Source organism: Ruditapes philippinarum, unplaced genomic scaffold, assembly GCF_026571515.1.
Source record: "Ruditapes philippinarum isolate M1 unplaced genomic scaffold, ASM2657151v2 ctg4209_1_1_1_1, whole genome shotgun sequence".
Taxonomy (NCBI): Eukaryota; Metazoa; Mollusca; class Bivalvia; order Venerida; family Veneridae; genus Ruditapes; species Ruditapes philippinarum.
In genome coordinates, this window is record NW_026864729.1 from 1 (window position 1) to 69,274 (window position 69,274).

Sequence of the window (69,274 nt, forward strand, 5' to 3'; positions counted from 1 at the left end):
TGGGGGCATTTAGAAAGGGGCGCGATGACCTTTTATCCTACCATTGTTCCCTTTCTCCCAGACTATATTGGGTTTACAGGGCGGACACATCCGACTCGGGGGAGTTCTAGTTAAAGATTAAAAAATTAATCGTTTTTATATTTTTACACAAAAATTTAAAACAATTTACACTGAAAAATGTATAAAAACCAAAATATTGTTAATTTTGAGACATACATATAATAACATCTCTTTGATTACCTTAAACTGCAAAGGTATCCCCCAGTATTTAACCAATTTTAACCCCCAAAAAAACACTGCGAAAAAAACTAAAAATACGGGAATTTTACGGTCCCCTAATTTTTTCAATACGGGGGGGGTACGGGGTTTTTATTTGTCGAATTATAAGGGGCCAAGGTTTTAAAAAATTTCCCTAAAAGGGAAAAACCGGGGATAACGGGAAGTCCGTATATCACAGCATGATACGGGGAATTCCGTATTTGCCCCATTACATGTACGTAATTTTTCGTTTCTTTTGAAAAAGTATCACAGGAGAAAAAATCCCGGTTATACGGAATTTAAATCAAAGTTGTTATCCCTAGTATATTACAAAAAATATACCAGGGATATACGGGACCCGTAATTTTCTACATATTAAAGGAAAAAATACGGACTCGTATTTTCTACGTATTACATAAGAGCATATACGGAACCGTAATATTCTACATAGTACAGAGGATATAAGGGCGGGAATCGTAATTTTCCACATATAAGATGATATACGGGAATCGTTAAATTCTGCATATTACAAAAAAGATTATACGGAATCGTATTTTCTACAATATACACGGAATATACGGAATCGTATTTTCCCACTATACAAAAGATTATACGGAATCGTATTTTCTACATATACAGGGATATACGGGAATCGTTTTTCAATATATACTTAGGATAATATGGAATTGCATTTTTTTAGCATTTTACAACAGGGTATACAAACTGTATTTTCGAGATAAAAGAAGGTACAAGATAAATATCCCAAAAAGCATGGCATTACATATAAGTTTAAAACACTTTAGGCCATGAACCGAATGCAGGCTTGTACAATAGAAAATGTTGATTACAACATTGTGAATTGGGGAACTGTAAAGTCATATGCTAAGAACTTTATCTTCACACAATTGGAGTAAATTTTCAAATAATAAAGTGAAAAAACCAAATCGAGTACTCTTTAAAATATTTATTATTTCTTTAAAAACAAATATATTCAATATGTAACAATATTAAACAAAATAAAAAATGTCTTCAACAGTCATATATTGTTGTAAGCCTTATCAATTCTAGAGGGGGACACATTAATGTAGCGTTTGCAAACGGGGAATAGCGATATATAATACCCGGTATGTTGCGTGGACAAGTCATGAAAACGTAACAAGTGCAGAACCTCCCCCACCCGCGAATATCCCTTTTTAAAAAAATCGGGAAATTTTAAAATGTTTCATGTTTCCATATTTTTAAGCCGTAACCTTTTTGAAAATTTCATTTGTTTAAATCTAGAACCCAAAATATACCCAAATTTTTGTTTTTTTTCTTTTATCTTAAAAAATGAAATTTTTATGGGGCCAAATTATATTACACCCCAAAAAAATTTTTAAAAATATTTTAAAATTAATTTTTTTCGTGTTAAATTTTACATATTTATTTTTGGGGAAAATTTTTTTCCCTAGCACAAATTGGGGTTAAAAACAAAAAAGTTCCCACAAAAATAAAAAAAGAATTTTTTTTCACAAAAAAATTTTTGTTCCCCCACAGAATTTTAAAAAAAAATTTTTTTTTCCCCAAAAAAATATTTTGTTCCCCAGAAAAAAAAAATTTTTCTCACAAAATATGTTTGTCCCACAGAATAAAAAAAGATTTTTTCTCACAAAACATGTTGTTCCCCACAGATTAATAAAAAATACTTCGACAAATAAAGTTGTTCCCCACAGATTATTAAAATAAATCGACTATGTCCTCTCCATGCTTCCGTAGTTATCACAACTTTCAAAAAGCTTATACACAAGGCATTTTATTTAAGCGTATACATATATATACAATTTTTTTTTCTTACCCGCAAATTTTCAAATTATTTCATATTATTAGATAAAGATGCTCAATTTATAAGCAACAATTTACACAGGATTTTAAATGAAAATGATTAATTCTATGACGGATGATAAGTCATATTTTTTGTTTAATAAAACCTTTTGGAATATATATTTCACACATGTAATTATAAGGGTATCTTTGTTCTATGTAAAGAGCTAGTTTTCTTTTGATTAAAAATATATTAGTACAAAAATAACATTGTATTGGGGAAAAGTGCCCTGACATAAAAAATTTTTTTTCTTTTTATTTAAAATTTTTATTAGCATCGTTAGAAAATCAATTTTTTCTTTTAAAAAAAAAAGGGCTAAAATTTTAAGATATGCGAAAATAAACTTTATTTGCCCACCAGAAAGTTTTAAACCCTGTTTGCAACAATTGTTATCAAGTTAAGTAAAAAAAGCGGAATACCCCGTTTTACCTTTTATTTTAAAATAAAAACGAAATCTTAACAAATTTGGGTTTTTGGTTTTTTCGTTTTTAAATTTTTTCAAAAACTACTCATCACAACTTACAGCAACGAATGGAAAAACCCCTTTTTACAATATTTTAGGGGTTTAAATGTTTTGGGTTTAAAACTTTTAAAATAAGGTTTGTTTTACAATTTTGGGAAACTCTTTTCAGTTGCCAATCCCCTTAAAAAAAAAGGATAAAATTCTCCAAAAAAATAATCAAAATAAATTCTCCCTTGCGCTGTTAGCGTTAATCTGATAGTATGAAATCATTATTCAGATTAATAAAAATTACGTATTAATATGTGACACATGACGCCAAAAAAAAACATAAGAAATATTTGATTAATAACATGCCCCAATGCCATATTACGTGCGCACGTGAAACATTTACGTAAAACGCAATATGTTTCACGTGCGCACAAATATTGTGCGTTTAAGTAATAATAATTAAGTTGAACGAGGGGTCAAGTCCATTCCAGGTGTAAAAAACTATCATATTGTGTTTATTATATTCCAAAAACAGAGGCTAGCTTAATATAAATTAAAAAATTATCAACAAATTTACCAAAACTCTCAGGTAATGGCAGGTTAAGGGTTGGTAAATATCAATACAAGACAAGCTTTAGGATTTCGGATTGCACATTTTTCCCAAAAATATTGCTTTAATATATTACCAAATCAAGTCAAGAAAAAATTTTGTATTATTTATTGTAAAGATTAATTTAAATACTGTGGCTATTTTTCTATTAACTTCTCATTTTGTTTTAAAATGTAGCTATATTTAGACCCTATTTTTAATAATTTGGTGCAAACTTATACGGAAAAGGCATTGATACTGTGCAACACAGACTGTTTTAAAACTATAGTTTAAGTTTGGCGCACGAAAAACTCTTGCACTGCAAAAGTAACTATGACTACCCTTCATACTTACACATTTGAAATTTCGCTGTTTCACTCCGTAGCGAGAATTAAATCTCAAATCTTTGTTTTTTTTCTATTCCCCATTTTACGTCACATCCGGTAAGTGAAGAAAACTCTTTCCCTGGCTGTTGTCCGCTTAAATGAAAGGGTCCCTTATACAGGGTTAAAAATCACTATCATCTTAACATTGTATATCGTAAATTATCAAATACCATAACAAAACTGCCTTTATATCCCAATTCATTTTTTCTAATGTAAAATAAAAATATATATGGGGGAAAGAAAATCGCAAAAAAAAGTGAGCTCCGAACTTGTGATAAAATTTAATGTGTATGACATTCTAATGACTTTACTAACTTTGCCATCAAGACATTTTCAAATTCTGTTTTTCTAATCTTAACAATTATATTTCGCTTCTTGAAAACCCTTTTTACATATTCAGACAAAGGTTGTTAACTTTAGTTGTAACATGTAACAAAAGAAAATTGTAACGTCACTCTCACATTATCAAACGGCGGCGTACTTATCGCTACGCAACATTAGTAAAATAAAAAAAGTACCATCATTAACATATATGAGCCGCGTCACGACAAACCAACATAAATGGGTTTGCGACCAACTGGATCCAGACCAGGCCTGCTCATCCGCGCAAATTTTTTAAAGGATCCATTTCTGTTTGGGTTTCAGACCCTATAAAAAAGTAAATTAAAATTTTAGGGGAACACATGGACCTGATTTAAAATGCGCGGGTGCGCAGGTGGTCCCGGATCCCATGCCCGGTTTGCGAACCCCTTAAAGTTGGGTTTTTTTTCATGGGCGCCCCGCTTTAAATAAAAGTGATTAAACTGGGAAAGAATACCCCCTAACTTTTTTTATACAAGGGGTATGTTTTTAAAAAAAAAAATAATTCAATAAAATTTAAAAGGCATGCACAGTACATCTATTTTAAAACCCCTTTTGTGGTTGGGAAATTTTTTTCTATATTTTTTATACTTTTGGGGTTTTTTTCATTTAAAAATATGGAGTTTTAAAACATTTTTAAATGGGGGCATCAAATGCTTAAATCCCTTTAAATTTACGCCAATTTAGAAGGTGGACATTCAATTTTTACCTAAAAAGGGGGTTCTAATAAGGGGAAAAAAGAAAAACCAATGTAAATTTTTTAAAATTTCCCCCTTTATTCAGTCAAAATAAAAAGCGGTAAATTAAAAGGGAAAATTTTACCTTTTTTCCTTTTGGGGCCCGGGAAAAAAAGGAATAAAACAAATTGTCCAAATTAACCGGGTGGGAAATATAAAAGGGGCTGTGGATAAAGGTTTAAATTTCCCTTTTCAGACCAGGTACCTCCATGTTTTTTGTTTTTTATTTTATTCACAAAATACAAAAATTTTAATAAAAACGTTTAACTTACATTATATAACCCCTTTCTAAACCAAAACTTTGCTCCCTCTATAAAAAAACTGAAAGAAGGGGGACAGTTTCATTTCTGGGGAAAATTTAAACACGCTTTTAAATGTCCCCGAAAAAAAAAATAAAAATTAAATTAAATATAATGAAATATAAAGAGCACATTGACAAAATATTTTCGTAAGTGATCAACATGTGCGAAAGTGTTAATTACTGTAGAAACGTGTTCACTTTTTTGTGCATGTGTAGTGTAGTTGTAATTTTTTGTGTTCGCCGCGTGCGTGCGTGTGTTAAATATCGCTTTATGTGAAATATAAGTCAAAATATGGAATGTCGAAAATTTGTGATGTAATCAAAGGCTCAATACAGATTTAAATTTATGTGTAACGAAATATTAAATAACCTGTCTCCTCAAACAGGCGCTTGTTTGTGACTGATGACTCATGCGATATCACCTTATGCGTAATGTCTTTTATCTTAAAAACTAAACAAAGAGTTTTAATTGTAATAAGAAAGAAATATTCAAATTTTAATATCTGGGCCCAATAAAAAATCAAAAATGTAAATGTTGAAAAACTCAGTTCATGTATATGCAAAATTTAAAATCTGGTTATCCTGAACCAACGTAGATAAATAAGCAAGAATAACTAATGAAAACCAAGATTGTCTTTCCTGAATTTGCGAAGTAAACTCGATCTTGCTAATGCAAAACAATACAAACAAAAACCCGTTTTAAAAAACTTCTAGTTCGTTGCGATATTTTATATTCACGAGTTTTAAAAATTCTTACACCGACAACAGGCTCGTGATCTAAGCTTAGTATCAATTTGTAAAAATAAACATATCTTCTGTACGGAAACGTATAGCGACCACCCCCTATATGTTTACTTAAACATAATTTTTGGACAATTTATTTAATAACATATTATATTAACCTGACCCAATTTTAACAAACTTTCTTTGATTCCTGGGAAATATTTATCAGTAATATCTGAAGCCGCCTGCATGTTGCTTTAAAAACGAATTTAAGACAATTTTTTTTTAAAAACACGATATATATATTTGACCAATTTTTTTGATTTTTATTTTATCTTTAAAAATATTATCTTTTAAACCAAAACTGCTGTTAATTTTTGGTGGGTTAAAATTTAAAGTGAAAATTTTTTTTTTTATATGTATTAAATTATTTATGTGAGGGGTTTTTTTTCGCAAAACCCCTATCTTTAAAATAAATATAACATATTTTACAAATTTTCCCTTTAAAAAATAAAGAGGAACAAAAAAATCTCCCCCCACAGGAGAAACCCCTTTTTAAAAATTATACCCTGAAAAAATTGATTGAGGGTTTTTTTTTATTCCCAAAATGAAAAAGTTTTAAAAAAATGTGCCTTTAATTGGACAGGCATAAAAAGTTTATATAAAAGGACAAAACTCCGTTAGTTGTTTGATAAGCATGAAGATATGCTAGTGGAAGTAGTTACCTGATGTAAATTAGTTATCATAGAAACCAATTATATTCTTGTAAGATATATAATATATATAAGCTTTTAAAACTACAACTTCTGAACAAAAATTTACCATTTTAAATGTAATGAACTTTGGGATGGTAAAGCATGATAAAATATTAAAGACCAACTTGTATGTTTATTATAGGAACATAGATCCCAAAAGCTTAAGCGATATTTGTCTTATACGATGTGTGACACGAGAAAAAGTCAAGACATTTGTATTTTAATAAAGGAAGCAATTGAATCGAGTAATATTTGTAAATCATATATATAAGTACGTATTTTTTGTAATTCTATCGTACGTTTTATTCTTATAATGCAAGATAAAACTACTTTTAACTTTTTGACAAAATGGAAACAATAAAAAACACTTAACATCTTTTTTTAAATTTATGTAATTCTTTCCTCAAATCATATTTGGCATATATATGAATAACAAACATACTATAAAAAAAAAGGCATTTGATATATTATATTAGGGGATGGTGCGGCTACTATACATCTGTCCGTAATACTTTTGACACCAAGGGTAAAGTGAAGTTTAACAGTTTAACTGATAAAACTAACCACCCTGTCGGCTATATTTACATGAAAATTAAAATCCATCAATTACAGAGTATATCTGTTCATTCTTTGTATTCAATGTAAATAACTACAATTCTGACAAAATAATTTCAAGATTTTTTATTCATCTTATTGTATAATGAAGTTAAAAATGAAAATAAATATTTTGTTTGCTTTTGTTCAGAATTTTATTCAATTTAATTGTAAGTAGGTTAATATAATAAAGAAATATATAACAACATGTTACAGAAAACTTTTAAAAAAAGTGAAAAAAAAAAAAATGAAAAAGAGCGGAGTCTTTAAATTGACTTTGTTTGCATCAAATAATGGGGATTTTATATTTGCGAAATAAAAACAAGTATTCTGCACGTTTTAAATTATCAAGACTGAGAAAGACAATTTTTATCTAAAATGTATAAACATATTTTTTAGAAGTACTAAGCAATTCTCTTTTAAAATATGTTAATCTGTCAAATCTGATAATTTTTTGTTATTATAATTGTTATTTATTATAAAATAAATTAAAAAAAAAACCTATTTTTTCGGTAATCAATTTCATACATAAAATAAATAAAATTTAAGTGTGTCTTGTCGACATGATCTTTCCGCAACCCCCTGATTTTAAGTGATAATTGAGATCGCTCAAGATTATAAAGTCCAATCAGTTGACCAATCAAGCATACATAGGTCGTGTCACACCACACTGATTAATCCTTTAGTACGACCATGTCCAGGGGCTGTATTATTTACCTTGACATCTTCGGATGTTTTTTTAAATGTCGTTATTTTAACGTGGTGTCTTTTTACCCTAAAGGGAAGTTATGATTAAACAAATTTAAGAATGCCCCCTTTCATTTTTTTTTTTGCAATTTTTTCAAACAAATTATTAATTAAACAAGATACAGTTTAGAAATCAAAATCAAACTCGTAACCTCCCAGTCTAAATCTAGGGATATATCCCTGCTTTAATTATCTAAATCCGGCGGCCATATTGGATAGCGAAACACAGATTAAAACAGGGTCCAAAATTTTCTAAAAACAAATCAGTTTTTAACCCTGAAAATAAGCTTTGTTCAACAAAAATTCAAACTATTCTTATTGATCCGCATTTTGATATTTTACAACGATAAAAAACCTTTTTTAACCTACCTTGTATTTGCAATATTCTGAAAAATTTTATCTCTTATCCATTTCCAATCGTGTTTTTTTTTCTTTTTTTCATTTCGCCCGCGCTATTCTGATTGTGTTGATATGATTCACGTGATACAAAAGCCGAACGCTTTAATCTCATTGGTTGTTTTGAAAACGCGTGATATGCCTAGATACTGTTTGTGTAATAAAGCATTTAGCATTAATAATGCCACGGATTTAAATTAAGGTCAGTGCTAATGCGGAAGAAACTAGCATACAAAGATAAATCTCACGAATAAAATATTACATCAGGTCTTTCAAATAGAAAGTATTTTACACAAGGAAAAGATACATTATAACAATTTTACACTTTAAAGATAATCACATGTCTCTCAGGGTAATAGTGAACATCAAAGACGGAGCTGAGGGTATTATTTAGTTAAAGGGTTGTTAATAAGCGTTTTTTCTTGTTATACCGAACCAACATTTAATATAGTACTTTTTTAATATAGTAAAACGTTAACATGAGAAAAATTGTCAGGGGAGAGAATTAGAACTAAAATACTACGTTCTCTTAAATCTATATAGATTACTTGCCCCTAGGGAATTTTGCAAAAACAAAATGGACTGTGTGATATGCATTTCCAGGATGATAGATTGAAATTACACCAACTGACGCCACATTTGCCTATACAGTAAAAGGTTAATGTGAGGAATAAAAATGAGGAATATTGCATTAACACATTTTACATATAACACATGTTTCAGATAACCACGGTAAAAGGCTGTCATAAAATTAAATTTACTATTTAAGAAAATTTGAAATGAAGTAAATTTGGATTCTTACGCTGGGAAAAAAAATACTGGAAAAGTTTGACATTTCTATTCACCAATAGATCAATAAATTTTTTTTAATTAAAAAAAATATAAATAAAATTTTTAAAAAAATAAACATTAAAACTTATAAATTTAAAAGGGGTTTTTATAGTAAAAAACTTAAAAAAATGGTTGAAAGTATTTTAAATTTTTTAAAAAAATCAGATTTTAAAAAAATTTCGCCCCCCAATTTTTTTTCATATTTGTTCATCACAGTTTAAAAGCTGTGTTACCTATAATATACAAACTGTACGCACAACATTTTTAAAATTGTATTAGATCACAAATATCTAATCTCCAGCAAAGGATGTTCCTCGAGAGCAATACAAAAAAAGACAAAAAATTGACATTTGAAAGCTCGGTATTATGCATATATCCCTGACATGTCTTATTCTAATAATCAGATCATTGGATACATAAAAATTTTACCACAACCTTTTTGTTAACAAGTTTCAATTTATTGGCAATCAGTAATACATTTGCCCTTGGCCATTTATAAACACACGCACAGAATGGTAAAGACTATTATACACATAAATAACATAGACAAATAATATTTTTGACGTAAATAATAATGCTTCTTTTGTAAACTTTGCTATACTTATATTTGACATCAATTCATCTAACTTTTGTATAGTTGGCCATAAACATCGGCCTATTTGAACTTTTACCAACTTAACGTGAACAACACAAATCAAAATAATATTCTGACTCAATAGTTCATTCTTCTAGCCTAACAATAAGTTGTAACAATATTACATAAATCATTATACAGATGATGAAAAGGTAATTTATTACTTTTAATAATGTGTGTGTGTTTGTGTGTGAGTGCATGCGCGTGTGCATAGTCTATGTTTAATGAGGGTCTATCCGCCCGTTAAGGCACAAACATGCAGCTTTCGCTGTCGAGTATTGACCCTGGAAATGTCACCAATCAATTTCAATCATCACCACAAAACAAGAAAGACAAAATGTTACGGGAAATTGATCAGAATATTGATTTTTTTCTGAAACACGCTTATTTGATATAATATCTTATCATTCTTATTTTGAAATTACATAATCTACCAGATAAGACACTGGTTTATTTCTATACAATGGAATATAAGTGCATTTACCATCATCTTTATGGCCATTTAATGTACAGAGAAAATTCTCCTTTCAAAGATTCAGTAAGTTTGAGACATAGTTATTCAGGTAATTCCACCCTAGGCATAGAGGACTCAGGTAATAGAATAGATAAATACAGAATCGCTAAAGAAAGCCCAACACGGCAAAATTGAAAATGTTGCAGGCTCGGTTTGATTGAGTCTGTTCATGGACGGTACTGGAAAGTGCAAGTTACCGTCCACGCCCTCTAGCACCGGCTTAAGCAGAATTCAACATTTAAACATGAAATAGTAAAATTTTGAATTTAGAAACATCCGCAGATGTGTTCATACGGCGGTTATCATGGAACCTTCAATGTGACACTTCCGTGCCATTTCATGAAAAGCGGCGTATGGTCCCCAAGTAATAAAAAGCGTGTGCCCTAAACGAGAAAACAAAGGGCAGAACTAAATAAAATGGAATTTTGAAAGGGGATCAGAGGTTATGAAGTCTGCGTATCACATATAAGACGTCAAAAGACAAATTTAAAAAGCAGGCAACATATCCTAAGGGTGATTCAACATTATTCAAGTAGGAATATCGGAACCACCCAACTAGAAAATGCCGAATAAGCACAACAATAATGTCGTGCTGAACGATCTACAAGGGTCGAAAATATAACATCATTGATTAAATGTACGGGGAGACTTTTTACAGCCGCCACACGGCACAAATAAGCCAACGTATCGCTCAAGATTCAGGTCAATAATATAATCCGGCAAACTTCCCGTGCGGCTATTTCGGTCACCAACTAAATATACACCCCTTTACCATAATATTTACTTAATTCGGTAAAAGTCATACTGACATAAAAAAAGAATTAACATTTCTTTAAACCGCCGAATTTTATGAGGTATGAAACAAACATAAAAAATAAGCATCTTTGTTAGACTGTAAACACTGTTTATCAATTTTAAATCAGATTAAACCTCTACGATCAATACTTAAAAAATATAAAATTTTTGTAACCAATTTCAAAAATATCAATTACCCCTCCACTAAAGCGCTCTGCTTCACTACTTTGAACAGGGACAATTAAAGCAATCATAACAGTTTATAGGGACATCTTTATGAAGTTTCATTAAATACCAACATATCAAATGAAAAAGTCAGAGTCTTGTAGTTTTGTACCTAAACATTGCATATTCCCTTAAAAGAAACGATATCTGTCACTGATCAGATAACTTGCTAGAACTTTCAACCGAGTTTACAGTGTACATTTTATTTTCAATATACAGTTTGTCATATGACATGAATGCTGTTTTACCATATTTTTTGGCATTGATCCGGAAGTAGAATTTTTCAGCAGTCTTGGATCGACTTCGTGAATTGGTCACTTTTGCTGATCATTGCTTTCACCTGTGCTGTCTGTTCGTCTCCATTCATTGGTTCCACAATTTCCGGCGGCGTAACGCCAGGAGTGTCCGATCCGCCGGCACTTGTACCCTGAGGCTTTGTAGCACCGGAAGATGATAGTCATACTTTGCTCTAAGCCTGTGCGCTCGATAAATTTTTAAAGTTTGATCGGCATTAATTGGTATTTCATATACATTGGTCACAAAATCAAGCACAAGCTTAGCATAAATTTCAGTCTTTCGCCATGCTGGTGATTTTTTTGTTCGCAAATCAAAAGTGTACACATCAATGTTTGTGGTTAAATCTCATTTTATTCAAATTAAAGGTCAGAGTAGAGATCTATTAGATAAAATATAATGTGTAACAATTCTAACGCCTCCTGGACTGGTAATTACACCTAAAGCAATATCTAAATTATCGATTTGTCAATTGAAATGTATTACAAATTAAATGAAATAACAAAAAGTAAAATTCCAAAATATATCAATGTTGATAATAACTTAATAAGCCAATTTTTTTTATTAAGAGGCGGTATATATGTTCTTTTTGCGTTACTGCTTTGATATTGTCGCAGTTGAAGAATGCAATCAAAATGGATGTATCTTTAAGTTGGTCAGGATATTTTGTAATAAGTTTACTAACGGCTTTATCTTCTGCAGGTATGTGTATTTTAATATCTCGTTACAACATTCTGCATATGATTTTTGATTAATCGATTGATTGATTATTTTCACTCATTGAGAATGCAAAAATGTAATTACTACAAGTTTTTCATTCATTACATATTCATTCATTCATTCACGATTGATTGATGAAAATAGTTCATTAATTCTCTTATTGATTACTAGTAAATGATTTATCAATTTTTAAAATTAATTGTTTTATTTCTTTTATCATTTTTGTTTGAACAGAGATACAAATGTATCATTTACGGAGTTTGATTGAGACCTTGCTTTGAAATCGAAAATTAACTATTTCAAAAAGTAAACAGTAAAAAATCCTTTAAGTACTTAAATTAGGTTAATGACTGATTTTGCACAATTTGACATGTTTTTGCTATTAATCATGCTTTATAGAAATACCGCACAATCATTAATCGCATATAAAATGTAAACTTGAATCTTTATACTTTTCTTAAAATACATTATAAAGTACATTTTTTTCAAGTTTGATTTTCTTAAAATATTTTGACTAATCTGAAGGCACGCAACTATAAAGTATTCCTAAATCATCACATTGACTCGTCTCAAAGCAACTCGAAGTAGTATTTTTATCCTTTAGTATTAAAATAGTTTTGTGTTCAACATTTATTCTCTATCTTATTGATGATCGATGCCGTCGGTTTAGATCTTCGCTGGAAAAACGTACACTTTTAAAGCATCTGATACCAATCACATTAGTTTTGTTTCAAAAAGTTCATATATTTGTTGCTTTAGAAAACTACTTTAAATGAAAATGTCTGATTAGTTATATGAAAAAAACATGAATACCGTATATAAATCACCTTAATTGTATGAGATATAAATAATTTCTTACAAAATTTACATACACATTGTTATTTCCTTTATAGATAACACTGATTGTAATGAAATTGAAATTCGTTGGATTTCCCATAATACCTACCATATATTGAATGTATGGTCCACAGACAATTGGTATAACATGTCCTTCTGGGGTGGACATACACAAATACCTTCAAAAGAAAATATAGGAAGTGACTGTCGACATGACTCGGGGACTTTGGTTGCTCTCAAAGGTTTTAATAGTCATTAAAATTTCATACATTTTGACCATTTTTATCTTTTTGTTATTAGAGCATACAAATGTTATAATCATTATTATCATCATTTATTATTATTCTGGCGTGTAAACAATTGATGTGTCAATGTTTTGTGAATGTGTTTGATCTTGAGAATTATTGAGTTTGCAATTTAACATACATACAATGTGAATCCTTTTTTGTGGTATAAAATCAAATAAATGTATTGTTCACTTATTTTCTTTACGTTTTGCAATTTGTAACTATTACACCTTTTTTAAAAAGTGAAAAACAAGTAATTTTTGGAAACACTTTAGGTTATTCTTTTAAGAAAATTGAACTTTTCCGATGTGTTTGCCTTATCTTTTAACAGATGATCATCCAGACATATCGACTGTAACTGACGATATAGTTACAGTACCGCTGTGTGGTCTCAATGAAAATGGAAACTGCAAAGAAAACATCGTTTTTGAGATGAGAAAATGTCATGGTGACCTTCTATATAGATTTCCTGAGCAAAACTTCAATGTTTTAGATAGACTTAACCTGTATATTTGTTTTGGTAAGTTTTGTATTGAATGTACAAGGAATTATACAAGATGAAGATGTTAATATGTTCTATGAAATAAAAATAGGATAACCAAGTGAGGCTTACAAAAAGAAAAATGAGATTAAGAAGTAAAACGATTTAAACTGACAGAAAAGTCCCACGAGACAGAATACGTTATAGCACACTAAGATTATCGGTTCAGAATAAGATCAGAAACAACATTCCACACCTTGACATTTTCAATTCTACTGATAAAATCAGTTTTGTACGTTTATACTAAAAAAAAGTTTATATTTTTATAAAGAACCTAAAAAGTTGGTCTTATAACTAAATTAAGTTAGTGTCATAAGATTGTCTTTTTATATATTTTTGTTTGTTTTTGTCTTTTTTGTAATCTTAACGAAAGTTTCAGATGGCTATCCGTTGTCACTAAAGCATGGGTCACTGCATTTTTTGTATTATCTTTGCATTGCATTTCAACAAATGGTTCAACACTAATGCTAAGTTTCAATTTGCATTCTGTGAATTTCATAGTTTGTAGTTTGAAAAACTTGACATTTAAGTTTTCTCTTGAAAAAGATAAAAGATATGTTTATCATGCATGACTGATTTCACAGTTTTGTCGTTCTTTGTTGCGTCCAGTATTTAATTAGTCGAGCGTAATGTCTTCTCTGGCAGTTCTTTTTATACAAAGATATCGAAGAAATAAAGATATCGACTAAAGTTTTTTTTCTTTCAGATCGCGTATACAGCAAAAGTAGTAAGTATAAATATATTTGTTTTTGCGCGATTTTCATCCGAACAATACTAGTTTGATATGAAAACCTTAAAGGATTTATATCAATAAAAATTTACAACAGTCCACCAGATTCATGTGAATAGTCGTGAAAATTTATTCAAAGTAAAATATTGTGAAGTGAACAAAGAAAGTAATTAACAGATTGCAAACGGCACATACAATCCACACATAAATAACTAAAATAGATGTGACTTTTTGCAAATAAAGCCCTTACTGCGTAAACTATAGTGATAAATACTGCAAAATCAGTCATTAATCGCAAAAAAACATGTAAATAATTACTTCAATCTCGAATATTTTTACTTTCTGAAAATCTTAGTACATTTTTCTCGAGTTTGATTTTCTTGAAACATTAAGCTCGTCTATTTAAGGACAGTTTTAGAAATATATCGTATCTATCTATCCGCATGTGCTTGTTATCATACTTTTAAGGCTTCCTTATTCATACAGATATTGAATAATATATTATATGAATTAAATAATATCAGTCAATTAAAAACTTCAAATTGAATGAAGTTAAAACAATTGATAGATTTTGAAATTGGGATGTTTCGAAAATTGACATCTGTATACACTATATATCAAGAAGAACTTGCTGTGTTCATATTTACTTACCGTAAATAAGCGAAAAAGTCTCTGTTATACCTTTATAAGCGTTATACACATGATAAATAATCACGGTAGCTGATATCATATGCCTTATTATATATATTTTTATGTAAAATTGAGAAACGTTAGGTTGAGGTAACTATTTGTCTAACTAAACCAGATTGCGACGATACAGAAAAAATCTATCAGCATGAAATTGGAACTAAGAGAATCATTAACGTCGAGTACTGGGATGCTGTATATGGGTGGCTAAATGGTTTTATAAATGGAAAACAATTTGTTCCTCAATCAAAAGAAGATAAAGATGAAGCCTTTAGCGAATGCCTGGGTTTTCAAGAGGGATTCTTTCTTCGAGGTATACATTCATTATAATGCTTTATGTAAACGTTCTTGCAGTGCGAATATTGTTAAAGCAAGATTAAGACAGACAAAAACTTTGACGAGACGTACACATCAAGAAAGAGAAGCAGACAGCCTTAAACATTCTTAAAAGAATAGCAAAATTATTTTGAAAGTAAAAATAATCAAAAAACATTTTTTTATTCACTTGAAGTAGTAACAAAAGATAGGATAAATCACACTTTTGTTCTAAATTGTTATGTAAATTGTATGCAACACCTTACTACCTTGTTGAAATAATGCATAGCATTTGTTAAATTTAATCCTAAAAGAATAATAATCATTAAATCCAATACTAACAGTCTGTGGTAAATACAAAATTCAAATACAATTTTAAAACGCCTTACCAAAACACTGGCACTGTTTACCATTGAATTTGATGCTATGTTCTCGCGTAAGACAAATAGGTGTTAGAAGTTTAAACAATTTTTGCTAGCATTCTGATTGTAATCAAATTAAAATATTTACATAACAGTTTAAGAGAGAGTGTTTGTGGACTAAAAATGATAAAAAATGAAAGTTATCAATTAAAGAAATCTGAATATTTTTGTTTATGTATGCTTTTCTGACGAAAGACTAAGTTCGTCTGAAGTTTAGCATATAAAAGCATTGAAATGAATTGTTTTTGAGCATTCAATACACGTTAAGTTGGTATTTGTATATTCCCGATAATAACTTGGTGAATGCTAGTCATAAAGAATCCAAACTCCAAATTTAGCGGTCTTGGATACATGTGTGGCATTTTCTTTTTTACAGTACTTTCACACATAAAGTCGGTAAGTCATCACAGTAATAGCCATTTGGTTTGATTAAAAGCGGGTTGTTTTGGTCCGAAAAATATAGTTTGATATTTACAGATGTAAGGACATACAATATTGATCATGCGTTTGTAAGTTGTTTTTTTATTCTGTAGCATATGATTTGAGTTAAATAATAAAGACAAACAAAAGTTTCCTAACACGAAAATGTATACTATTGTAGAGACTTTTCCAAATGTAGTCAGTGAAACACCAGTGAGACTGCCGATGTGTCGGGATTACAAAACTTATGACGGCACATGTACTGACATGTACTTTATGTATGCCAGAAGGTGCAATGGACATCTACAGTTTGATATATCATTCATAGCAGACTACGGTTGCGACAATTGTTTGTGCTTTGGTAGAGTATGATATTTTCATTAGATAAATAATTTAAGAAATGAGTCATTAGGAACTTTTGGTCATCATCATCATCTATCTGATTTATTTTAAAATTAAAGTCGTATTTTATTTAAAATCAAAAAGGAGTTTAAGGTGTTTCAGCTTTGTCAGCCATGTTTGTTTCCACTTAGTGGGCCCAAAGTGAAAGTAGGCCAACATTCCTATAAAAACAAAACTTACTATGTCAAATGATGAACTGTTTGCAATGACACTTCCAGGTGAATGTTTTAAGGACTAATATAAACAAAAATAAAAATGAGTTTTGCCTTGTATGTGCTGAATTTCTGAAGGCCAAGTACAATCTGTTTAAAAGTGTAATGCACATTTCACGAATGGCAAAATCCTTTGGAAGTGCAATTGCATCATTTCATCATTTTACATTGTAAGGAAGGTTGTAATATGAATTTGGCCTATTTTCACTTTAGATCCACTTAGCAAAAACAAACATGGCTGACAATGCGGAATCACTTTAAACTCTGTGTATTCTTTTTTCTTTCGAATTATTCAGAATAAATTTTCTGTTTGGTTGAACAGCCTTCTTGTAGGCTAATTGAAATAAATGTCTTTCAAATCCAATACAACACAGCTATTTTTAAATCATTTCGCATGTGCTAAACATAATTATGTATTTTAGTGAAACTACTTTCTTCAATATAAACATTGAAATATAGGCTGTAACACTTATTTGTATTAATCGTTTAAGTGCACCATGGCAATGTTAAAGTCAAACCTGAAAGTGGTCATGAAATTCTAAATACTGAAGTCAACGGTAAATTTCGTAAGGCGTACAGACCCTTTCTGCAATACAAGTGTGAATTTGAGATGATCGATGGAGAAACGTATATAACAAACTGGTAAATATAGTAACATTTTCAATTACTATTTGATATTATCACTTTAATCTCTGTGGTTACAGTAACACATTTTTCAGAACAAATAATATATACTCGTATCGGTATTATGATTCAAAAGAATATTGCTGTTACATAAATCATTTGATATCTATTACAAATCAAAGCACCGCAAGCACTGAGATATACATTCCTTGACAATACGGTCTCTATTTGTGTCATCAAGACCATTTTGTTTTAATATACATACCTTAAAATCAATAGAGGTAATCTTCTTGCTACTTTCAATGTATATAAGAAGTTACACAAACAAAGGCTTATTTCTTTGCAAGTTATTGATAGGACAAGAAGAAAATTCTTTCAGACTAGGGATGTGCTTTTCCAGGCAAGATGCTAATCTATATGGTGTGCAAAACTGAAGAGAGATACAGAAATCAGTTTTGCGAATCACCTATTTATTATCTACAGTATACAGTATTGAAACAGTAAAATGGAGTCTTCATTGTGATTTTTCTATTACTTTAAAATCATGACGAACATGAAGGCTTGTAGGCTCTAAACATGTAGAATTGAATCATCCAGCATGTCTAAAAGTAACGTGAACATTTCCGTTCACATGCCAAACACACACACTGGAAAAAATGCACGCCATGGTTTTTACTATATACATATAAGGAAAACCTATGACCTCCGCGGGGCCAATTTTGACCCAAAGACTTTAATTTGAACAATCTTTGGAGGTAATGATTTAAAATTGTTACTAATATACAAATAAGGAACAAAAATATGACACACCGGGACCAGTTTACAAAAGGCAACATTTGAACAATTTTGGTAGGGGACCTATTGAAAATATTATACATGTATACCAAGTATCTAAGCCTTAAACCTTCAGACAAGAAGATTTAAAAACATACTCTATACATATAACAAAAACCTATATATATAACCTCATGGGCGAGACCAATTTGACTCAAGGGCTATAAATTGAACAATCTTGGATCTTGGTTTCACTACACAATGTTTCATATTATATATCCAACCGCTAGCTTTTTTCAATTCGGAGTAGAAAATTTCAAGTTTATACTACATACATGTAGAAAACCCGTGACCCCAGGGTGGGGCCAATTTTTACCCCAGGGTTAAAATGTTAACACTCTCGGTGAAGGTTTACCAGATCATGCCTTATGCAAAATATCTATGTTCTAGGCTCTGTGGAATTCTTTAAAAACCTTTGGAAACCATTCACCCATGGAACAATCCTGCAAAGTTTGATATTGGACAAGATATTTATCACAAGAAGATGTTTTAAGTTCACTATATAATCTATAAAACATGCATACACTCGCGCCAAGCATCCACACACAGTTGAATCGCTATATACCACCGCAGCTTCTACATGCATCAGGCCGGCAGTCCAACATATATTTTCGAGACAATAGGATGACAATTACATTGTTTATGTGTCGACTCAAGACTAATGATATTAAATAAAAACTTTTTCACATTTGAAATAAACTTTTTATGAGGTGAGATACATTGTAAAGTCAATTTCATGGACCTCATTGGAGCTAGGTGGGGAGAAGTGTGGGAATCCAAAGATTAGTGAATCACGTTTTTAGCATGTGGATTTACCGAAAAAGTGCATTAGAAAGTATTAAGCGCATAATATGCTATAATTATATCAACATTTAAGCCCAATATCTTCATTTTTATGTTTATTATAAAAAAGATTTCTTTTATAAAATCTACGAATTCAGTTTATAGTATCTATTTGCATGGAATTTCATTACAGTCTGTGCTTTTCATGATATCATACACAGTGCCAGTAATCTTTTCGGCACCTAGAGCTACTCCAAATAAACAAATAAAGTAATTGAAGCCCAGAACCTTGAGTGCACTTCCTTACTGAGTTGAAAACCGAATCTGAAAATCACTGCCTTCTCGGTTCAACCTGTCTCGACTTCCGGACCGCCTCTGTCTTTGTACAGACCACCCTGTCTCATTGTCTGCAAGATCCTAAACGTATGGCCAGTTGGGACAGTTTAATGTCAACGACGAAGACTCCATTTAGTGTTTCTTTTTGTTGTATTTTTTTGGCAATCCTTAAATAATTTTACAATCCAATAGGGGCAAATGTCTGCCTTATTATCCAAGTGACATTTTAATAATCTTGATTATAATCCTTTCAAATTATTCTCATCATGTACAATAAAACTCACTGGTGTGGAGTTAATTAAGGGCTTCTCACCAACATACAAACAAAGGCAAATTAAAAAAGTGTACTGTTACAATGTTTTATCAAAAGCAAAGTCACATATATAGACAACAGTAAATATTTAACAATATTGACTTAAAACATTATAAATCATTAATATATTCAAGAAATATTTATAAATATCATAAGTAGGTTAAGAAAAAAAATGCAGCCTCACTAAGACTTAAACCAGACACCCTCAGAATACATGTACCATACCTCAGCACCACCAAAAAAGCCAAAATCTCTTGGAATGCCATACCGCAGGTCTACAGCTTAAATATTTTCTCTCATCTATGCCTATGACATAACCCCCACTATATTGAAAGTTGTCCTTTTTAATTTGCACACTTAAGTGACAATATAAATTGACTTGGAGTTATGTACCGCCATAGCCTCATAGTGGACCCTTAAAGTAACAGGATGAAAACGTGCAGCCTGACTGGAGCTCAAACCTGGCATGTATTGAATATGATTTTACAGCTCTACCAACCTACATATAAGGATTCGTAATCATATATCTTCTCCCCTTATTATTGAACAGTTTATACTGTGACATCCCTACCATATTAAATTTTTTCTACAGTTCATTGCATGAGCAACATAGAATAATTCATATCAGCTATATATCACATTTTGCGCCAAAAATCACAGGGTCAGAAAAATATGCCGTTTGACCGGAATCAAACCTGGACTCCTCAGAATATTTTACATGTTTGTGGGCTGTACTGACTGAGATATCTAGCTGGCATGTCATTAATTAATATATTATTATTGTTTACATGCATGGGCATAGATATCAAAGAAACATTCATTGATAATGACCCATTATTAAAAGTAAATCATATCAGAATAATCTCTTGAATATGAAACCATTTAAACATTTGATTAAATTTTTACCAATTATTAACAACACTACCTTCCTTCTAATTGGCCTTATCAAACTGATCCAGAAGCATTGCATTTTATAAAAAACAAACAAACCTTAAATTGAGATATTTCAGCATAACTGTATAAAAAGATTCAAGATTAAAGTAATGTAAACATGTCGTTTCTTGCTGCACATACATGTTCATACAATGATACAATATAACTTGCCAACATGTCACAATTTTATAGATAATTATATTTACAGAAGATATGATGAATATATTGATACAAATATTATTTGTGACTGGTTAATAACTTTAAACATGTTTTTGTTAGTTGTTGCGGCTAGGAATTTTATATTTATTCATTTAAACCTTGGTTGTCAGTTAAGATTTCATCATAAAGATCTTCAGGAGGACTCTAAATAAATTAATATTTGTGGTTTCAGGGGAAATTAAAATACTATTTATGCTAAATCAAAGCCATCATGTTTGAAAACTATCATGTTCAACACCAATCAAAATATTTAATTGAAAACAAATCAAAAATACATGTAGGTAAATTAAATGCGAGTCATATTTCATTCTTCATTGGGGGCTATCCCCCGGTCAATCTTCTTAAATATGACTGCCTATGCAATTATAAGATCATACCCAGTCTCAGCCGGCTTATAATTTGTTCTATTAATATTTATAGAGTTAAGGAAATATTGTTAAGGGTGGCTCAGTCTGAGTGAGTGATGTGATTATAAAGTGCTTCACTTTTGGACAACAATACTTATAAATAATATATTTTTATTTTTAAACTTGTGAGATATGTCAGGTCAGACCTATCTAGTACTGTGTTAAATTGGTGTACATTAACAGTTGTGACAGGGTTCATGGTGGAAATCTACTGGGCAGCAAAAAAGAAATCTTAACTACAACACTCCCTAAATATATCATCACTGGTCCTTCAATAAAGGGAAGAGAATGTCTAGCAAAATATCAAGTCTCAAAAATATCATATACTGAATTTATATTTTGATTAATTCTAATATGTGTCTATAGTTTGTAAATATATTGTAAAATGATGCGCACTAGTCTGATCCTCCAGGTCTCGGGAAGAGCCAACCCGCCGACAAAAATACTAAATTGTTTGGTGGTGCCAGGTGAAAACACGGAAGTATGAGAAAATGTGTAATTTGTTTTTTTGTGTGTTTTGCCTTGCAAAGCATAGAAATGCTATGGCACAAATCTGCCACCAAAATATATTCTCATCTGTCCAAAGATATACATAATAGTACATGTAAATGCGTAAATATAGTTTTCACTTTTAAAATGAACTGATATAAATAGTACTTTAAATGAATGTCTTGGCCCTTTTAAGTATATTACTAGTAATAATTACAATAAAATATTAAATTTTTGTACTTTGGTACTTTGAGGGTCAGAATCAAATCCTGGTTAAACTGCACATTTTTCTCATCCTGTGGCTGCATGTGAGTTTCATTCACATTGTTCTGTAATCCTGAGGACAAATTTCAATGTAGCGGAGAAGTATATGTTACAATTTAATAGAATTGTTCACTATTTAGGGATGATAATAATGTGTAACAGGCTGTTGAACGGTAATCTGAGGGTAACTCGAGGGTTAGCTAGGTGTTCAAGTACCTTACATGCCGAGACATTTCAATATTAATCTTTAAATAAGAAAATAATTTGAGTGACTGTCTTCATATATGCAGACTAGAATTATTCTCTGGAAAATTCAATATCATAAAATCAGGATTACTTTAATGGGTACTTTTATAATTAGAAATGATACAAAACTATTCATAATTTGAAAACACTATATGCAGGAATAAACTAGAAAATGTTTAACCCTGTGTAGACTAGTATTCTTCTGTTCAACAATCAAGCATAAATGTAGATCTCTTATTTTGACTTTTAAAATATTTTCAATACATAAATCGATATCGACAGATATAACAATTTCCTGTACATGAATTAAATGTATCAAACTATTTCTTGTAAGTTATACTGATTTACAGTAAGTAACAATCAAAGCCGTGATACGCGCCTTGATTTTCTGTTACAGAGCTCCATATATATATATATATATATATATATATATATATATATAATATATATATATATATATATATATATATATATATATATATAGTTGTATATTATATATGCTCGTATTGTAAAACAGTTTGGAAAAAATATGCAAGTATAAATAAGGATAACTTATATGATTTAATATCTATTTTGAAAGTTTGCATATATTTTTATACAGATTGTGACAACTTTTCTATATTTACGATGACTAGCGTATACAATTATTTTATCAATGAAGTTTAAATGTTCATATTTTTGCTTTAATGTGTAGGAATGTTTCGTTCAACTAAAAATGCATAGTTTCGAACTTTCAAACCGTTTTTACAACGATGCAAACAATGTTTTAATAAAAAGTAATCTAAATGTAACAATACTGCAAAATGAGAAACTTTATTTTATCGAGGTTTAATCCGGAAGGCATTTACCCTATCGAATGTGGAAATGCAGCTGTAACTCTGTATTCATTGCACAAATATTTCTTGAATAGAAATGTTCTTCTTTTCCAGAAAATCGCATGCAAATTTTGTAATTATTGTCATATAAATAAATACATATCATTGGCCACATTTGAACATGAACTTATGTTATTAATTTTGATAAATAGAGGATATTTGTTTGTTTTGCATGTAAGATAGAAATATATTTTCACTAAGTTATGCAATATTTTCACGAGTGGCGTAGCCACGATTGAAAATATAATAGCTGGTGTTCATGAATGAAATATAATATTATTTCAACCTTATATGTAAAACAAATTAATTTTCTTTTTATTTCATGCTTTCATGATTTTAAGTATTTTTTTCTGATTTTGCCGCGTAACGTCGCGCATTCCCCTTTTTGACGTCATCATATCATGACGTCACATCATCAATTTTGAAATATAGTTCTGTTAAATTTCTCTAATTTTGTTACATTTTTAACATGATGTATGGTGACATCGACTTTCTTTTCCTAAAGAAGCAAAATTAACGCATGACGGCATCTATTTCTGCCTGTTATTCTATTTAGTTATGGTTTTCATTTCATTCGCATTCTGATATTCCGGCTACAGTGAAAATTATATTTCACAAATTTCACTTTTGGTTTATCAGAATATTATGATCTGATATATTACAATAAAACACTGGAAAGCATGAAATAATAGAGAATAAACAGTCACTTAGTAAAACATAACTTTCTAAGGTATGTAAACGGTACCTTCAAAGTTCAGATGGGACCTTCTTCAAATCAAGACGAATTTCTATATAAAGAAGACTCTTTATCAGCTCTTGGACCTGGTTATGAGGTAACACGAACATTACTTAATATATCAAAAGATTACCCTTATAAGTTTAATACACTTTATTAATTCACTAATATTTTCATAATTTATGTAACGAGTAAATTATTCATACTTTCATATGCATTTTATACATTTTTGAGTTGCAACTTCATATTTAATTAAAACGTTTACCTGTTAATGGCTTCATAAATCAGTTGAGTTGAGCATTTATTTCAATGCTTTTTACATCATATGTTTCGGAATGTTATAGGGGTTTTAGTTTGAGTCAGACACTGATTTAAAGGTAATATGATAATTATCCAGTTGCGCGTTCTTTCTGTAACAATCGGGCACCTTAATGATTTGAGGTCAGTGACCTTCAAATGTTCATTTTTACTATTTGTTAAACAAGAACTGTTATTTAAAATGACTTTGAGTGGTTGTACTGACCATCCTACCATTCCTAGTTTTTATATTTCTTTTGGCCTACAGGTACAATGTGGTGTGATCACGGTGGATAGAAATGAGTCCCTTGAAGTATTTAGTGATATTTTCTACGCAGGATTAAAAGTAAGTCATATATCTTGGACTGAAAAGACTTAACACTATCTTATAGTGTTAGACATAATATTAAAGTTTCATCAAGAAGATCAACAACAACAATACGCATGTTAATAATTTCTGGCATACACATTAAAATATACATGCACATTGTATATTGTATAACGTGATAATTACTAAAATACCATATGTGTTTTTTTTTTCAAGATTAAGGGCGGGGCTATCACGCTGAGTAAGAGCGGTTCTGCTACCGTTGATATAGTGCAGACGATTCCTATAGGCTGCTATTACACTGACGACGACGAACCAAATTGTGAAGAAAGAATTACGTTTGAAGACGAATCATCTGTGTCTGATATATGTGCAGGAAAACTTCGAGTACAAAACAACGCTGATGTTGGAAATTCTTTCGTAAAAATAAAGGTGACATATAAAATGTATTTATTTCATATTATATATATTTGAAAGCCGCGATCTGTGGCAAAATGTGGATTCCTATTTCGTTGTGCTTAATATGATTAAAAATTTCTTAATTGTTGACAATTCAAATATACCTGACTTTGAAACTAGCATTTCGGTTACAAACGTCTTGTACACGTATTAAAGATGCATGCATTTAAAGATTAAGGAAACCCTCTAATGGGACCAGCCAAAGGGTTCCATTTTCATGTTTAAAATGTGTTTAAAATGCATGTTGCAAACTCGTGTTTCTTAAGCAACCTGCTAATGCGAAAAAAAGCTATCCAGCTAGCTTACGGATCGTCGGTGGTTCTACTCACGTTCAGCCTTTCTTGTGCAGTTTCACTTTTTTTTCACTCTTTTTATTTTATTTTAATCAAACTTGCACCGATTCTGTAATTCCAGTAATCCTTGAATGCTTTCTAAAGCTAGCGTGATCAAAGCATGAATTGTAAAGTGAAACAAAATGGAACTTTATCTTATCTGCATGATAGCAGTTTAACGTGGTTTAAAAATATCTTATACATAACTACTATAACTGTAAGATCTCGGATAAACCAACACATCAGAACTTTTAGTTAAACATTTACCTAACAAAATAGATCAAAACGAAATCCTTTAAGACTTAAAAAGCGCCAAAAATTTACCTTCATGTAAAATGGTTGAATTTTAATTAAATTAATAAAATGATCATAGCCTTGTTATCAAAATATCAACCGAAGCATTAATAAATTAAAGAATTGTTCTCATATTTGAACATGCTAGACAGCCCTGTCATATTGTCCGAAATAGATATTACATTGACCCATGTCATGTATGCATGTATAAAAATCTGGAAACAAAATGATCCCTAGGAAGCATTAATCACAACAAAATAACTAGAGAATTGCAGACTCGGTTTGATTGAGTCTGTACATGAGGGATAATGAATACGTTTAACATCCCTCACGCCCCCCTAGCACCGGCTTGAGCGGTACTCAATTCTCAACACTCAATAGTGCTGACATCAATAATCCCGAAGGACCAGAAAAATATAACGACACTGAAGTCTGTACATGTGTGTCATTGGAAGTGTTATAAATTGATGGTTTATGAAGTTCTTATGTGGAAAAAATATACATTAAGGAAAAGCATTCATGTTTAAAATTTGTATTTCTTGGCCTTAACATGGTTTCTTATTTATATTTATTTGCAATCATTGGAAACAACTTTTGTTTTTGGAGGCTTTTGTGGGTCTTGGATATTTACTTATGACGTATTTTCATGGACTTCTGTCATTCACCGGGATCAATGTTAAAAATGATACAAGATGCAATTAGATTTCGCTACTGTTTTCTCTTTTTGAACCTTGATTTATCAACAACATTTATAAGTGATCTGCATTCCGGTGACTTAAAAACACTTAAATAGGGGTTGAGTTCATTGAGGTTAAGATGTATGTAGAAATAAATTAGTCTTAATTACCTCATCTAAGATTACATTCAATTGTATTACAACCAAACATTTGATATGATTGCCTAAAAAGGTTATAAACTTAAACAGACATTGTTTGCAAATTACCATAATCTTTCTATTACACACTTGTAATTATCTAATTAAGGCTATAATTTTCAGGCGAAGGACTAACGGCCCTTGTGCATTATTGTTGTAGTGAATATTTGTGTTTTATCATCAATCTGTATTGTTAAATGGGTCAAAATAAATGGATAGCTAGATTTGCATTGAATATCATATTTACCTTGAATATTCAATGCAAACGGGGTATGTAAACGTTTAATTATATTTATAATAAACTAAAGCAAAATTTCAATAGATTATTTTGTAAAGATATTTATCAAAAAATTTAACAATTTTATAAATTCAAATTGCCGATGTCTATTAAAATAATTTGAGACATTATTGAAAACGTTACAGATCACCTTTAAACCATCTGAGCTATTTACAAACATTTGGTATATTCATTGAAATTACGTAGATTTTATATGACATACTGTATCAGACTTAATGTCGTTATTATAATGCACGAGGGCATATGCCTTTATCATAATTGAACAATCTGCCCAACAAATCAAACAATATGCCTGTTGATAAAAATACAACATTCACAAGAAGTTACGTTAAACACTGTTATCAGACACTTGTTGTTATAGGGAATTGGTCGATAGCTCTCAATGTAAGATTAATTTACAGTATTATACTATAATATATGGGCAACTGTCCATCAGGAGTAAATATTGAATGACTCACCAGGTCAGTCTTATATAGCCCAAATTGTATAGTATGGAAAGCCTTGACTGTCTTATGATTGTAAAAATGAACGTTGTTGTGTCACTCTTTCTTTATACAATGTGCATCCTTATATGAAGTCAACTGAACAATATATGATGTCAATGTGTCTTTATATGATGTCGACCATTCATTATACGATGTGCATTCATGAATATATTATGTGGTAGAATCATTATATACAGTCAACTTATCAATATATTAGGTCAATCTTTCATTATACGATGTGCATCTATTGTTATACGACCGCTGCTTTATATGAAGTGCAAACATCATTATATGGTGTGCTTCTGTCATTATACTGATATACTGATGGGGTTAAATTTACCGGGTTATATCTCACTATGCACCGTTCGTGGCGACAGCGGGAAAACTCAAAGTAAAATGTATCATATATTGTTAAGCTGACTCTATATAAAGACAATTCTACATTATAAAGTGTTGTTTTGACTCTATATAAGAATGGTTCCACATAATATATTCGTAATTGCACATCATATTATGAAAGACTGACATCATATAAGGACACATACACATCATATAATGTTTAGTTGACTCTATATAAATATGGTTCCATATAAAACATTCATTAATGCATATCGTATAATGAAAGACTAACATCATATAAGGACACATTTACATCATATAATGTTAAGTTGACTCTATATAAAGATGGTTCCACATAATATATTCGTAATTGCACATCGTATAATGAAAGACTGACATCATATAAGGACACATACACATCATATAATGTTAAGTTGACTGTATATAAAGATGGTTTCATATAATATATTCATTATTGCACATTGTATAATGAAAGATTGGCATCACATAAGGACGTGTTGACATCATATATTTTTAAGTTGACTCTATATAAAGACGGTTCTACATAATATAATGTTATTTTTGACTCTATATAAAGATGGTTCAACACAATATATTCATTAATGCACATCGTATAATGAAAGATTTGCATCATATAAGGACACATTTACATCATATATTGTTAAGCTGACTCTATATAAAGTCCATTCTACATAATATACTGAAAAATGCACAGTGTATATTGATAGATTGACATAATATAAGGAGACATTGACATCATATAATGTTGACTCTATATAATTATTATTCCACATAATATTTTCATAACTTCACATCATATAAGGACAGACTGACATAATATATTGTTATTCTAACCTTATATAAGGATGGTTCCACATAATATATTCAAAAATGCACATCGTATAATGATATATTGACAGCATATAAAGACACATTGACATCATATATTGTTCAGTTGACTACATATAAAGATGGATCCACGTAATATATTGACGAGTGCACGTTGTATTAGGAAAGGTTGACTCAATATATTGCAATTTGGACATAACAATGATCATGTTTATAATTATAAGACAGTCAAGGCTTTCCATAGTATAGAGCAAAATTGTTTCTATTCTTTGCCAATTTGATGTTTATCTTTGAGCTTTTGGATTGTCACCACCTTATTTTTAGATGATATTTTAGTTTAAACCAAAATTATTTAAGTGCGAAAGTATAGGAAGCTGAGCAATGAGTGTAAAGTTTCATGTTCAAGGAAACAACAGATTGCCTCTAACGTGGTTTGAACTCACACAGCTATAAATCCATAGATTAGTATTCCAACTCGTTGACCACTTGGCCATGTCGCCACACAGATGAGTATTTGCCCCTAGCCATTCAAGGTTCGTTTCCATTGTGTTTGCATGCGTTCAAGTGACTGTTGGCGATTCATGCAATTGAAGCGCTCTGAGATTGCACTGCGATTGTGTAATAAGATCCCAAGGCCTCTCCGTAACAACGTCATTTTCCGCTTTGGGAACATTGTAATATTCCCCATCATCATGAAAATATCAGATATTTATAAGGAATAACAGCACTCTGCATTGTGTGGCAAGAGCGTAATGGAAGGATGGTGGTTTAACGGATGCACCCGATTCTGCTTGCAAGAACGGAAAAATATTTTAGGTCTCCCACCACCATTTGAGCGGGGAAGTCGCAATGTGGTCATTTGAAGTTTTGTTGCGACTGATAATTTCTAAAGTTGCAATTTACATTTTCACGCAATAATATCTATGTTCTCGAAAACCATAAAACGTAGGACAATGTACTTGGTATTTATATATAAAGAAAGTTACCGTGCATATGAGAGGCTAGGTCTAGTTTGGATTCAGGAAACGTTTCTCACCAAAATTGATAACAATAATGTACTAACTGGGGCACAGAAAACATGATAAACAAGATCATCAAGGAAAGGCGGCGTCCAATGAACACAGAAGTCGCCATTACTCGTTTGTATTACTATACAAAGTCACTTGACACCCCGTGTTTATACGACAGTATACAATTGACAAGCTTTAAATCAAAACTTAAAAGAGTTTTGAAGTAAAAAAAAACTTAACCATACCATAAGACCGCTGACTCTATTTTTTAGAAATTTCTGTCGAAACACAGATTAGCCATGTAGACAAGCATGTACGATATTTTAATCAATTATTACATTATTTATTGCATATGAGGTCATTTTTATATTTGCCATACAATGTATATATATCTGGTTCTGGTACTGTATACTTATTTTTACTTATACGCAAATATGTACTTACGGTTAGACCTATAAAATGTAGCATTTAACATTATTATTATTAACATTTTTGTACAGAGTTTAAAGAAAAATGAACAATGGACAAGTACCACACACAGGATAATGTTGACAACTGCTGACAGCACATATGACGATGCAACAAAGTTCGACTTACAAGTATACGTAACAGACACCACCGGCCATGACAAACGAAGATCAGTCAGATCAGAGGTATGGTTAATTCCCATCCATGAGTTTCTTTCATGATTGCAAAGAGATAGTACTCTTTTAAATGAACCTTAACAATATTTGAAATGTTAAATTATGTATTTAAAAGTTTTTTTAAAGGTAGGCCTATATATTTCACTAGTTTGCTACAATATTTATTGATGACATTTTTGTCTAACAAATTGTACATGTGTCCAATAGGTGAATACTAATTTTCTTTTAATGTTTTTTTTTTGTTTCAGACTATAGGAACCATTCATGTGAGTGTATTTATTTTAATTTTACATGGCATTGGTTATTTAACATAAAGACGATATTCGCTAAGGAAGAAAGGAAAACTGTAGAAATTTCATATTAATATTTCATTATATCTTAAAAAGGAGGTCTTTATGGTTTTACTTATGGTCTAAATATACTAGTATTAAGCGATGAAATACACAAGAACATGTGTTATTATTTTACTATTATTAATTTACTGTTCTCTTTAGAATGATGCCATATTTGATGTAATTTCAGGTAAAAGTAACAGACAATAACAGACATCGGAACAAAAGATGTTACTCACACGTCGATCCACATATGAAAACTGTTGACGGATTGTAAGATAAAATTCATGTTTATTTATAATGTTATACTTAAGATTTGAAATGCTATTTAAATTAAATTTACAAGGAGAGGTTAAGCCTGTAGATTTTTTTGTTCAGTGTAAACATGTGTCAGTTGAATGATAATAGTCATTAAGTCAACACGTACATATTGATGTTCCTTATTGTTTGAAATCATTTGCTCATATGCAAAAACTCAGAGAGCCAATTGAATATTGAGTACAGAACAGTCATAAGTTTATCACTGATGTGTAAATAAACAACAAAGAAATCCATCGCCGCATGACTGATATGTATCGTCATTTTAGCCCGTGGCAAAGTGGTCGGAAGAAATTAAGCCTTGACACATTAGAATATGAAAGTCCTAAGGCAGTTGGCTTTTCTGATTTACTTTAATCCATGAACATATTGTTTGGCATGACAATAGCATCTGTCAGGTGGGTACCCAGAGACCTGGACATGCAAAATCAGATACTAGAGTAAAGAAAAGAGCTTCTACAAGTGTGCAATGCCAAACCATAAGAATTCATGATAAATTCAAAATTTCACAATAAGTGAATTCTGCTTAAGCCGGTACCAAGGGGCGTGGACAGTAACTTGCACTTTCCAATTACGTCCATGAACAGGCTCGATCAAACCGAGCCTGCAACATTATAAATTTTGTCTTGTTGGGCTTTCTATAGACATTCTTTATTTTTCTCTATTTTATCGCCACATCAGCGTTGTTTGTGCCGTGTGGAGGCTGTAAAAAGTCGCCCCGTATATTCAATCAGGGATTTTATATTTTCCATCCTTAAAGATTGTTCAGCACGACATTTTTGGTGTGTTTATGGTACTTTTAATCTTTTCTTTTTAGCATTTTTCTGTTTGGTTGGTTTCAATATTCCTACATGAATAAGTTTGAAAATCTGGAAACAAAGTGATCACTCGGAAGCATCAATCATAACAAAATTACAAGAGAATTGCACACTCGGTTTGATCGAGTCTGTACATGAAGGATAATAAATACATGCAACATCCAAACCTTCTTCAAATCTAAAAATTTAACCAAAAGTTTCATGTTCTTATTGAATCCCCCTTGTTACATGTTTTCTGTGTTTATTTAAGCAATATGCCTTTTAAAAATTTTGTTAAAGAACATATAACGCAAAAAAGAAATTGAAAGGTTACAGTGAATGAAATGTCAGTTATACCAAAACCTATAACGTTGATAGTATTAAGTATCATATGGGACAATAAACGTCAACGTAATCAAATATAGATGACTTAGAGGTTGCTAGTATGTATGAGATTTATGATTCATTTAAAGCATATCAATATACAGCAGATGATAAATGCTATTATTCATCATATAAACTAAATCACTTAAAACACTATCAATTTATTGTGTATGTTTCTGTTGCTGTTTGTGTGTGTGTGTGTGTGTGTGTGCGTGCGTGCGTGCGTGCGTGTGTGCGTGCGTGTGTGCTGTTTTTTGTTGTTTTTTTTCAAATGAAATATTTTATAAAAATGTCCATATGATACACTTTCTTTGCTTTTTTCATCTTTATTTTATATGGATAACGTACCCATTGAAAACTAGTCCTCTTTTTTAAAGTAAGCATATATTTTAGAATGGCTCTAATGAATTTGAACAGTTCGTCATAGTCGTATTATGATATATGTGTTTTACTTTTGAACCAGAGCAAGATTACTTTGTGATTGGGATGTTGCTTTTAATGGTCAGACATAAGAATTGCAGCCACAGTGTATCCATGTACGAGGCGATCAATAGGTTCTATGGATCACTTGGCTTCAGCAGGCGAGGTTGTTTTAAACCTGGTGTTGATTTTAAATTTATAACACCCGAAATTAGCCAGAATCATCTTTCCTGTCTCGGCACCAAATGTCATATATCGTGATGATGTGCCGTAAACGATACATATTTACAGACAAGACCAAGATTTCACTTAATATCTATTTTCAGGAATTATGAAGCTCAGGAGGAAGGAAATTATACATTATACAGAAACATAAAATACCAAACAGAGGTTATAGAATTCCACATAGCTCAATGAATATAATTTTCATTCAGACAAATCCCTTAAATTGAAAACTTTTGCAGTGGAGTGTTAAACAATGTGTCATATTTTTTTCGGCAGAAAACACATCGTTTATTACGCCGATACCTGATAAAGATACGATGGTTATATTATACAAAGCATTTAAATATGTGATAACTTCTTTTTGTAATTTTTCTTTGAATCTCTGTGTATTGAAAAGACAGTATTTTAACAAATTATATAATACAAAAGGTTAAACTTTTTGAAAAAGGGGAACAAAAAGATATACTAAGCGAGAAGGGCGTATAAAACTATTAAACTTTGAGTAATAATAGCCAGAAATTGTTTTCAGGTTCAACAGTCAGCTCAGTATTGTATGCCTGGGTCAAATAGCGGACCAGTGTGTGCATGTGGAATAGCAATAGCTGTTGGAGCAGATACTTTCATCTTTAATAAATGCTTTAACACCATATTCAAATTTGACCTGAAGTGTAATGAGGGTGGCCTTATTGATATCGACCAAGTGCACCCCTATCGTTATAGGGTCTGTATTTTATACTATAATAGGCGATTAAGTAAAATATCATCCATTATAAACAGCAAAAGTACATTGGCGTAGGCTTTAATTAACGCTTTCATAAATATAGACTACTTATCCGCTATTATGTTGAAACAACTACCTTTTGTTAACAAGTATTACCTGAAGAATTACGTAATAAAGAAAACATGTGTTACGGTCATATATCAAATATATCTGTCAATTTTATCTGGATCAAAAGATTCACAAAAGCATATACAATAAATAATTGAACTGTCTGAGTTGGAAGACTAAGTTATGTATTCCATTCTTAATGTAATATTCATTTCGTATAAATGTTTAGGTCAGAACGCCAATTGGTACCATTATCGAAATAACTTTTATTGGATGGAGTAACACACTGGACATTGATATATACATGTCTGCTAAAGATTACGGCAATGTTGATGGATTATGTGGAACATTTGATGGCGACAGAAGCAATGATCTTCTTCACAGAGACAAAAAAACCATTTCAAATGACAATAATCGGAGCTATCGCTTCGCAGATAGTTGGAGGTAAAGGTTATAAATTCAAACTGCCATCGCTCCATTTTGCAACGTTTCAGATTAAAATAGTTTCAATTTAAAATGTACTCTTTTGTGTTTAAACAAATGACATAATTATTAACAGATTGTTTGAACAAAACATGATTTACACTTGATCCTTTTTTCATGGCAGTGGCTTGCATTTACCTATTCCGTAAAAATCCAAATTTGCAGCTCTGGTTAAAAATGCAAATAACTGTTTATATATATAACCTGTTATTCATCTTAAACGTAACGATTAAACTATGAGTGGCGACGTTTATAAACGTCCAATATACTATTGAAGATATGTATTTAAGCCGGCGAATATGATGTATTACATATACTTAAAATAATATTGACCCCTGCTAAAACTGATAAAATCACAAAGTTTGTTCGTGAAAAATGCAACATTTTAAATGCTACCGTTTTAGGCGTTCTATGGAGATTTCGTTTTTCTCTATCTTCAAGCCGTAAGTATGAAAAAAATATATATTTAATGCATCAGATTGTCGGATGACGAAAACTTGTTTAAAAATGATGCACGTTTGTCGACACCATGGAACACAAGAATGAACGGAATAGCAGACCAGCCTTGTAGCAGGCCTAACTCTATTACAAAAAGGAAATGTAAGATTAATCGTAGAAATAGGCGAGCAACTAAAATTCCTGTACTGCAAAAACACAGGAGACGGACGTCTGAATCCCGAGAAAGAGTAAGAACTAAAATAAATTGCTAAGCTGTGCATGATCATACAAATTTGATAAATTATTCATGCGTTAACCTTATATATTCTAAAAACATTATAGTCTTTCATCTGCTAAGTCTTATGCTAGAAATCGCTTAGAAAGTAGACTGTGTTTACTACTGTCGTCCATGAACAGGAACCTGAAGTATATATAAATGTACCATTCTATGCCATCTTTAGGCTATACTTTCTTGTTCTTTCCACCTTTCGTGGTATCTCTCGTAACATAAATTACATGTATACAGTTAATATTAAACTGCTTGCATCATATGTGCATATCAATTATTGAGCTTATCTTTGTCTTGTAAACATTTACCAGAGGAGCACAGACAGTTTCACAGAAGAAGAAGCATTTGCACTGTGTAACAGCTCCATTTATAATACTCCAGCAGTTATGGAGTTTCCGGACTACCTTGCCGAAGAAGACCCGGATATAATTGTTGAACAATGTGTTTATGATTTGATTGTGAGTTGCTAACAGCAGTATTTGCTTTATGTAATATATGGTTTTACAGAAGTAATATTATATTATTTTGCAATCATACCTAACCAGCATTATGCGAAAAACGAATTAAATGACATGTTTTACAACGTAATTAAATTGAACAATAAACTATGATACAATGTAAAACCGTACGGTAAGTACATTGCAATAAATGTAAAACAAGACAGGTATTAATACATTTCAGCATGGGAACGACACAGGCTGGGTAGATGCACATGTCACTAATGTAAACAATGTCGCAGATACTGTTCTAAATCTCAATCCTGTATTTGTTACAAATAATACAGACAAAGTTAACACCTTTCGTTTGCAAATCTGTTTGAACAATTGTAGTGGAAATGGTGGATGCCTTGAGACAGGTAAAATAATTTCTACACAAAAGATTTAAATTTAGTTATATGAAAATCTTGATATGAATTGCCTTACTTACTCTAACATTATTAAACATCTATTTAATTCAAACATTCATTAGGTTTTTCGTTTAATTGATTTGTCCCTGTTAAATATTCCATCTTTTTGTTTTGCTTTGTGTAAGACTTCATTGCTTTTTGTTTTTGTAACTTTTATCAAAAAAGATGTTAGATTATTAAATGATACATCATTAATATTTGTTTGTTAAGTATAAATCTTTTTTTAATTTAAACAATATATTCCTTAAGATAGAGTGTATATAAATCTTTGAAGTACAGTGTTTTTATATCAGTCGTTTCCTTTTTGATTTAGGAGTGTGTGAATGTCATGGAACATTCCGTGGACCCGACTGTAGTGATGACATAAGAATACCTCCTGTAGTTTATGGTATAGAAGGAAACGGGATCTGTGAAATCACAGATGAGGATGACTGTACTTGCTTCGAAATCAGATCTGATAACATATTTGATGGTTTTATGTGTGACATAAGTATACATAGGGTTTGTTTTCTCTTTTTTTCAACGCCTTTATTTCAGGGTGAATACATAGCCTGATACATTTTAGAATTTTATTGATCATTTTATATACATAACAGCAGAGTATCTTTGTGCAAATTGAGCTTTGAAAAAAATACTATTTTTCATGAAGTCATAAAAAATAATACACATGGGACATATGCTATTGGATCATAAGATAATTTAACATTTCCATAACATGTATATATGAAGGTATATCTCAATGGTACTCGAGTTAAGATGGATCAAACTATGCATACTGGTTACTATGAGGATATCTTCACTGGCGAGTGTTGCGCACCTGACAGTAGAAAAAGGCGATCTGAAGGAATCAACGATGATGGTCCCTTTGTTATCTCGTATGAGATTTCCGTCAGCAATGATGGTGTTGCCTATGGTGAAATCAACACCGTCTTTGTCTATGATACTACATGTTTGAAACAAAGTTCAAGTCAAGAGAATATCACCATTTATCTGAAGGTTAATAATAGAATATTTGTTTAAGTGAATAGGTTAATATTGAAAGGCTTGTAATGCAAATAGTTATTTTGATAGTATTTAGTATTAAGTATAACAACAATCCACGAAAGTGTGAGATACATATATATCATATATTGATTTGTTTATATTTACCATAAAACAAAATGATTTAGAACAAAATGTCATTATAATTCTCATACTATATCACTGTTAACTTCATTAACACTTTTTCAAGCAGTATTTCATGATATAATTCTATTCTTTTTGTGTCGCCTTTACATGGTAGTAGCGACCTATAAGGACAACTCCTTCGCCTGTCTGTCCGCCTGTCTGTATGTCTGTTCGTCCGTCACAAAAATTATCCGGACTATTCCTCATAAACTACCGGTGCAATTTAACCAAACTTTACAAAAATGATGGGTTCTAAGTCTAGTTGTGAATATCGTTGGCATGGCAATTCCGACGTAATGATGTTTGTCAGAGTAATAGCCTTTTAATGTTTTATTTTTAAAATTTGCCCGGACTACTTATCTTATATTATAAATGCAATTTCAATGAGACTTTACAGGATTGATCTGTTGCTCAGATTGTGTTACCAGCTACACAAAATATTGTCCGGAATACATCTCAGGAACTACTGGTGCAATTCCATCCAAACTGTTTAAGAATGATCAGTACCAAGTCTAGTTGTACATATTATCGCCTTTTCTGGTTCAACGATTTTGTCAGAATTACGATCCTTCAATTCTTTTACGACAATTTCAATGAAACCTTACAACATTCATTTGTCACTCAAGTTCTTGCGCATATTACATGTGTTTTACGCTTCAATGACTTTAGGCTGAGTAATAACCCTTTAATGAGTTTTTTTAAAGTTTGCCCAAATTCTCCTCATATTCCACTTATGCAATTTCAATGGAACTTTATAGGATTAATCGGTAGCTCAAGTTCTTGAGTAAAGTACACGCATTGTCCTGTTGAAGGATTTTTGACCAAGTTATGGCTCTTGAATACAAAATACGCCCTTTGCCCTGTTAATGATTTTTTGTCCCCTACTACAAAGAAGCAGCAACATGCAATTGACTATCATGAGGCGACACAATTGATCACTGATCGCCCTTGGATGCCTTTTTTATACTTATTTACTGTAAGTAAGGACACAAAATATTTAAAGATTTTAAAATATACGGATTTTCATTCCATAATAAATACACATTGAGGGTTATCCCTTTCAATAAATGGCATTCGTTTTTAAGGAATGGACAATTTCATAAAAATAGGTCACAATGAACTGTAAGACTTTTGACACGCTTGCCTACAAAATGTGTAATCATCTGTGACAAAGTTAAAAAAAAGAAAAAAAATATGCGGAAAAGATACAATATCTTTCAGAACCTCTATCATTTTTATAAGTCTGAAATATATATATGCTATAAGAGACATTCATCCGGAGAAATACATAAATATGCTCTAAAATGACATTATTTATTTGGAAGAAATACATCCATTCAACTTGGAATGATGAAATGATGAAACTATAGTGTAAAGGATAAACTCGCTAATTATTCAATGAGAAAAATAAAATAAAAAAGGAAACTTAGCATATTGCAGAATATATTTCACAATATTAGAATTCGAAACAGAAGTACTGTTATATTTTCTCAAAACGAGGGTTATTACAGAAATATTAATACAGATTAAGTGATACAGCAAACTATTTGCCTTTAAGATAATATAAAGATAAAGTTTATTTCTCCAATAGGATGGCTACTGCTTTATCAACGGGATGTGTGTAGGTCGTAACTTTTTGTCAGCGGTCGATTGTTTACTTTGTGACCCAGAGTCAAACCTTTACGGATGGACGAATGGTAAATATATCTAATTTCTTATTTTTAAAGAAATTATATTATTTCACAATTATTAATTGCATTTACTCATCAACGGAATGGTATAGCAAACTTAAACACATTTTTCTTTGGTGCTTGAAAAAAGAACAGATACCGGTGCATATAGATATTTTTCCTCAAATATGTTTTACTATTGACAGGTCTCAAAAAGAATTGGCCGAGTACTCCGAACAAAGTTCAATTTGTTTAATATAGTGCGGTGATTTAATTTGAATCGAGCAGATAAAAAAAACTAGAATTGCCCAAAGAGTGGTCCGACAGAATTACAGATCATGTTAGAAATCTACAAAGCACCAACTGAAACAAATACATGGAAGCTCATGAATTAATTTAGAAAATAAAATCACTAGATTGACTGAGGTCAACTCGACACAAAACCTGCACTCATAATCTTTACATTTTGTTATCATAATGTTTTTGTTGACCATTTTCATGGATGATGAAAGTACACATATTATAGGAAAGCTTTGACTGATTGATTGATTGATTGACTGATTGACAAACATTTCAGGTACCTGTGAAGAGGGAGATTCACAAATGATAACAGAAATGATAATTGGAATTGCTGTTGGGTGTACTGTTGTTGTTGTCGTTATTATTTCAGTCCTTTTTGGTTACCGTGTGTGCTGCAAGAGATCAAGAAAAAAACGGTCATTATTTGTTTTCATGACTTAATTTATTCATATTAAATGTTGAGTTCTGCTTAAGCCGGTGCTACGGGGCTTGGACGGTACCTTGCAATTACCACCACCGCCCATGAACAGGCTTAATGAAACCGAGCCTGCAACATTTTTTAGTTTTTGCCGTGTTGGGATTTCTTTAGCGATTCTGTTTGTATTTAATCATCGTTTGTAATTCACGAATAGTGTTAATATAAAAGAATGTCAAAGAGAAATGTGTAAGTAATAATTAAATTTTATATCAGCTTGTAATTGCCTTTTGGGTTTTCATTTTTTTATTTAAGTGCAAAGGTGATCTTAAAATTGAAACATAATTCGATATTATTTCCTATTTGATTTCAGACAAGTTCACGACTCCAGCGTAAGTCTTCAAACAAAAGTGTCAAGTATACAAGCTCTTCCCGGAGATCTTCCTGGAGCCCTTCCCGGAGCTGGGAAAACCTCATTCATGTATTACAAACACAAAATATAAGTAAACATTATTTAAGACGATGTGAAGTTCTGAACACTTACAGGTTTAAGAACAACTAAAATTTCGTTTTATTTAGCTGAAAATACACTGATATCATGCAAAGTTATCATCATGGTACGATGTATACAATTCATGCGAACGTTCTCAATGGCTTTATCATTACAGATTTCAACACATGCAATTCATTTGTTTGATGATGATTAGCAAAGGCATGTCATGTCAAAACTAAAATTCATTTGAAAAAGCTTTTAAAGTATTAAAATAAAATTAAATATGTTTTCTAAACATTTAGTGTGCCATTGCAAACCGCATTTTACATTTGGAAACACAACATGATGTTTTACAAAAGAAAAATGTACAACGACAAACTATATTGTGTTTGAAATCTTTTTCAAAAAAGTGACTTTTCAAATGTACATAAGTATAATTTGTAAACCGGGTTGGCAAAAAGCAACGGGTTGAAGCAATGTTAAACTATTGATATAATTTTTCCAATAAAATAAATAAGAATTAACAGAATGATTTAACTTAATTTTTTATCAGGATTATGTATCATGCTCTTGTCATTTAAATTGTCTGAAATAATCTTTTGTGAAATATCAATGTTGATAGTAAGATATCAACCGTTGCCAAAATCATAATATAAGGCATGTCCCTTAGGTCAGGAATGGTCTCACTTTTAACATTTGAAGCAAAAGCTAACATAGCAAGAATACAAGTATTCTAAATGACTTAAAATGACTTAAGTATAAGGATGAGAACGATAAACCTTCAAATATTAAATTTCTATCCTGCTTCTAAATAGAGTATATGAGTTTTCTGTACATTTGACTAGTAATTAGTTATTTTTTCGAGAGGGTAAGAGACTTTGGTAATGTAAAATATTGTTAATGTAGTTATATGACTTTTTGTAAAATATCATCTATTAGTGATAAGAGAAGTGCAAATCGAATCCTACATCAATGACACGTTATTTTAAACCTTTACCATCGTTGTTTATTGATGCTTTGCTTTCAAAAGAATTTTATCTTAAAATAAGCATTCCATATTATAATAAAGTCGACAACGGATTTTTAAGGGTACTCTTCAAAGTATCTGTTACATTAAACGGTTGTATATGTAATATGTTGTAAATATGTTATTGTATCAGTTGTTGGTTTTTTATAGTGCTTTATTGTATTTTTCTTGTTTCATTGAATAAAAGTGTGTTTGATTTGATTCATTTTTCCCTTCAACTGATCAAGCTTTTAGTTTACGAATAAAAATCAGTATTTTAGCGTAACAATGATGCTTAAAGCATAAGTAAAGATTTGTTCTGTATAGAGAAGTTGGCCTATAATTGTTTATCTGCAACAACGAAATTACATAGGACAATAAAAACTGTTTCAAGGTGACCTTATTAAACAGCAATGAAAGCAATTAATGGAGATGAAACAAGCCAAACTATAAGAACTGTTGATATTATGGAAGTAAGGGAAATGTGGTTTGTGTAAAAAGTGAGATTTTTCTATTGCATTCATGTATGCTACATTACATGTATTTCCTAAAAGCAATTCCGTTATACTGTATCTCTTCTTTAGTATTTTATGTAAAAATAAAATGATAATGAATGTTCATAGTATGAGACTTCCGACCGCACATACTGTAATTTCAGCCTAAATAAACTTTCTATTCACCAATTTTTATTTGTGGTACAAATACACCGGTTGTAACTGGTTATATATTAGACAACAAAAAAATTCAGTGGGATTATCCTAGGATATGTGAAAAATTGCTACATGTCATTTTTCCTTTGACACTAAACAAACATATGTTGTAAAAAGCGTGTACAATCCATATGTGCATTTATGTAAATATTTTTATGGTGGTCAAATGCACATGGTCATTTGATTAATTGATTGTCAAACTATAATCATAAAATGATACAATTGTACGTCTTACAATTATCAGAATTTCTTTAAGGGAGGATTTACGCACGCGTAAAATGGTTGCAGAGGAATGGTCAGCTACACTTAGAGTGTAAAGCTTATGTATTTGAAAGTTTTTATATGCTTGTATTTTATTGACGGCTCGCAAAAAAAAATGTCATTCGGCAGTAAGTCTTATTCAAAATTATAAAACTGGGTTGGTGGCTCTGGTCACTCATATCCATCTATAATGTTGATGTGTAATATGTAATACATATCGATCTTCAAATTTCAACTAATATCTTAATTTAAAGAGGCATTTACGATTTGGGAGATAGAAGGTCTCTGAAAGACAACTATAGGAGAGGACGGAAACGAACATCGAACGCTAGGACAGTGAAGAGTCTGATTGGGGAGATCCGTAGGTTGACTTTACGCGACATTTCATCACAAGTAGATGTTAGTTTTGGCAGCATCCATTCCAGTTTGGAAAACCAGCTGAAAATGACAAAAAAAATCACGCGGCACAGAAAGTGCGGTGTTAATAGCGAGTACTTTGAAAAACGCCGACTTGCAACTAAAGAGTGATAGTTGAAATGTCATCTTTATGTCGTTAGCGTGCGCCGGTACCATTGCACTAACCATCTAAAGATTGTGTAATCAAATTTACTAGAAATATAGGATAATGCCAATATATAGTTACTATGTATATCTATTCTCAGTATTAGTACAAATTAGATAAATATAATGAATTGTAGTTTTATCCACTCCCGTATATAATTCATTTGTTAGCATTATTCTTGTACCTTAACATTAAATGCACTTGTCATAATAAACTTATTGGAATAAATAAAACGTTAGAACTGCTAACGACTATAAAATGTTTAAAAAACCAAGCATCGGCTAAATTACTGATACAGGAGGCAAGTTTTTTTCCATATGTATCCTGCTTTAATCTGATCGTTAATATGTTTAACATTGCGCTGATTAAATTCAAATAAGATGTACAACATTCAAATTGATACATCTTTGTAAATGACTTAAAACAATGATTGCTTATTTACTTCACGCAATGTTTTATAACATTAAAAAAAACTACAAATATTTGCATTAATTGTTGCCCATTAGTACGACGAAAACGTAACCTGATCTTAAATGCGATTATGTTAATAAATAAGTGGTATCATATAAGACGCATTGAGTTCGTTGATATTCTATTAAACGGTTTCAATTTTCGTTTTGTAGCACGCATATATGATAAGTAAATACCGTTGTATTGTAACTTTTTCTGTTGAATAATTCTTTGTTTTATGCTCCTTTAAATTTGATCAAATGATTATGTTATCCTTTTTAAAGACAATGCATTCAACAAGAATATCAAAATCCATTATTTCATTTTGAACGTAATTTTATGTAGATAATGTCAGACATTGTATTGATAATGTCAACTTGTTTACAGATTATTTGTCATTATTATTTGATGTATTGTTCCTTGTACATAATATAATTTATTTCCGCTCAACTTCATATTCTTTTTGCTAATATCATTTTTAATGCTCTTTATAATTGATATTCCATTAGTTTTTATCACCGTCTTGTCAAACTAAATTATTAAATTAAAAGATTTTACATTTTGTATATTTGTAAGCATTTTTTTAAATTTTGATAATAATACACATTTAAACGACTTTGTTTACATCCATCTGCACTTAAAATATTGACTTATATTCAATCAACACAATCCCTCGGACACATGTACCACTACAAAGTTGTCACACCGTCTTAATGATTGACCAGGTCCTTTTGACACATGATATTTAGATGGCATGCACTGCCCTGCTGTGATCATACGTTTTTCTTTATTTTCGATGCTTTTTTACTTTGCCTTTTATTTCATTTTATTTATGCAATTGCGCAAGAATTCAGCATATGTTATACACATGTTTGATTCAACATAATTTTTTCATACTGACGTTTCTATGCTTCTGCAAATCAATTGGTAAAACACCATTTAGGGAAACAAATATTAGACGAGAACCATGTGCATTTATTATTCTAATTTGTCCATGTGATCAAATTCAGAATCATAATTCATGGCTTTGACCTAATACAGAATAACAATTTATGTAGATTAAATTTATTATAACATTTTAAAAATAAGATTTTGCAAAAAAATAACTAGAATCATTTCAACATGTTAAGGTTTGCGATTTCAATTTGATATAACTGCAGAATTGTTGAATTGTTTTTTTTTTCAGTGCTTTACAATTGTAACAATTATCAAGACAAAATAATCTAACTTGTCTATAATGCAATTTAAGCCAAATCTTTCGTGTTTCAATAGAACCTTTGTACTCCTTGTATACTTTAATATTGCCGTAGCTGACTTTAAATATAGGTAGCAATCGAAATGGATGCACCTATCGTTTTGATAGGTCTTTTTGTAATAGGTTTACAAATGGACTTTTCTGTTGCAGGTTTGTGTTTTTAGACATTAAATATATCTCTTTTTAAAAGTAACATATTTTGAATATGGTAGTCGGTCAGCATAATTGTACTGGTTTACATAATCAATTTATTCTTTTTTACCTAATTATTGGAGATTATGGATAGGTTTTGCGATGTCTTAATAAACCATTGTCTTGAAATCGAATGACAACTATTTAAAAGAAAATCCGCAACATAAAGAAACATCAATAGAAAGTATTGAATACTCGTGTATGTTTAATCTTTTAAATAACTTAAATAGTATTTAATTATAAGCGATAACTTTTAAGCGTAATGCATGATTAATACTTTATGGGATTAAGAGGCCAATGTGACAGTGACTGAGTCACTTCAGTCTGTGTTTCCGTGCAGAATAAGTAAGTAATTTATTTATTATAGTGACATGTGTAAACATATTTAACAAATTCTAATACAATATATTACATACACCCGGCCCAATGGGCCTATAAGTCACCTTCAATAAACATGAGATATTTACATAAAGTCATAAGTAAATATATTAACAAATTCATTTGTAAAAAATCGTAGCTATAACTATAAGTTATAAGATTATCTGTAAATGCTTTCACGTCTGTACAAGTATGATTTGACAATGTATTTAGCAAGAGTTCTAGATTTGTTATTTATCAAATAAACTAATTTTTCTGAATCAGTCTTTGAGTTAAAATCATTTGAATTAAATAGTTCACCAAAGTATTCAGAACGTATATGTCTATAAAATGAGCACTTTACTATAAAATGTTCTTCGTTTTCGATACACTGATCGGTACAAAATCTACAGAGTCTATCTTCAACACGTTCACCAATGTAGCGTCCTGTCTCAACGCGTAATGGCAAAATGCCGCATCTTAACTGGGCAAGAAGTGATCGTTCGTTTCTTTTCATACTTAAAGAGACATACTTTTCAGTTGCAAACTCTGTTTTGAATGAAGTATAAGTCCTTAGTTTTGACATGTTTTCAATTCCGATTTTCCATATGCTACTATAGTATTCAAAGATCTTAGAGCGCGCAAAGTCAAGATTTATAACCATCTTGTTGTTGTAGTACTCTGATAAACCGATTAAGGATAATATTTCTTTCAAATCACTACACCAATTATTTGAACATAAACTATAATCCATTTCAAATATATTCCTTGTTATACGATTTTCATTGAATGAAAGAAGTCTATTCCAGTAACGGATAATATTAATCCACCGTCTATAATTTCCCGGCAGCCACGCGACGTCTCCCGTTATGGCAAGTACAGGTGCAAAACGGTGAACACCCAGATAATACCTGATTGCTCGATGCTGCACATTTTCTAAACTCTGGAATTTCCGGTATCCCCAAACGCCAGAGCAATAATCTAATATTGGTACTACACACGAATTATACAGTTTTTCAAAGGTTTTAATACCGATAGATTTTAATGGATGAATTTTTGAGATTATCTTGCCGAGTGCTCTTCCTGCGCCTTTTCCGAGAGTTTCTGCATTACACGAGAAATTTCCATTACTGCTGAATACAACGCCAAGATACTTGTAATTCTGAACATTTTCAAGCAAGTTATTTCCTATTCTAAAGTCCTGCGTCGTTTGCTTCGCTCTCCCTTTCCGGAAGTGAACGCATTTAGATTTTTCACTGTTTATCAGGACGCGCCACCGCTTACACCAATCATGAAGTGTATCTAATAGTATTTGAAGGTTGCTTTCTGTTTCTGCTAGTAAGACAATGTCGTCTGCGTACAGTAATGATGAGATCTTTTTTCCTCCTATTTCGAAACCAATATTTAGATTCTCAATTTCTTTCACGAAATCATTTATGAAAACGGAGAAGATTGTCGGTGACAGATTGTCTCCCTGCTTTGCTCCGGAGTTACAGTCAAACCACTCAGTAAGCTTGTTATTTATCCGAACACAAGAACTAGAATGTTGATATATGTTTCGAATTGATTTATACAGCTTCCCGTCGATACCGTTAAGAAGTAGTTTATACAGCATCATTTCACGATTGATGAAATCAAAACATTTTCGAAGGTCTATAAAGGCGGTAAAAACAGCCGAATTATTCCGAATGATGCTGTTCAATGCAAACACGTGATCCTCACATGAGCGGTTTCTTCGGAAGCCATTCTGTTCGTCTACTAGTATGTTCGAGGATATTTAGACTTTTACTTGTTGCTGTTTAACCTTTCACCATTTCCATTTAATTCTACTCGCATTCATAATGGAAAGAAACAATTGGTATTGAAAGAGTTACGTGTTTCAAAGTATAGAAATAAAAACAATAATGTTTATAAATTCGTTAAGAAAAGTTTGATAAAATTACATCTTACACAAATTTTCTTTTTATTTTATGCTTAAAAACAAGTTATATCGAAATTTCCAAACAAACAAATTTTCTTTTTATTTTATGCTTAAAAACAGGTTAATTCGAAATTTCCTGAATATTAACGTTAATATTAAAATCTGTTTTTCCCATTGAGAGTCTCATTTAGTCGAATTTCTCATTAAATACAAGAAGTCTTGGGCTAAAAAAAAAGTTCGATAATCAACGCTAAATGGCGGCGATATTATTGATTTTATTCAAAAAATATGAATGATCGCTTGTTAAATAATAAAAACGTTTTACATTACTCGTCAAAATCTTTAACATAACACTGATATTTTCTGAAACTAAATCTTATTTGAAGATAAATCAATTGGTTGGATAATACAAAGTCTCTGACATAATATCAAACATTTCAGTGCGTTTAAAACAAATGTATTATGCTATATTATGTAAACGATTTCTTAAATATTTTTTCAAGAATATGTTTAACATTGGCATTAACATTTCTCAAACCGTAATATTGAGTGTAATAATATTGAGTAACCAGAGATAACTTGCGGAGAGAAGGATGTATTGATGACAATTGTCTTTGTCAGTAAACCATTTCAACTGTCTTTCTTTTTATAACGAAAATATGTAGAGTAAATACCTTGGCACATTTTGCTGTTTTATGTTCATGCATATTTACATTTTACCAATGTAGTTTTAAAGATAAAACTTAAATCGTTTTTTATATTTTGACACATACATAATACAATTTAACATCTGAAACATGTATAAAACCAATATATTGCTTAATTTGATGAGACATACATATATATACTATCTCATTTGTATTACCTTATACTGCACAGAAATATCGCATTATACCATATAACACAGAGATACATCTCACGAATAAAATATTACATCAGGTCTTTCAAATAGAAAGTATTTTACACAGGGAAAAAATACATTATAACAATATTACACTTTAAAGATAAGCACATGTCTCTCATACTAATAGTGAACATCAAAGACGGAGCCGAGGGTATTAATTAGTTAAAGGGTTGGTAATAATCGCTATTATCCTGAGAGAAATGTGTTGTTTTTTTGTTTTTTTTGTTATACCGAACCAACATTTGATATAGTAAATTATTTTAATATATTAAAACGTTTACGTGAGCGGAGTGGTCAGCAGAGAGAACTAGAACTAAAACAGTACATTTTCTTCAATCTATAGAGATAACTTGCCCCTGGAGGGTTGCAAAAAATATTTACTGTGTGATATTCATTTCAAGGATGATAGATTGAAATTACACCATGTGACGTCACACGAGGCTATATAGTTAAAGGTTTACGTGAGGTATTATAAGGAGAAATATTGAATTTATTCAATTTTGCATATAACACATTTAAAGTCTTAGGTAACCACTGTTAACTGTTTTATGTAAAAGGCTGTCAAAAATCTGCAATAGACTGTCAAGAAATCGATGACTGTTAATCTGGATCCTACTGTGGAATAAATACTAAAATGACGACATTTTTTTCACAAATAGTGTCAGTATTTTTATAACTTAAAAATTATATAATTGTAAACTTATACATTACACTTATAACTTTACCGATTTTATATAGTATTCTTAAATAATGGTTTATGTATTCTTTCTTATAAAACAGATATACAGATATATCTATATTTGTTGCGCGACAATCTTAAATCTGTATTTTCTATTATATACGCACTGCATTTTTGTAACTTTATTAGATCACAAATATTTAATCTCCTGCAAAGGGAGATTCCCCGGGAGCAATGCAAAATTGCAAAAAAAACATGACATTTGCAAACTCGGTATTATGCATACACAATGTATTCCTGACATGTCTAATTCTAATTATCAGATCATAGGAAACATAAAAATTTCACCACAATCTTTCTGTTAACAAGTTTCAAGTTTCAATTTATTGGCAATCAGTAATACATTTGCCCTTGGCCATTTACAAACACACACACACACAAAACCTTATAGCAAAGACTATCATCAATTACATAGACAAAAATGAAGTACTATATCCGATCAGAAGAGAGGTTAACTTTCAAGGATATTTTGACGTTAACAAAATGCTTCTTTCATATACTTTTCTAAATTAAACATACATTTTAGATTTTTATTTGACATCAATTCATTAAACTTTTGTATAGTTGGTCATAAACATTGACCTAAATACTACTGTAACGTGAGCAACAAAATGATATTCATTCTATTAGCCTAACAAAAAGTAGTACATGTATGTATGTACGTACGTGCGTTCGTACGTACGTACGTATGTATGTATGATATGAATATTTAGCAAAAAAAGGTCACTGTACGGCGGTCAATGCGAACCTAAATGTACAATTATTTGATAAATAATGAAAGTAGGTAGCCTTTACGAGTAAATTGGTACGAATATCTAGACCAACATTATCAAAAATGCATAAAAGATTATTTTGCACCCTAAGGGCCTGCTCATGTAGTGCTTTTATCGCATTTACAAGAGTACCAGTATAAATAAACTAATTCCAAGATATACAAAATTGTCAACAATTATATATTTCTTTCGATATCTATATAGAGGTCAGGATATACAGTCTGTTTTCTTTTCAAATACACTTTATTTTTTGTTTTATAAACATCAATTTTTAAACCCCTTTTCTTTAAATAATGTTGCATAGCATCAATTTGTGACCAAAGGCTATTTGGATCTGTTGAAAATAATACAATTTCATCAGCAAATAAAATCATATACATGTAACTAGACAAAAGTTCAAAGTCCTTTTCGGTCAACGCATAAGAATCCAAATTTTCTGTAATGGCATTGAAGAAAAGAAGAAAAAGGACAGAAGACAGGGTCTCCCTGATTTAAACCTTTCATTACATTAAAGAAGTGTGACAAAATGGCATGTTCGTAACTTGACAACACAAGCATGAACATTTAGATATATACATTAGATCATATTAGATCATATTTTCATTTATCAGCTTATTCCTGATTGTAACAATTTAGTCCATAGTGTATCTCTACAAACATTATCAATTGGTAATCAATAAAACTAATACTCCAATGTTTTAATGTTTATAGAACCTTCTGTATAAAAGTATGAAGTAGAAAAAAGCATCTGATGTAGAGCGACGAAAACTGTGAAATGAATATGAAATATCATGAACTGTGTCAGAAATAAATGTCTAATACATCTGATATAATACAAGAAAGACGCAATGCTACCGGACATTGTTGAGAATATTTATTAATATCTGAAACACACTTATTTAATATGCTAGCATAACATTCTAATTTGTAATTACATAATCTACCAGATTAGACACTGGTTTATTTCTAAACAATGAATAATAAGTACATTAACCATCATCTTTACGACCATTAAATATACACAAATTACTCTTCTTGCAAAGATACATTTGGTTTGAGCCATAATTATTAAGGTAATTCCACCCGAGGCATAGAGGACTCATGTAAGTCAACGTATCGGTCAAGATTTACGTCGATAATATTATAATCCGGTGTGGCGTGAATTTTGCCAGACCCGTGAGAAACGCAAGACTTTACGTTCTGCGCATGCGCAGATAGTTGTCGGACGGGGCTGTGAGAGATGTGAGACTTTCTGGTAGAATGGTTTGTAAACTTCGTTTAGATGCTCATTAATTAATCCAAATGAAGTTCTTCCTTTTATTCATGAGCATAGAGCAAACTTCTCGTGCGGCTATTTAGGTCACCTACTAAATATACATCACCTTTACCATAATATTAACTTATTTCAGTAAAAGTCAAACTAATACAAAATAGAATTAACATGAATCTTTAGGAGGTATATAACAAACACAAAAATAAGCCTCTTTGTTAGACTGTTACACTGTTCAAACAATCAATTTTAAACCAGATTAAACCTCTACAATCAATACTTAAAAACAAAGTTTTTGTAACAAATTTTAAAGTAAACAACAACCCCTCCACTAAAGCGCTCTGCTTCACTACTTTGAACGGGGACAATTAAATCAACCATGACCGTCTATATGGACACGTTTATGAGAATCATTCCAAGTTTCATTAAATCATATCAAATGAAAAAGTCAGAGTCTTGCAATTTTTGTACCTTAACCATGCACATTCCATTAAAAAGAAACGATATCTGTCTCTGATCAGATTTAAAGCTAAAGCAATAAACCGAGTTTTGTACCTTTTCAACAGTGTACATTTATTTTCAATATACAGTTTGTCATATGACAAGAATTCTGTTGTACCATTCTTCTTGGTATTGATATGGAAGTAGAATCTTTCTGAAGTCCTGGATCGACTTCGTGAATTGGTCACTAACGCAGATAATTGGTTTCACCTGTGTGGTGTGGAATGTTCGTTTCCAGGCGGCTAAACGCCAGGAGTGTCCGATCAACCGGCACTTGTCACTTGAGGCTTCGTAGCAACGGAGGTTGATTTCCAAGAATCATTATATTACTTTCATGTTTCTTGTGCTTTCTGATTCACAAGAAGCTTATCGGGATAGTGGTTAAGATATAACGACGATTGGTCTCGTTCAGTTTTTAAAGTTTGATCGGCATTCGGTATTTCAAATAATCGCTCACGTAATCAAGCACAAGCTTGGCATAATTTTAGTCTTCCGCGCTGCTGTTGACTTTACCTCCGCAATTCAAAAGAGTAAATGTCAAAGTTTGTGGTTAAATCTCATTTTAATTCAAATAAAAGGTCTGAGTAGGGATCTTTCAGATAAAATATAATGAGTAACAATTCTAACGCCTCCTTCACTGGTAATTACAATCATTTTTGACTTGTCAATGGGCATGTATTACAAAATAATGAAATAACCAATAACCAAAAGTTACATTCTAAAATATATCAATGTTGATGATAACTTAATTAGCCAAATCTTTTGTGATTAGAAGGCGGTATATTTGTTCTTCCTGCGTTACTGCTTTGATATTGTCGCAGTTGAAGAAAATTATCAAAATGGATGCATCTTTAATTTGGTCAGGGGTTTTTGTTGTAAGTTTACTTATGGCTTTATCTTCTGCATGTATATGTATTTAAATATATCTTTATCTTCACAATATTCTACAAATGATAATTGATAAATCGATTGATTGATTTTGGCTTTTATTCAGTGAGATTGCAAAAACGTAATTATAACAAGTTTTTGGTTCATTTCATATTAATTAATTAAGAAATTCATTCATTCATTCATTCATTCAATTATTCATTCATTTATAATTGATGAATGAAAATAGTTCATTAATTAACTCATTGATTACTAGGAAATGATTTATCAATCGTTGAAATTAATTGTTTTATTTCTTTTATTTTTGTTTGAAAATATAAACTTATGTAACATTACAGGAGTTTGTTGAAACTGAAAATGACAATTTCAAAAATCCTTGCCGATGGATAAAGAAAACAGTAGAAAATGTTTAAATCATTAATTTAAGTTAATAAGGTTAATGACTGATTTTGCACAACTTGACCTCTTTTTTGGTATTTAACATGCCTTGTAGAAATATCGCATAATCAGTCATTAATCGCATATAAAATGAACTTTTTCACCTAAAACTTGAATCCGTTTACTTTTCTTTAAATAAAAATTTAAAAAAAATTAAGTTTGTTTTTCTTTGAAATATTTTGACTAATCTGAAGGCATGCAGCTGTAAAATATTCTTAATTCATCACATTGACCAGTCTCAGAGCAAGTCGAAGTAGATACGCAATTTTTTATCCTTGATATTGGAATAGTTTTGTGTTTAACATTTATTCTTTATCTTATTGATGATCGATGCGTCGGATTAGATCTTCGCTGGAAAAAAACGTTCACTTTTAAAAGCATCTGATACCAATCACATGAGTTTTTTCAAATAGTTCATATTATTGATGCTTTAGAAGACTAAATAAATTATTGTTAATATGATTGAACAAAAAATAAATGTTTTTCCGTAATGAATCAACTTAATTGTATAAGATTTAAATAATTTCTTTACAAAATGTAAATACATATTGTTATTTCCTTTTAAGATACCACTGATTGTAATGAAATTAAAGCATATGGGATTCCCGGTAATACCTACCATATATGGAACGTATGGTATACAGACGCTTGGTTTAACTTGTCCTTCTGGGGAGGACATATACAAATACCTTCAAAAGAAAATATAGGAACCGAGTGTCAACAAGACTCGGGCACTTTGGTTGCTCTCAAAGGTTTTAATAGGCTTTATGATTTGATACTTTTTTTCTTTTTGTTATTACAGCATACAAATTGTATAAGTATTATCATCATCATTTATTATTATTATTATTATTATTATTATTATTATTATTATTATTATTATTATTATTATTGGTTAAACGGATGATGTGTCATTGTTCTGGGACTGTGTTTAATTTAACTATGAGTTTTACCATTTAACATATATATATATATATATATAACCGAATAAATGAATTGTTCACTTCTCTTAAGTACATTTTTCAATTTGTTACTATTTTACCTGTTTTAAAAAATGAAAAACAAGTAATGCTTTCGAAACATTTAAGGTATTTTTATTTAAAAAATGAATTTTTCCGATGTGTATGCCTTATCTTTTAACAGATGATCATCCAGACATATCGACTGTAACTGACGATATAGTTACTGTACCGTTGTGTGGTCTCAATGAAAATGGAAACTGCAAAGAAGACATTGATTTTGAGATGAGAAAATGTCTTGGTGACCTTCTGTATAGATTTCCTGAACAAAATTTCGATGTTTTAGATAAACTTAACCTGTATATTTGTTTCGGTAAGAATAAGTTTAATATTGAATGCACAAGAAATTAGACAAGATGCAGATAATAATATGTCGTATGAAATAAAGATAGGATAACCTAGTGAGGCTTACAAAAAATTTGCAATTTAGAAGTAAGAAGATTTACACTGATAAAAAACAAAGTGTCACGAGACAGATTACGTTATAGCACACCAAAAAGATTGGTTCAGAATCAGATCTGAGACAACATTCCACCAGACCTGGGGTCATCATTAATCGTAATCATCGATTTTTTAATTGATTACAAGATTACACTGTAATCATCATGTAATTGATTACCTTGCTCAAAATTGATAACATTAATTGTAATTAATCAATTACAGCTTAAATTTAGTCTGTAATTATGATTACAATTTAATTGATATTGATTACTTTCAGATTTTTCATGAAACTATTGAAATCCAAATGATTTATTTCACATGTTACAGTTAAACTAATACTCCTTTATAATGATCGTTAATCACAAATTGTAGAGTGTTAATAGATTGATTTTGATACACAATAGCCACATTTTTATTGAAAAGAAAGAATGTTCTCAATTGATATCCCTATTTGAAGTAAATAATAGACATTGTCATAACAAAGAATGATTGTCCATAAAAGTAGTAAAATATCAAGTTAGATGTTTTTAGACACCACTCACAATGAAGAAATAAGTTTTAATCCATACAGTTAACCAAATTCTAACTGAAAGATAGACAACATCTTTTGGCTGGTCATCTAACCAAAGTGTCAAAACATTGGATTTTTGATGTCTTTGAATTTCCAAAAGAGATCTTTGGAAATGTCACAGCACAGTGCAAATTGTGCCCTGAAGTCATTTTAAATGGCAACTGACCAAGTACAGAGAGACAAAAGTGTGTCAGCTAGTTTATCAGTGCCAACTATATACATTGAATGTAATCAATTATCAATCAATTACTTTCTTAAAGTAATTGTAATTTAATTGATTACAGAGGCAAGTCTGAGTAATCAACTGTAATCAATTACAATAAAATCTGAAATTAATCTGTAATTGTAATTAAATCAATTACTCATCAATGTAATCATCCCCAGGTTTGCATTCCACACCTTGACATGTTCAAATTCTACTGAAAAGTCGGTTTTGTACGTTTATACTCATACAAAAAAACAAGTTAGTATTTTTATAAAGAACCAACAAAGTTGGGCTTATTACAAAATTATAAAGTTAGTCTTTTACTTAAAGAGCACAAGATTGTCATTTTTTATTTTTAAAAAAGTTTTTTGTAATCTTTACAAATGTTTCAGACGGCTAAAACATGGGTCACTGCTTTTTGGTGTTATCTTTACATTGGTTGCTACAAATGCTTCAACACTTATGCTAGGTTTCAATTTACCTTCTGTAAAATGCATAATTTGTGGTATGAAAAACTGGACATTTAAGTTTTCTCTTGAAAAGATAAAAATATATGTTTATCATGACTGATTGATTTCATAGTTTTGTCGTTCTTTGTTGCGTCTTGTTTTTAATAAGTCGGGTGTAATGTGTCCTCTGGCAGCCCTTTTTATGCAAAGATATCAAAGAAATTATTATCAACTAAAGTTTTTTTTTCTTTCAGATCGCGTATACAGCAAAAGTAGTAAGTAAAAATATATTTGTTATTGCGCGATTTTCATCCGAACAATACTAGTTGATATGAAAACCTTATAGGATTGATATCAGTAAGAATTAACAGCAATATGCCACCAGATTAATGCTAATAGTCATGAAAACTTATTTAAAATAAAATATTGTAAAGTGAACAAAGAAAGTAATTTCTAGATTGCAAATCCAAGTAAATTACCAAAATAGATGTGATTTTTTGCAAATAAAGCCCTTACTGCGTAAGGCAAGTAAGAGAAATATGGTGATAAATACTGCAAAATCAGTCATTAATCGCACAAAACATGTAAATTATTACTTAAATCTCGAATATTCTTACTTTCTTAAAATCTTAGAACATTTTATCTATAGTTTGATTGTCTTGAAACATTAAGCTCAGCCAGAGGTTCGCAGATTAACGGACAGTTTTAGAAATATGTATGTGCTTGTTATCATACATTTAAAGCTTCCTTATACATAAAGAATAATATGTGAATTAAATAATATCGTGCGCAGGCATTCAATTAAAAACTTCAAATGGAATGAAGTTACAACCATTGATAGATTTAAAAATTGGGATGTTTCGAAAATTGACATCTGTATACACTATTTATCAAGTAGAACTTGCTGTGTTCTTATTTTACGTACCGTAAATATGCGAAAAAGTCTCTGTTATTCCTTTATAAGCATTATACACATGATACATAATCACGGTAGGTGATATCATATGCCTTATTTTACATACTTTTATGTAAAATGTTAAACGTTAGGTTGGGGTAACTTTTTGTCTAACTAAACCAGATTGCGAAGATACAGAGAAAATCTATCAGAATGACATTGGAACTAGGAGATTTATTAACGTCGAGTACTCGGATGCGGTACATGGGTGGCTTAATGTTTTAATCAATGGAAAACAGTTTTTACCCCAATCAAAAGAACATAAAGATGAAGCCTTTAACGAATGCCTGGTATTTCAAGAGGGATTCTTTCTTCGAGGTATACATACATAATTATGTTTTTTTAAACGTTCTTACAGTGCAAAATATTGTAACAGCAGGATTAAGACAGGAAAAATCTCTGACGAGACGTATACATCAAGAAGGGGAAGCAGACAGCCTTAAACATTTTTTAAAGAATAACAAAGTCATTTTGAAAGTAAAAACAATCAAATTATATGATTTTTATTTACTTGAAGTACAAACATAAGTTATGATAAATCACAATTTTTGTTCTGAAATGTTAACTGTATGTAACATCTTAATACCATGTTGAGATAATTCACACTTTCACACTTAAAGTTGTTAAGTCATCCAGGTAACAGTCATTTGGTATGATTAAAAGCCGATTGTCTTGGTCTGAAAAATATAGTTTGATATTAATAACAGATGTAATGACATACAGAATGGATCATGTGTTTGTAAGTTTTTTTAACTCTGTAGCATATGATTTGGACAAACGAACGAACGTTTCCTAACACGAAAATGTATGATATTATAGAGACTTTTCCAAATGTACCCAGTGAATCACCAGTGAGACTGCCGATTACAAAACTAATGACGGCACATGTACTGAAATGTACTTTATGTATGCCAGAAGATGCAATGGACATCTTCAATTTGATATATCATTTTTAGCAGACTTCGGTTGCTCCTTTTGTTTGTGCTTTGGTAGAGTATGATATTTTCATTATAAATCCAATAATTAAAGAAATGAGTCTTTGAGAACTTTTGTTAATCAGCATCATCTGTCTGATTTTACCTTAAAGTGGTATTATTTTGAAACCCAAAAGGAATTTAAACTCTGTGTATTATTTGTTTTTGTATGTTGTTTTTTTTTTTCGAATTATTCAGAATTTATTTCTGTTTGGTTGAACAGCCTAATTGGAGGCTTATTGAAATAAATGTCTTTAAAATCCAATATAACACAGGTCTTTTAAAATCATTTTGCATGTACTTAACATAATACTATGTATTTTAGTGAAACTACATTGAACTTCCTTCAATATAAACATTGAAATTAAAGGCTGTAACTTTATTTATATTACTCGTTCAAGTGCACCATAGCAATGTTAAAGTCAAACCTGAAATTGGTCATGAAATTCTAAATACTGAAGTCAACGGTAAATTTCGTAAGGCGTACAGACCCGTTCTTCAATACAAGTGTGAATTTGAGATAATCGATGGAGAAACGTATATAACAAAATGGTAAATAAAGTTACACTTTTATTAACTATTGGATATTATGATATTGACTGTGTTTACTGTTACACCTGTTTCGGAATAAATAATATATCCTCGTATCGATATTACATGATTGAAAAGAATATTACCCTTACATTAATCATACAATATCTATTATACAAAATATCTCTGGAATTAAATTGTATGTCTTTCCAGAAAATCGCATACATATTTTGGAATTGTTATCATATATCTATAAATATATACAAACAGAGGCACTTATAACCCGACATTTATTTCGGTATAAATTGATTATTTATGAACGGTTTGTGTTCAACTTTGGACCATACACAATTTAACATATCTTACTTACTACTTAAAATTTTATTTACAATTCAATGACAAGAAAAGAAATTAACAGAACAAATATGCTACTGCAAAATGAAAAATCAAAGAATGGCTGTAAATATCGTAACTCTGAATCCCACTTAACCTATATGTTAACCTGGTTACCTCCCATGGCTATAATAACAAACGTGTGAAAACCTGTCTCATAAAAATGACGTATTTTCTCATGAAAGCTTGGGGAATATTTCTCCATTCTTGAATAAGGGCTTGCTTGAGTTCAAGCAAGTCCTGCTTACCAAGTCACTAGATCTTAACATTACACTTGTGGGCTGAATTGAACAGGCGTGTGAGAAAGCGATCAGAAGCCCCTCGCAATAAGGTGGAACTCGAGCAAACTCTTGTTCAGGAATGGAGATATATGAGACAGAGGTATAAACGTTGTTATAGCCAATTGGGAGGACATACAAAGTATTAGAACAGGGTAACATACAGATTATGTGGGATTCAGAGACTTTTAATTTTGTTACGATATTTACAGCGATTCTGTGATTTTTCATTTTGTATATTCATATTTGTTTTGCTATTTTCTTATTCATGAATTGTAAATATAATTTTTAGTAGCACGTATGATATGTTGTATTTTGTATAGTCCAAATGTGGTCAAAATCCGTCCAAACATAACTTATTTATACAAACAAATGTAAGTGTCGGGTTAAAAGTGCCTCTGAGTGTATTAAGTGGCCACAATTGGACATGAACTTATGTAAATAATTTTGATGAAAGAGAAATAAACAGTTTGTAAGTATAGCATAGTCTTACTTTCTAAGGTATATTAACGGTACCTTTCAAGTTCAGATGGGACCTTCTTCAAATCAAGGCGAACTTCTATTTAAAGAAGATTCTTTATCAGCCCTTGGACCTGGTTATGAGGTAACATGAACATTACTTAATTTATGAACAGATTAGCCTTATAAGTTTTATACACATTATTAAATCCCTTATATTTTCATAATTTATGTAAAGCTGTTAATCATATAATACTTTCAATTACATTTATACATTTTTGAGTTGCAAATTCATATACGTTTAAAACGTTACTTGTAAATGGCATCATCAATCAGTTGGATATTTATTTCAATGCTTTATACGTCCAATGTTTCGGCATTTTATAGCGGTTTTAGTTTAATCCAGACACTGATTTGAAGGTAAAATGATAATTATGCAGTTACGCGTCCTTTCTGAAATAATCGGCCACCTTAGTGATTCGAAATCAGTGACCTTCAAATGTTCAATTTTACTATTTGTTAAACAAGAACTGTTAGTTAAAATGACTCTGAGTGGTTGTACTGACCATCCTACCATTCATAGATTTTATATTTCTTTTGGCCCGCAGGTACAAAGTGGTGTGATCACGGTGGATGGAAATGAGTCCTCTGAAGTATTTAGTGATACCTTCTACGCAGGATTTAAAGTAAGTCAAATATCTTAGGCTTAAAAGACTTAAAACTGTCTCATTGTGTTAGATATAACATTAAAGTTTCAACAACAACAACATCAACAACAACAATACAAATGTACGCATGTTAATAATTCCTGACATACACATTAAAATATACATCACTGTACATTGTTTGTGGTATAACGTGATACTTATTAAAAATACTATTTGTTTTTGAAGATTAAGAGCGAGTCTATCACGCTGAGTAAGAGCGATTCTGCTACTGCTGACATAGAGCAGACAATTCCTAAAGGCTGCTATTACACTGACGACGAAGAACCAAATTGTGAAGAAAGAATTACTTTTGAAGACGGCTCATCTGTACCTTATATGTGTACTGGAAAACTTCGAGTACAAAACACTGCTGATGTTGGAAATTCTTTTGTAAAAATAAAGGTAACATATAAATGTATATATTACACATTATATATTTTGGAAAACCGCGATCTATGACAAAGTGCGGATTCCGATTTCGTTGTACTTAATATGACTTTGATGTTCTTAATCGTTTACCATTCAAATATTAGTTATTATAATAGTTTAAAACTAGCATTAAGGTTTAAAAATGTCGTTAACACATAATAAATATGCATGTTTTTAAAGATTAAGAAAAGCCTCTAATGGAACAACGGTTTCATGTTCTTGTTTAAAATGATTTTTTTTTAATTTTTGCAAATTCGTGTTTCTTAAACAAACTGCTAATGTGAGAAAGCTATCCAGCTAGCTTACGGACCGTCAGTGGTTTTGTTCAAGTTTAGTCTTTCTTTCTTATTTGTGTTTTATCATACATCTGTATTGTTTAATGGGCCGAAATAATGATATATTTGCATTGAATATCATGCTTATTATTATAGTTACATTAAATAAATATGTAAAAGTATTTTGCCTTCGGCCTAAAAACCAAGCATTCTACAGTTTCATTAACCTTTTTAAAAATATTGTTGTTAATCTCATCAAATATTGTTCATAAATAAGGATTATAAACGGAAAACCCCACGGTAACACGAAAACGAATTTTGACATGCAAATGAAGACTATAATCAGCTTGTCACAGTGTTATAGTTGCTATCCGGAACACAGAAAATATGAGATTTTCTTGTGCAAACACACTTTTACCGTTTAAGCTTTACGGTGCACTTGGTCTGGGCTTCTGAAAAAAAGTTAGCATCTCATAAAAAAGATTATTTGTATGAAATAATCCGTTACAATGCGGAAATATACTGTCAAATTAGGAAACTTATAGTCATGTTTGTTGATTAAAATATTAATGTACGGATGATCTGAAGGCGGAGTTTCTCATGTACTTCTGATTTCGCCACAATGAGGTTGCATATTTGCTTATAAAACTCATTTTGGTTGTTTTGAACATCAAAATATCATCTGGAGTCGATATGAAACCCAATTTGTTAATGAAATGTCGTTATTTCTTTTAACGAAATTTATTCAATGTAGCTTTAAATAATCAGTGCAAACGAGGTATGTAAACGTTTAATCATTTTTATGATAAACTAAAACAAGAATTTCAGTAGATTATTTTGTTAAAATATTTTTCAAAATACTTTACAATTTTGTAAATTAAAATTGTCATATATTGTCTATAAAACATTTGAGACATTATTGAATATTTTATAGATCAGATTTTAACCATCTTAGCTATTTACAAGCATTTGATTAAATAGTAGTTGCAAATACGTAGGTGTTATATGACATCGTTTCAGACTAAATGTCGTTATAATAATGCACGTGGTCACATGCCTTTATTATGGCCAAACAACCAGCCAAACAAAAGCCAAACAATATGCCTAAAAAGACAGACATTCATATCAAGTTTACGTTAAAAAATGTTATCAGACACTTGCTATTATAGGGTTTGGTCGATTACCCACAATGTAAGAATAATTTACAGTATTATACAATAATACAAGGACAACTATCCATCAGGAGTAAATATTGAATGAGTCGCCGGTCCAATCTTATTTTGTTTTCCAGCTAGGTACCAGTCCAATTTAACCAAAATTAACTGGATTGTCATTCTACTTATTTGTTAGATAATTATTTAGTTCAAACCAATATCATTTTAGTTCGATTGTGTAGGAAGCTGTGAGCTTATAGACGTACTCTCAAACCAACCAGTAATGAGCAATGAGTGTAAACTTTCTTGTTAAAAAAATCTAAGGCCTGCCCCTAAGAGGTTTGAACTCACATAGCTATAGATCCATAGATTTCAACGAGTTAACCATTTGCCCATGTCGCCACAAAGATGATTCTATTATAGGTTCGTTTTCTCTCAAGGTGTTTGCAACTGTTCAAGTGACTGCAGTGAAAGAGCTTTGAGAGTGCAGTAAATCGCCAACAAAACTCCGTAGAAACGTAATAAGATCCTATTGTCTCTCCGTAGCAACATCATTGTCGCTTTGGGAACATCGTGATAACCCGTCATTATAAAAATATCAGATATATTTTAAGACTCAAGGCGCTGTGCATTTTGTGGCAAGAACATGGTGGAAGGTTGATGGTGTAATTGAGGCACCCGATTGTGTTTGCAATAATGCACGAAGATATATCTGAGGTCTCCAACCACTCTTTGAGCTGGAAAGTCGCAATATGGTCATTTAAGGATTTAGTTGTGTCAAAGAACACAACAAACCAAACAATTTTATTTATAAATGTATACCTTTACATCGATCTGCCCACGCTAAATGTATCATTGGTTCTAAACGACATGATAATCTCGACATGATTTAAACTAAAACTAAAACTTGTTTGAAGTTACCGCCAATAACAATAAGGACACTGACGCCCAAATGCTTTTTGTAGACATTACATATGTAATTATAAAAATGACTTTACACTTACAGATGAGCCGTATATTCGAAACATATTTTAATCAATAATTAAATAATAACTGGCACATGAGGTCAGTTTTTTATATTTGTAAATTTTATATCCGTCCCCGGGTATTTGTATACCTATTTTTATATATGTTTGAGCGTTTAAACAATACTTTTTTACTTCTTTTTTGGAACCGTTTGAATTGTGTTTTGGTTCTTCTCTCAGGGACTGCTTTTTCCCGCGGATAAAAATTTGTATTATCGTGAAAACACGCCTGCGCAAACGTGTACTTACGCTAACATCTTATAAAATATGACACATAAATTTTCTGATAACATTGTTGTACAGAGTTTAAAGAAAGATGAACAATGGACAAGTACCATACATAGACATAGGATAATGTTGACAACTGCTGATAGCACATATGACGATGCAGCAGACTTCGACCTACAAGTATACGTAACAGACACTACCGGTCACGACAAACGAAGATCAGTCAGAGCAGAGGTGTGGTTTTTTTCCCGTCATTGAGTTTATTTCATGATTGAAAATAGATTGTACTGTCTTAAATTAAACCTTAACACCGTTTTAATGTTTGATAATGATAAGTCTTTATTTCACAAATGTGTTAAACTTTTTGTTGATGGCTTTTTTGCCTAACAACTAGTGAATATATCATAGACTGAGGTGATTACAATATTTTATTTTAATTACTTTGTTTCAGACAATAGGAACAATTCATGTGAGTGTTTTATTTTTATTTTAAAAGCATCAGTGATTAACATAAAGACGGCAATAGAATGCTAAAGCAGAACAAGAAAACTGTAGAAATTTCATATTAATCTTTCAACATTTCTTTAAAAGGAGGTCCTTATGGTCTTAATATATATTATGCGATGAAAGACACAAGACCATGGGTAAATATTTAACAGTTATCTTGAGAATGAAACAGTTTGATGTAAATTTCAGGTAAGTGTAACAGACAATTACAGACATTGGAACATGAGATGTTACTCACACGTCGATCCACATATGAAAACTGTTGACGGATTGTAAGATAACATTCTTGAATATTAATAATGTTCTACAAAATATTTGATATATAAACTTAATTTACCGGGGAGTTCAAGTCCGTGGAACTCGATATTTTTCTATTTAATTCAAGATATTGCTTTTACATTTTGTGCAGTTTAAATCTGTGCTAGTAATATGACAACGGCAATTTAGTCAACACGTAGATCTTGCTCTTCCGTTTTGTTTGAAATCTTCAACTATTTGCAAAAACGGAAAGCCAGAATACTTAGTGAAGAGCAAATTCATCACCAACGAGGCAATAAACGTCAAGGATATCATTTGCCGCGTGGCTGAGGTTTATGGTGAGTGTAGCCCAAAATATTTACAGTGGCAAAGAGCTCAGTAGAAAATAAACGTTAACGATATACCATAGAATATAAGCTTGGCCGTCCTCCTGATTTCATCAGCTAAGAGATCGTCCAATCACTGTCTCGACCTTGCATTAAAATTTGTTATTTGTAACAGATGTGTTTTTACATTAATCCATAAACATTTTGTTTGGCATATCAAATGTATCTGCCAGGTCGATACGCAGATACCTGAACATGCAAGAGCGCACTGGCTTACTCCCTCTAAGACATGTCTAAGACACTGTTAAACTCCAACGGGATTAAATTAATAGATTACACGTCTGCTGGTACTTCAATGACTAGTGAATACCATGCCAATATCGTTAAAAATTACGGCTTGCTTTTAATTCCATTTCATTTTTTAATGTTGATACTGTTTTTCATATGTTTGCTATGAATGAAAAGGAAAGGGTGTAACTAGCACATGATATCTGTCTGACAATGCATCAGTGCACTCTACAAGTGGCTGTTAGTGAGTGCAAGTTTGAGCAATTAAGTCACACGACATTCATTCCAGACCTTGCCCAAAGAGATTATTATCTCTTTTGAAATTAAACCACCTTTATCTCAAAGGCATAGAAAGAGAGGTTAACCAAATCTATTGAAGTAACTGGATTTTTATTGGAAAGTAATGTTTAAACTTTCTTCCAATTTGTAAGTTAAACCCAGGGTTCTACGTTCTTGCTGAACTCCCCTCCTATAGTCATTTAAGCAATGTGCCATTAGAAAAGTTTGTTTAAGAACATTAGTCTATTTAGAAAAATGGTGAATGGAATGTCTGTCATACCACAACTTATAATGTAGATTAGTATAAATATTTGTTGTAAATTATAATCATATGTGACAATTAACCGCAACAGAACTATATATGGATGTTGCTGGTAAGTGTGAAATTCTTGATCCGTTTTAACCATATCTATATATTTGTTATAGCAAACGATAAATGTTATTTTTCGTCATATAAATATTTATACTAAATCACTTTGCTCTATCAACATGTTTTTTTTCTATGAATATAACTGATAAAAATTCAAAATGATACACTTTCTTTTGTTTGTCTGTTTTCTTTATCAACATTTCAAAAAAATATTGATAACGTGCCAATTGTATTATTGAATACTTATCCTCTTTTGAAGGCTAGCATATTTTAGAATGCTTTTAATGAACTTGAAAATTTCGTCACAATCGTGTTATAATATATGTGTTTTAATTTTCACAAAAGAGCTCCTTGTGCCTGAAATGTTGCCTTTAATGGCTTGGGATTAAGATATGCAGTTACAGCTCTCCCTGCATGATCGTAAGAGTCGACTAAATGGGTTATATGCATCACTTAGCGTCAGCGGGCGAGGTGTTTTTGACAGAGTTGCTTTGAAGTTTGTTATACCCGAGGTTAGCCAAAATCATCTTCCTTGTTTCGGCACCAAATGACCTATACCGTGCTGATGCGCCGTAAAACAAAACAAACAAACAAAAAACAAGCAAGGATTTACTTCTCTATTTTTCAGGAATTATGAAGCCCACAAGGAAGGAAATTATACATTATACAGGAACATGAAATATCAAACAGAGGTTATAACATTCCAGATACTAACTTAATGTACATCAATGTTATTTGGCATATGTCTTGTGTTGAAAACTTTAACAGTGGAGTTTAGAACGTAATCTCTAAAACAATGAGTCCTATTTTTTCATTTCATTCCGTATACTGATGCAACACGTGTTTAACATGAAGACATGTAGCTGTATGTTTGCTTCTTTTGAAACTTTTTTCCATTAATTTTAAGAGAACACATTAACAAAGTGTATTGAAAAGACAGTACAAAAACAATTGCTATAGTGCACATCTTATTAAAAAGGGAAACAACGTCTGCAAGTATGGTATATGAAGTTAATAGACTTTGATCAACATTATACTTGATATGTTTCAGGTTCAACAATCAGCTCAGTATTGTTCCCCTGGATCAAACAGCGGACCTGTATGTGCATGTGGAATTGCAATCGCTGTTGGAGCTGACACTTTCATCTTTAATAAATGTTATAACACCATATTCAAATTCGACTTAAAGTGTAATGAAGGTGGCCTTATTGATATCGACCAAGTGCACCCCTATCGTTATAGGGTCTGTATTTTTATACTATAATATGCGATTAGTAAAATAGCATCCATTTTTAAACAGCGAAAGACCATTGGTGCTCACGCTCACAAAGACATAGACTACTTATCTGCAATTTAGTTGAAATAACTACCTTCTGTTAAGTATCACTTAAAGAATTACGTAATAAAAACAAGTTTTACGGTCAAATATCAAATATGTCAGGTTTATCCGGATCTAAAGATTCCCAAAAGCATATCCATATAATAAACTAATTGTCTGAGTTGGAAGACATAGTTATATATTACATTCTTAATGTGATATTCATTTAGGTTAGAACGCCAATTGGTACCATTATCGAAATAACTTTTATTGGATGGAGTAGCACAATGAACATCGACATATACATGTCTGCTAAAGATTTCGGCAATGTTGATGGCTTATGTGGAACATTTGATGGAAACAGAAGTAATGACCTTCTTCACAGAGACAACAAAACCATTTCAAATGACAATAATCGGAGTTATCGCTTCGCAGATAGTTGGAGGTAAAGGTTATTAATTCAAACTGCCCTAGCTCCATTTGCTCCATTGTTTCAGATTAAAATAGTTTCAAGTAGTTTAAAATAGTTAAAATAGTTTTCAGGGTTGGTTACACGTTATCTCATCATAAGATCGACCTAAGGCCATTTTTAGCCTCTCTTAAGTCCAAAATTGTGTTGGCGATGGGGGATTGAAGTACCTTTTCTATAGTTTTAACAACATTTCTCAAACAAAAACAAACAGTGGTGTGATCTAAATAGGGCATTTTTTACTATCTGAGGCCTCAAAAGGGTGTGAAAAGCCGTCAAAAAACGTCTATATGACGTAAAAGGTCAACCAAGAAAGGTGAAAACCCTTGGAATTTCCAAAATCGAGTTTTTCGATGTTAGCACGTGGTCTTACACATAATTTTGGGGAATATTTGTTGTTTTTTATGGCATTTTCTTACTATTTTATTAACAGATTATTCGAAATCATGATTTTCACTTGATCCCTTTTTTCTTACCTATTCCGTTAATGAACATGCCCTATCAAACATAGACTGCAGCGTTTTCAATTTTTGCGTTGAATGGTGTTTTAAAGAATTCTGCTTTTCTCTATTTTGAACAATAGGCTATAAAACTATTAAACCTTTCCATGGTGGTTGAATTCATCTGAATTTTGAAACATGACTGTTTTAACGCCATCAACAACGTGTTATATTATTTGTTTACTTCAACTTTCTACATTTTAGTTAGTACCTTAAATTTTAAAGTTGCCACGTACTTCACTGTAGTGTTGTTTTTATTTGTCTGTTTCTTCATAATCATTGATGCAAGCGCTATTAATTGTTGTGAATTGAATACCGTTCAACCTGGTGCTAGGGGGCGTGAGGGATGTTGCACTTATTCATTATCCCTCATGTACGGACTCAATCAAACCGAGTCTGCAATTTTCATGTAAAAGCTCCCTCACACATACAACTCAAAGTCATTGGCGGGATTTCAACCCACACCGGTGAGGGGCAAATAGTTCCAAGTCAACTATAGATGTTTTATATAATCTTTGAATAGCTTTAAAATGCATTTCTCCAATTGGTGAAAATGTATTATTTGTAAAACGAATAACAGGTTAATATCAGAGCATCTTCACATGTGTTCCATACATTTTCAGAATATACATTTTCTTTTAAATCTGCCAAATGACGCGAGGTTAAAATTTAAAGTCAAATCAGGTTTGATTTTATTACTCTGAAGATACCGCGTCAATAAAAGTGAAAGCAGTCTATTTACTTCGGTGCTTTAAGGTAAACTTAGGAATATGACGAATGTAGGACCCCTGTATGTTCTTTTTAAAGAAAGGAAACAAGCTAAAAATATAATTCTATTTCCACAATGGATAAGACTAATCAAAGTTTTTATGGCTAATTAGATGTTATATATAGATATGTCTGACAGGTTAAAAATATTAGTATCAACAGTTGATAGTTGCTATAACCCTAGCTGCTATGCGATTTTAATATTGCAAACAGGTATTTACACTCGGAAATATAACAACTTTTTAATAAATTTATAAAACAGCAGAATTACAACTATAACTATATTTGTAGAAAAAAAATACTGACAGCAGCTGTGTATAAAATCTTCAAAAAATCAAATAAAATAAAAATCCAAATTTGCAGCTCTGCTTATACATGAAATAACTGTATATATAGAATTACATAACCTGTTTCTAATAATATAAACGTAACGCATATGCTATTAATTGTGACGTTACAAAAGTGCAATATTATATTAAAAATATGTATTTAAGATGGCGAATATGATGTAATATATACTTAAAAATGTTATTGACTTCTACTAAACTGATATAATCGCGTAATCAAACCGAGCCTGTGCAACATGTTCAATATTCCCGTTTTAGGCGTTCTTAGGAATTCCGTTTTTCTCTTCTTTCTTATCTGCAAGCCGTAAGTATAAGAACATGATCTATTTAATGCATCAGATTGTCGGATGAAGAAAACTTGTTTAAAAATGATGCACGCTTAATGACACCATGGAACACTCAAATGAACGGGATAGCAGACCAGCCTTGTAGCAGACCTAACTCTATAACAAAGAGAAAATGTAAGATTAATCGTAGAAATAGGCGAGCATCTCAAATTCCTGTACAGCACAAACATAGGAGCCGGACATCTGTATCCCGAGAAAAAGTTAGTACTAAAGTAAATTACTAAGCTAAATAAGATTATAAAGTTGATTAATTGTCGTTTGCTTTATAAGTTCACAATACATTGTATTTTATTATCTGCTTATTAAACTGCTTTCATCGTATGTGCATATCAATTATTTTTATAATCTTTCTCTTGTAAACATTAACCAGAGGAACACAGACAGTTTCACAGAGGAAGAAGCATTTGCACTGTGTAACAGCTCCATTTATAATACTCCAGCAGTTATGGAGTTTCCAGACTATCTTGCCGAAGAAGATCCGGACATAATTGTTGAACAATGTGTTTATGATTTGACTGTGAGTTGCTTACAGCAGTATTTGTTTCAATTTAATAAAGGGTTATACAGAAGTCATATTTTATTACATTGCAGTCATACTAAACCAGCATTATTGAAAAAAAATTAAATGTCTTCTTTCAAGGTAATTCAACTGAACAATTAACTATGATACATACAAAACCGTTTTAGTACATTACGAACAATGCAAAACAAGATATGTATTAATACATTTCAGCATGGGAACGACACGGGCTGGGTAGATGCACATGTCACTAATGTAAACAATGTCGCAGATACTGTTCTAAACCTCAATCCTGTATTTGTTGCAAATAATACAGACAAGGTTAACACCTTTCGTTTGCAAATTTGTTTGAACAATTGTAGTGGAAATGGTGAATGCCTTGAGACAGGTAAAATGAATTTTTCGCAAAAGATTTCAAATTAGTTACATGAAAAGCTAAATATCAATTGATTACTTACACTATTATATTTCATAAAAGTTTAGTTAATTATATAGAGCATGAACAATTTCAGACAGTTTTTATTCATTGCATGTTTAACAACATTGTGTACACCGGTCTTACTGACCTGTGTGAATGCACTCTAAGCATGATGGGAACGCACTACTTTTAAGATGGCGGCTTGAACGCGGAAGTGATTCAACAAAACAATTGTAAAATGTAATTGTACAACGAAAAACTATTCAATTTAAACGCCCTTGTGGTATTTACTACAAATATAATGTTTATATTATTTAATTGTTCGTTTATTGCTATTCGTGCATTAATACCCTAAGTATTCATGATTTGTGACTTTTAGAGCAACAATAAAATAAAAACACGATGGCTTCATCATCAGCTAAATGTACTCCAGTAAAGGTTGTAAGACATTGTTTGATG

The 69,274-nt window shown here is 31.1% G+C and overlaps 3 protein-coding genes across 3 annotated transcripts; all 3 read left to right on the top strand.

Annotated features, from left to right (window-relative positions):
• Window positions 1-15,382: 15,382 nt before the first annotated feature.
• Window positions 15,383-36,290, top strand: LOC132726662 (von Willebrand factor D and EGF domain-containing protein-like). Its single transcript, XM_060712006.1, has 16 exons — window positions 15,383-15,566; window positions 16,592-16,771; window positions 17,516-17,666; window positions 24,078-24,180; window positions 24,649-24,726; window positions 24,925-25,140; window positions 30,170-30,322; window positions 30,562-30,579; window positions 30,836-30,918; window positions 32,891-32,954; window positions 33,319-33,510; window positions 33,848-34,062; window positions 34,580-34,787; window positions 35,140-35,286; window positions 35,510-35,684; window positions 36,049-36,290. Exons 2-16 carry the CDS (start codon window positions 16,636-16,638, stop codon window positions 36,288-36,290), a joined length of 2,181 nt encoding a protein of 726 aa, XP_060567989.1. The 5' UTR covers window positions 15,383-15,566; window positions 16,592-16,635.
• Window positions 36,291-36,469: 179 nt separating this feature from the next.
• Window positions 36,470-41,049, top strand: LOC132726664 (uncharacterized). The gene is made up of 4 exons (XM_060712008.1): window positions 36,470-36,731; window positions 38,494-38,599; window positions 39,150-39,288; window positions 39,661-41,049. Exons 1-4 carry the CDS (start codon window positions 36,492-36,494, stop codon window positions 39,788-39,790), a joined length of 615 nt encoding a protein of 204 aa, XP_060567991.1. The 5' UTR covers window positions 36,470-36,491; the 3' UTR covers window positions 39,791-41,049.
• A 17,303-nt stretch (window positions 41,050-58,352) lies between these two features.
• On the top strand, window positions 58,353-68,785 carry LOC132726663 (von Willebrand factor D and EGF domain-containing protein-like; the record flags this gene model as incomplete). Its single annotated transcript, XM_060712007.1, has 11 exons — window positions 58,353-58,427; window positions 58,891-58,968; window positions 59,176-59,391; window positions 62,176-62,334; window positions 62,797-62,879; window positions 64,757-64,820; window positions 65,180-65,371; window positions 65,677-65,891; window positions 67,870-68,077; window positions 68,248-68,394; window positions 68,611-68,785. Coding segments are annotated over exons 1-11 (1,612 nt in total), but the record flags the coding sequence as incomplete, so codon positions are not given.
• Between the last annotated feature and the right edge of the window lie 489 nt (window positions 68,786-69,274).

Excerpts from the sequence above, each read along its gene's own strand:
- LOC132726662 (XM_060712006.1), top strand. The coding sequence starts at position 16,636 with ATGTGTCGGGATTACAAAACTTATGACGGCACATGTACTGACATGTAC. Across the intron at positions 16,772-17,515 it reads CGACAATTGTTTGTGCTTTG|TGCACCATGGCAATGTTAAA; the intron begins GTAGAGTATGAT and ends TAATCGTTTAAG. Across the intron at positions 35,685-36,048 it reads TGGTGGATGCCTTGAGACAG|GAGTGTGTGAATGTCATGGA; the intron begins GTAAAATAATTT and ends TTTTTGATTTAG.
- LOC132726664 (XM_060712008.1), top strand. The coding sequence starts at position 36,492 with ATGGATCAAACTATGCATACTGGTTACTATGAGGATATCTTCACTGGC. Across the intron at positions 36,732-38,493 it reads ATATCACCATTTATCTGAAG|GATGGCTACTGCTTTATCAA; the intron begins GTTAATAATAGA and ends TTTCTCCAATAG. Across the intron at positions 39,289-39,660 it reads AAGAGATCAAGAAAAAAACG|ACAAGTTCACGACTCCAGCG; the intron begins GTCATTATTTGT and ends ATTTGATTTCAG.